Genomic DNA, 72,089 nt, shown 5'->3' on the forward strand with positions numbered 1-72,089 from the left:
AAAAAACCACAAAAGTCGACGGAGTCGACCAGTTAGCCGCCGAACAGATCTCTTGGATCGAGACACCCCTGGCTAGAGCCCAGGAGGTCGACATTCCCCTAGTGTCATGAGCCCTTAGGCCCTCAGGAACCGGGACTTTAGCACAAGTGTAGGCCATCTTTATGGCCTGCACAATCCACCTTGAAAGTGAAGCTTTAGCCACCGCTTTCCGTCTAGGACCACTTTTAAAAGTGACAAACAGTTGGTTTGACGCTCTAATAGCCCTCGTCTTCTCACAGTAAATCCTCAAGGATCTTACCGGACAAAGACAATGTAGACGCCTATCCTCCTCCGAAGAAAACGGAGGAGGATGAAAAGCCACCAACTCGGTTGGCTCATGTATAATCACACGGTTCTTTGGGACAAACGCCAAATGGGGTTTTAGCAGAACCTTCTTGCCATCCTCACAGAATCTCATGCACACCGGGTCCACCGATAACGCATGTAGATCACTGACTCTTTTGGCTGTAGACAAAGCCAACAAAAGACTAGTCTTAAAACTCAAAAGCTTTAAGCTCGCCGCCTCCAGAGGCTCAAACGGTGGACGGCACAGCCCGTCCAACACCACACCCAAATCCCACGATGGGAAAAGGGACCTAGTAACCGGTTTAAGCTGGTGCACACCCGCTAAAAACCGAGCCACCAGACGGTGCCTACCCACCGTCTTACCCTCAAAGCCCACATGGCACGCTGACAGCGCCGCCAAGTAGCCTTTAATGGTAGAAAAGGCAAGACCACTTTCTAACTTTTCCTGAAGGAAATTCACAACAAGCTGGACCGGAGCCTCAAACGCCACCACCGGTGACGTACGCTCCGCACACCAGTCTTCAAAGATCCTCCACCTCTTATCATAAGCCGACCGCGTGGACGAAGCCCTAGCACTTTGAATAGTCTGAACCGCCCCTGGTGTCAGACCCAAAGCGCTCAAAGACTCCCCTTCACGGGCCAAACCTGAAGGTCTAGCTTCGCCGGGTCGGGATGGAAGATCTCCTGCCCTGCCTGCCGTAGCAGATCTCTGATTGGCGGCAGAGGCCACGGGTTGCCGTAAAGGAGGGGAGATATCTCCGACCTCCACACGCCCCACCCCGGAGCCACCAACAATAGTTTGAGGCCGAACCGCCTGACCCTCTCCAAAGTCTGGGGGATCAGTTCCAACGGAGGAAACGCGTACAGCAGTTCCCTCGGCCAGTCGTGAGCCAGAGCATCCAGCCCCAGTGGGGCTGGCCCCGTCGCAGAGAAGAAAAGTGTACACTTCGCGTTCTCTGCTGACGCGAACAAGTCGACTTGAGGCTGACCGAACCTGCTCCAAATCTGTCTCACCACTCCCGGGTGGAGGGACCAATTTGCATAAAGGGGCTCCCCCCTGGACAGCAGATCTGCTCCGCTGTTCAGAAGCCCCGGAATGTGCGACGCCTTGATCGACGCCAAACGTGGTTCCCACCACAGCGTCAGATCCCGCGCCAGCTGATTGAGAGCCGGGGAGGAGAGGCCCCCCTGCTTGTTGATATAGCACATGGTCGTCGTGTTGTCCGTCCTGATCAACACGTGACACCCTTCCACAAAAGGCAAAAAATGTTTCAACGCCAGAAACACTGCCTTTAATTCCAGGAAATTGATGTGCCGCTTCTGTAGAGCGGAGTCCCAAACTCCCCTCACCGAACGGCCCTCGTGCGTTGCGCCCCAACCACTGAGGCTGGCGTCCGTTGTGATCACTTTCCGTGACACCACCACGCCCATACTGACCCCCTGGGACAGAAGAGTCACGTCCACCCACGGTCTCAGTGTGTACACACACCCTGGGGACACCTTGACCTTGCGGCGACCTTGTGTCGAGTGGATTTTGAGTGCCAACATCCACTTTTGAAAAGGCCTCATATACAGCCTGCCCAGCCTGAGTAGATGGATAGTTGAGGCCATCAGCCCTGACATAATCATGCAGCGCTTGTACGTGACCACTCTGCCCACGCGAAAAGATTTCGCGCAGGCCACGATCTTGACTAATCGCTCCTGTGAGAGTCGAGCCGTCATATTTATTGAGTCCAGCGAGATCCCCAAAAAGGTGGTCTGCTGAGCTGGTGTTAACATACTCTCTTTGAAGTTTATGTTGAACCCCAGAGAGGTTAACTGCGACATCACCACATTGGTGAGACGTGTCACCTCCTCTCTTGAACTTGCGCTTATTAACCAATCGTCCAGGTACGTCGCAAGTCGGATTCCCTGCTGCCGCAGGGGAGCTATAGCCGCTTGTGTCACTTTGACAAACACGCGGGGAGACAGAGAGAGGCCGAACGGGAGAACAGTGTATTCGTACACTTTCCCCTCGAAACCGAACCTCAGGAATTTTCTGTGTGGGGGGTAAATTCCCACATGCTGGTACGCGTCCTTCAAATCGAGGGACGTCCAATAATCGTTGATTCTGATCGAGCGCAATAGCGCTACGTTCGTCAACATTTTGAAACTGTACTTTACCAGAAAATTGTTGAGGGCTTTTAGGTCCAGAATGGGCCTCAGCCCCCCCCCTTTCTTTGGCACAACGAAATAATGAGAATAAAACCCCAGACCGAGCTGATCTGTGGAAATTTCCCTGATCGCTCCTTTCCCCAATAAAGAGTGAATCTCCTCCCTCAGAATCAAAGCGGCCTGCCCCTTTGCATGCGTGAATATCACTCTGTCTGACAAGGGAGGCTGGGTTGAGAATTGTAGCCTGTATCCCTGCCTCACGGTGCGAAGCACCCAGGGACACGGCTTGCATGCTTTCCATTGAGTTAAATGCCTTGACAAAGGATTCTGAATGGGAGCTGACGTCAGACCTAACGGAATGTGATTGATAGGAATGCACGGTATGTGCATCCCCGGACACGACTCTGACGTCACCGGTAACGCGGAAGTCAAAGGGACTCGAGACTGAGTCACGTGACTTACTACTGAGCGTGACACCGTCTTGCTGTGACGCGAGGGCCTTACGTTTAATGCCTTTATCACCGGCGACAACACTTTGTTGCACGGTGGGACAGGAGGCAGAGGAGGAGTGTAAAAAGGAACGCATTCTTGTAAACACGTCCTGTCTAAAACCCTGTTTAATACTGCTGTCGCAGCTCTGGCTGGGACAGCTAAACAAGAAAGACCTCTCTGCCACCTTCTTACCTTGACTGGCGCTTTGGCGCCCTCTCGTGTCGGAAGGGAGGATTGAGGCTGTGGAACAATTAAACCTTTTATATTGGAAATGCCCCTTAAGGGGGTTTCCTTGAAGGCTGTTTGTGTTTGTGATTGTGGTACTGGGCATGCATATTTTATATATGGATGTCCCCACTGGGGATTCTCCATTGTGTGTGCATTGTGAAAGAAGAGACCTTGTTTCGCAGACACATTCTTTACTGGGGAGAAAACATTTGGCACAGTAACAAAATTCACATTTACATTGGATTCCTCCACCCTGGGTGGCAGGATCAAAAGTGCACTGTGCTTGCGCGCTGGAGAGCCGTCCATGACCCTGTCTCCGTGCGCCGAGGGTGAGAAGGCCCTCTTTCTCAAAGTGTCATTTTCTCGACCCTCTCCCACGCCCCCTCACTGCTGCACTGTATGAAGGGCGAGCTGGTGGGCGCATCTCCTGGTGCTGGGAGCCCTGGTTGCTCTGACTTCTGTTTCTGCTCGTGCCCGAGGAGGAAGACGGAGCTCTAGGAGAACGATGGGGTTTCCCGCCCTGTCGGGGGGGTCCCTGATATCTCTCCCTATTACGGGAAGAGCGTCCTGAGTAACCTGACTGTTCTTTCCCTTTATCAGGTTTACCCAAAACAGCATCCACCACTTCTTTTTGGGCTTTATTGGTGTCGGTGATGACACGGAGGAAGGGTAACGCTCCCTCGAAGAGACTGTTGGGGGCTGTGTCCAGGCCCCTCAGCTCCTCTCGCCTCTCGCTGGCCTTTGGTTCGTCGCCTTGGAAGGGGACTTTCTGCAGCCACCTGAACCTCTCCATGCTGACAGCGACGTCCATCCCTCTGCCAGCCCATTGGATGGCATGGACGTTGCTCACTATTGCCAGCTGTAGCATGGCATCCCATTCAGCATAGGCTTCAGGAGGGAGGCGGTCCTTGTTTTGGAGCAGCATCTCTGCCATGGCTCCATTCATCAGCCCCACCACGTTTAAACTTTTCACAGAGAGCCCTGCAGCTTTATAAACATTTTTTACCATGTTGGAGACCTTGTTCTCGTCCTTGTTCTTGAACTTGGGCACAGGCTCCTGAGTGAAGGGGCATTCCGTGGGTTTAAACTGGGCACAGAAGAACTGATTAGTGGCGACATCCACAGGGGGAAGGCCGCCCACGCCAAACTTGTCCTCATCCGCCAGTGAGGTTGACAGAGCCATCTTCCCGGGCTCTCTGTGTTCTTTCCATGTGGAATGGAGAGCTTCTTTGAGCCCCGGGGTAGCGGGTAGCTTCTGAGAGCGAGGGACTGGTGTCTGTACCTCTCTCTTGCCCGCAAACTTGATCTCCGTTGAGCTCGCAGGGCGAGGCTCCACTGGCATAGTGAGGCCCATCTTGGCCACCGCCAGCTCAACCACTGCCAGCAGGTCCAGTTCTTGTGGGGTGGATTCTGCTGTGGCGCCCACCTTCTCCTTATCCACCGCTGCCTTCTTGGCAGGGGCGATGGGGGGGGCTTGGGGTGAGGTGCGAGGGGTGCCGCCATGACGGGGGCTTAGCATCACAATGTCCTCACTTGTCTCCTCTTGAACCAAACCGTCCTCCTCCTCCTCCTCTTCATCTTCCTCCTCTTCTCCTTCCATGGCATCTTCCTCCTCCTCGGAGGTGCCAAACTCGTCCGAGCCACGAGGCACTTTACGTGGCACGTTCTGTTGGGACGTTAAGAGAGGGGGGAAAGAGGGGGGGGCGGTGACCGCTGGAGTCATCAGGAACGGGTTGGTGGGGTGAGGAGTCCCACTGGTGGCCGCCTCGGCGGCGACCGGAGACAATGGCCCCGCCTGGAGTGGTCCCTGGAGGCTAGCCTGCAGGGCGGCGGAGGCCTGGAGAGGCCCGGTGCTGGTCAAACCAGGACCGGGCGTGAAGGAGAAGCGCGGGGTAGAGCCGAACATGCCGGTTCCACCACTGTGCGCTGTGGTAGAAATAGTGTACATCGGAGAGAAGCTACTGCGGATAGGTTCGCAAACACTAGGAGCCGCCTGGACAAACCTTGCTGCGGTGCTGGAAACAGGCCCGCTTCTTTGTCCTGGCGTGGCGGGGATCTGAGCGCCGTGTTCCATCTGAGCTCCCCGAGCGACGTGGCTTTGTTTGGGCCTTGCAGCGTCCATGTTCATGACCACCAGCAGACGCTGGTGAAGAACGGCCGCGTCCATCGTCGCGCAGAACACGCAGCTGTTTGGGAAGTAGAAACCTTGCCAAGCGTGTTGTAGCTCCAGACAGCCCAGGCAGATGGAATGCGGGTCCTCAGCGGCGATAAAGCGGCTGCACTCCGGATCCCCGCAGCGTCGAGGGAGGGGTGGTGAAAACAGACCCTCGCTAGACATGACGAAGGTAAGCTAAGCTAACCTAGGCTAGCCGCTTGTTATCGTTAGCAGCAAACAGCGAAGAACAAAACAGAGAAGAACAGACCAAGTTGAACGAAACCCGTGGGTGATGGTCCTACTCACCGCTAAGGCTAAAGTTGAATTCGAACTGGTCTTATACTGAGTAACTTGAAGAATTAATTAATTGTCGTAGAGTAACATGTGTAGACGTCCGTATCTCATGCGTGCAGAGGAACGGAAGAGGAAGTACACATGCCAGTCTCGCGCCTTATGCCCACGGGTGGGGCGGGGCGTTTGACTGGCATACCCTCCGACTGTGTCATTCGGGAGCATATGTGTAGCTCTGTATCGCACGCTAGGAGGCGCGATAACCCAAGAGGAGTGCATTTCGAGTAAATGACAGAAAACTTCATTTCCAGGAATACCCCTATTTAACATTGTGAATTGGGTTTGACCGAGGAAGTTCATTCACAAAATGCGCTATCTTGAGTGAGTTTTCTGTTCATTGCTTTTGAGACAATAAGCCTGATGAAACCCAACAATAAATCATCACGTCTACTATAGGAGCATAAAAGTCTTTTCCGATTATTATTGAAGACAAAGGGAGGATATGTTCAATAGATAGAACAAACAGCTCAGCAAGCAAGTGTCCCAGTAGTTTTTTACAATGCAGCCTGGAACTATTACATTTTTAATCTAATAAATCAGTGAAACAAATCTTCTATTAAGTTTGACTGCTCGTCTTCAGTGCTTTCAGAGTAGCAAAAACCCGAGAGGACATATATGTCTGACTTTTGATTTATGAGAAACACTCTCATGTGTTTGGCACAGACAGTGTCTGAATATATTGTGGGTTGAAATGTGATGGGGAAACGTTAACTGAGAGAAAATTCCACCTCTGTTTGTCTCAGCATGACAACTCATTCTGCAGGTTGCGTCAATTCCAATGGAAAATGCAGTAATGCAGGAAATGTCTTCACACACAAGTAAGAGCAACTATAGGTTATTCTTGGACATACTGTACATCACTTATTAATGTACCTACTCAAAGATTTAATCTCTCATTGCTGCATTATATCAGGTTGTATGGGATTGTTTTGATTTATCCTGCCATACATGCCTGGCGGCCTGCTTGCGTGATTTGATTGCTTATTGTACCATTACCATATAAACAGAGCTTGCACCCAATGAGTTTTTCAATGCTTTTATTCTAGAATAGTTTCCTTCTAATAATCAAAGGGTTTCAATTATTTAATTTCATTTTTGGGGACTTTTCTGCCTTTATTCATAGTACAGTATGGCAGGAAACAGGGAAAGAGAGGACAAAGGAGTGACATGCAGCAAAGGTCGTCGGGATCGGGATTCAAACCTGCGACACGCTGTCAGGCATCAGAGATTTGGACAGGTTTGGTGAGCATTACAAACGGAAGGTGGGTACTCTTGAGAGGGGTTTTGGCATGGTGTCTTACCTGTCTCAAGCAGCTCTGAGTACATGACATGCCACTAAGGGGGAGAGAGTAAGAGGACGCTGTCTTCCTGAAGAACTCGCCTTTGATGCCCCTGAAGGAGGAATAAGCGGAGCGTTTCAGAGACAAATCAAAATGAAATTAACACAAAACAGAGGATCAGAATGTCAACAAACATGGATCAGTCACAGGAAGGAGTCTGCTGGTCAAATTAGTGTGGGTGGCCTTTTTGTACAGTGACCTCTGACCGTCACCCTCATAGACACAACTCCAAATAAAGAAATAGGAAAATGCAACAAAGAAACCCACTGGACCTCAACATGCCTCCCGAGTTCATAAACCACTGGTAGTCAACCAGCCGTTTCATTTGCACATTTAAGTGACTTCCACAAAGGAGCAGATGTATTTCCTTTGTGATGCGCTATTGTGGGTTAGGGATCCCAACACTATTAAAGAGAAATCACCTTAAACCAATTGGACCTGCTGTTGTCATAGTCGAGGGGTTTACTGCAGGGACGATTGGATTTGTATACGTTCACGCTCGACTTGCCACATTATCTCTGCTTCATATATTCTGCCCACATTTGTTCAGGGTCTGTAACAAAGAAAGTGGCTTATTATCACCCACTGGAGGAGTTGTCTGCACAACTAATTGCCGCTGCCGAACAAGCAGACTGAATTGGACTTGACACTGAGCCATTATTAGGAAATGAAATGTTGTTTTTGCAATTATGTTAGTTTGGCAGGGCACAGGGAATTGTCCCTGTGAGGTTCTTCAAAAATTAATCTGGTCACAGGTCTTCAGCAATGCTGTATAATAACATGTACGCTGTAAAATCCTGAGTGGAACGGTCCATTATTACACTCTCCGGGTTAATTAGATTTTTCAATGTATACAGTAATAACAACAAAACTGTGCGCAAATGTATGTCTGTAAAATACTAAAACAGTCAGGATACATCACAAATAACATAAAATGTCTGACTTCGTAAGAACTGTCTCCATTCATATAAATATCAATGCTATCATTTCATCCAACAAAATGCTTTATTTGTTGGAACTGATTGGTTTCTGTCCTTGTCATAAAGAAGTTAGCCAATCAGTTCAATACTACAACAGAGCATAACCAATCAGAAGCAGTACTACATATTACAGTGACTAATAGCACATATTAGTACTACTAGCTTTGCGTCACAATAACCAGTTCATTCATTCATTCATTTACTACACCCAATATGAAAACAATGTGAGGAACAGAGGGGCATTTCCAGTCTGTTTGTCTCCCAATATTGAAAACACTACTTACAATGTCATTGTTTTTATCATGAACTAATCGCTAACCCCTAGCTAATTCCCCAATTCCCAATCCTGTCTGATTGGTCATGGTTGAAAATAGACAACTTTTAACTGTTCATTATTTTCAACCCAGATAACTTCGGTCAAAAGGTTAACAAAAGCTGCTTTTTTAGCTGGACAAAAGGTCTCGGACCTAGAATAATAGTGTGTTGCCTATAGCAACCACAATGATAACTGCAGGTAGTGGGTGATACTGGTACCATAGGAGGCCCTTGTGCTAGCTTGCTGGTTTGGGCCTTCAACAAGAATAATTGAGAACTTGAGCTTCAGGAGAGTAACACATATATTACCATCTTTTTGTAGAATTGAATGAATCTGGTTCATTGAACTGAAATGAGGCATTTCTTACCTACCTGCTAGCAAGCCGATGCTAATGCAAGGTGGCAGTTTAGGGCAACCCCATGCTACTTTCTCAGCCTCCCCAAGAACGTGGTGACCCAGCACCCCACCTCACATGGGCAGGCTTGGGGGACGGGTCCCAGCTAAGCAAACAGGGTCAATCCCATATGGGATTGTCCTGTGCTTGCTCTGGGCATGTGACAATTCCAAACAAGTCGTTCCCTTATAGAGATAATAAAGGCTCAGACCAAACTGACGCCTATGGACTGCTGTGTATGGTTTTAGCTTGGCATTGACCTCAGTCTAGTAGTCCTAAAGTCTGCAACAGCCTAAATGGTGTGGCAGTAACTATCAGCTCCACCTCCTCTGAAATATGGTGGCTTTAGGGTGGAAGCTTATTTTCAATTTTTTACCTATAGTCCACTTTTCAGTTTAGTGTGACCTTTACGATGCAAACATGTCCAACTATATCCTCACTTTTAGGCTCTATAGTTTAGCAATTAGTTTAGTTTTCCTGCGACAGGATGTTTAGCTGTAAATAGCCCACTTAATGTAATGAAAAACTATTTTGGAAATGCATAACTGTTTGAGTAATTGTGCTTTATGCATATATGCTATGGCAAATACATTTGATTCTGATTTGAATGTAACAGTCAATCACACAAATTATCAAAAGTTTTCTTTGTTTTTTGCTTAGCTTTCACCACAAATTGTTTTAAAAGACAAAACAATGACTTTGTGATCTGAAGCAAATTCCTCAAAACGGTTGTGTTATTAAACTCTTATTTCCATTTATGATGCTCAATCAATACTGTCACTGGAGTATATGACACATGGAATTTTACTCTGACATGTGTTGATCTATTATTTACTAAGTTGACAATATTTCCCTGCTAATTGATTAAATATGAGTATATGTTTTGTATTTATTTGAAACCTTCCTATGCAATTTGTGTAAATCATTTAATTTTCTGACATTAATAAAGTGATTAAATGCCTTCATGCATCAGTAACATGATCCCATTTACATCCCATCCCGTCTATTTCAAATGAACAATATATGGCTGAAAGTGGTTAATGTATGTTTTGTAATAATAATCAAAATCTACAAAGTAACTAGTAACTGAAGTGTTCAAATAAATGTAGTGGAGTAAAAGTACAATATTTGACTCTGAGTAGAAGTAAAATCATTGGAAATTGGAATGTAAAGTACAAATACCTAAAAATGTTAGTTAAGTACAGTACTTGAGTAAATGTACTTAGTTACTTACACCACTGATACTGTATGTTTATTGTATTGCATGCAGCCATGTGGATGAGCTGGGAACCAGATTTCATGGAATAACTGCTGCAAAAGTTAAGACAGACTGCCCCTTAGTGGTAGTTTGACTATATTACACCTTGTTTTGTGTGTGTGTGTGTGTGTGTGTGTGTGTGTGTGTGTGTGTGTGTGTGTGTGTGTGCGTGCGTGCGTGCGTGCGTGCGTGCGTGCGTGCGTGCGTGCGTGTGTGTGTGTGTGTCTAACTTCGGAGAAAAGTGTGCATGGTGGTGTAATTTTACAGAGGGAGGGTCAACATTGACTAATGCTATACCTCTCTTCCAGATTAAAATAGAGGCAACAGAAGGCAATGGACCACGGAGAGTCGGAGACCTTCCCCCATACATCCCATCTTACCCTACTTTCACCATCCCCTCATTCTTCACTCTTCAAATAATCATCACCTCACCCCATCTTTGCTCCTTCCATGCCCCTTTATTCCTTTTATGCCATACGGATTTGACCTTTTCTATTTCATACTCCATAACCCCATGATGTATGGTTTGAAGCCCTTTTCTTTAGTTAAACAATCATAGATCACTAGGTTAAAAAATTAAAGTTCAACCATGCACTTATTGCATACTTTCACAAATTCTAGTCGATGTTCCTTGACTCCACTGCCCCTCCAGCGCAACAGCTGAATAGTGCGACTTGCTTTGAACAGTAATATTTCTAAATAAAAGCTTGGTCCCCACACTTTTTTGTGTTTTTCATTTGTCACTCTGTTTTTTTATGTATTAAATTGTCAATTTCATTTATTTCATTGTGGTATTTATTTAGTTATTGGACCATTCTTGTTTTCCATCAAAGTTGTCGGTTGCAACAACTGACTGAGAGTATAAGACTGTGTCAAACAATAGATTGTTCTACTGCTTTACGTAACTGTAAATTGGTGTTCAGGACCATCTTCCATAGAATCCGTTTGGTAGGCTATACAGTATACACCATACACCATAACGTATGCACTACTGGTATACACTAAGGCTGTTGCATGTTATGATGTTACTTTGAAATGAAAATAACTTTCTCAGATATTTGCAGGTAACAGAACTGAACTTGATTTCACAGCTTTTGGGTCTGTTCCATTACCTCTGTGTTTCTGTGCCAGAACTGTGATAGCATAGTTCACATCTATTAAACACATCCATAATTTGCTGCAGTTACTAATCTTTTTTTTATTTTTGCACAATTATATAATACGAGTCGAATATAACACATAGTCCATTCCACGAAAAAGAGGTACCCCAAAACAAAAACAAAAAAAGAGATCCATCCATCCATATACCGACACACACACACACGCACGCGCACGCACGCACGCACGCACGCACGCACGCACGCACGCACGCACGCACGCACGCACGCACGCACACACGCACGCACACACACACACACACACACACACACACACACACACACACACACACACACAAAGCTAATCATATTTGCATTTGCACATTTCAGAAACATGTAGCTCGAATGAGTCCAGATTTTGTTCCAGCAACAAGTTCTCCGCGCAGATCTTTTCAGTTATTATTATCATCGAAAGTTTTAAATACAACCAAAAAAACATCTCTTTTCCATTGCTTTTAGCTTGGTCTGAGGAAATTCACTATATTGCTTTCATGCTCTCTTCTGTTGTATTTTATAGATTTTTTTGATCTTTGTACCTTGTTGTTGTTTACTATAACTTGTTGTTGTTTGTTTTTATGCTTTATTTTAATTCTATTTTAATTCTATTTGTTATGGAAAGCACTTTGGGTCAACTACTGTTGTTTTTATATGTGCTATACAAATAAAGGTGACTTGACTTGACTATTAAAGGCATGCATTTACTTATCTATGTGACCTATCAAATAAGTGCTGTGAAATAGGTCCCATTGTTGAAGCTAACTTGATGGCCAGCCAATTCGCTTTTCTACTGTCCACTGCCGCAGCATAAGCACTTTATGCAGCATCATTTGCATGATAACAAACACGTTATAATAACGAGAGAAGTGCTTAATCCACCTCCAGAAAAAAATCAAATAAGCTCTAATAGTTTCTGAGCAGCCAGGTGGGGGTTGCTCCTCCCCCACCTCCCGAGCTAACAAAATAGCTCCACCACCAGGGCTTCGCCTGGCGCTCCTCAGTGCTCTGCTGAGGACCCCTGGAGGTGTAGCGCTCGTACTGGTTGTAGGGGTCGAAGCGCTCATAGGTGCCCATTGAGGGGATGGAGTAGTCCTCAACGTCGGGCTCCACCACAGCCTTCTGCAACACAAAGTCCACTCTTCCTGCTTTGCGCATGTGGGCTGGTAGGTGGACTTTCTTCATGGCCCTGGTGTATCCCGGGGCCGCAGCGCTCACGATGTGGATGCCGGGGGTGAGCAGGCGCCAGTAGTCTCCGTTTTCAGCTGGGGAGGGGAGATTTAGGGGCGGGGGTGGGGTTGTCTTGTGACTAATGCCTAATTCCAACTTCGCCACGAGACGCGTTACACCCAATTTATACTTTGTCTCTCACCTCCCACCATACAGCAAAGTATAAATTAAGCTTGCAGGTCACATACTTGTCTCTTTGAATACAGTCAGCTAATCAGGGTTTATCTTTGTTTTTCACTCAATTCCAATCCACTTGTGTTGCCTGTAATGCGCACGGATACAACTGGACACTGCTGAAACTGTAAAGCTAGAATCAATCTGATACCTTTAATACAATTAAGCACTTCTGTGTAAAATGGCACAAATTATTAGTCAGCTGGTCATTATTACCTGTGCTGACATCATGCCTTATTCCTCGGACCGATATCCGCGCTCCCTTGATACCATTCCCATCCTCATCTTTTACCAGGCCTTTGATGCCTCGGTGGACCTAAGTACCCAAAACATACAAGACACACAATATAACATTATTCATTTTAATACGGTGAAGACATATACTGTACAATCTCCAGTAAGTTGTCATCCAACTCAAGATTATTGAATTATGGCACAGTGAATAACCATGTACTTTTAAAATGTCACTTATTATCTAGCGCATTTAAATAAATAAAAAACCTATGCAGGCCAAAGGAAAATGATTTGAGGCTTGTTCTTACTGCCTCCATGAATGTAAGCAACGCCTCCTTGTTTTCCTGCCAGCCAGTATACAACTCCTCTTCAGCAGGAAATTTATCACAGCCCAGCTCTACAGTGACCTCAAAACAGTTGGTGTGGAGATAGTTGAAGTCTTGCATCCCTGACGAAATATAGAGGAAACATGGGGACAAAATGTAAACAATTAAAAACACTATTGTTTAATATAATATTTTGTGTTACACAAATGCATCCACGCATGGATACCGAAAATGTCATATAGACTTTCCCCCTTGACTTCAAGTCATGGACCATTGTGTGATGTCAGAATTTGTCTAAGAGTACCCTCTTGTGGCAGCAGCTATAATTTCACTCACTTATATGTTTTCATTAAATGTAGAACACAGCCATTTAAAATGGTTGTTGTTCCTGAACCAGAATCCAACATAATGCCTATAGTCTTTTTAACCCTGTATCTAAACATAACATAATACCTAATGACAATACATTTTTAAACATATTTGTAACCTTATATCTAAACATAACTATTCCTACACTCGTTGCCTGTCTTTTTTAGGACTTATTTTTACTGAGTTATAAACGCCTTATGAGTCTGTGTGCAAACTCCTCAGGCAAGGGTTGAGTGTGCCACTGCTTTTTCTGTCAGGGCTCCTCCACTCTAGAACGACCTGCCAGAGGACTTCAGGCTTGTCTTCTTTTAAAAACCTCTTCTTCAAACATACTTTCATCAAAACGTCTTTACTTAATTAAAATGTTAAAAGTGTATCGTTTTTTGTATTTTTATATTTCTCCAGTCGGCTCTGTCTTTTCATGCAATGCACCATGGGTGTAATTCTGCCCGTTAATGAGCTACTACCATTTATGAAACCCTTGTTGTTATTACAATACGTTTTTCATCAGTTTATCAGCTTACCGCCGGCAAAGCTGTACCACTGTGCACCATTGACGATACCTCCCTGACTGTTGCGAGATGACCCACACCATGCAGTGTCATTTGCCATAGTGGCGTGGGCATTTGCATATGTTCTGGCAAGAAGCTTGAATATCTACACATGAAAATCCATAGATTAATATAACATCAATCTGCATGCAATCTAAATAAAAATAAATATATATTTTTTACCAAAGGTAACTCATTATTTGTGTCATAGTTATTCAACCTGAAAGATAGTTTTCCTACAATCCACAAAAAAATACAGTCACAGTTTAAGCCAAATATGGAAATAGATTTTTCCTTTCCTTATACAGAAAAGTGTTCATGCGAGTCCAGAACCTGTTCATCCGGAGTTGGAGAAAGCATCTCACGCTCTAGAGGGTGTTTGGAGAGATCATACGGGTAGGATACCACCAGGTCTCCACCATGGAAGTTGGCAGAGAGCACAAACGGGATGGAGCGGACCCATTTCATAACAGCATAGGTCTCTGGTGCAACCTGAATGTCAAGAATGATTAAATTACCCCTCATTCAGGCTAAAGGGATAAGCTTCACAATAAGATATACCCACTTATTTAACATTAATCTTGTTTCTATAAAAGCAGTGGTATAGTACTACATACTTTAGTATACAATGCTAGTATTTACATATACGGATAGGAATTCATACTGTACCTTACCAAACCAGTAAGAGTCTGGGATTGGGATGTGGTCTGTGATGTGGCCCTTATGTCTGCGTCGGCGGTAGGCAATCGATGTCAAGTCAGGAAAGTTTCTGTTCAGGTCAAGGTTCTCTGCATTGTTTCGGCCGATGTCCTGAGCATCATATCGGGGACCCTGTGGAAATCATGAATGATAAGACGTATATACACGCATTGCTTAAAGATGGGGTGCCAATGATTTCTTTCCACCATAAAATATGATGATCAGGTATTAATGCACCGTAGATCGCAAGTTTACTATGAGAAACGTCACAGCTTGTCCGCGTGAGGACGTGTACACATTTTTACAGTCTATGGGTTTGCCACTCTGACATCATACTCTGATGTCACTGTGATGTCCGGCACATCTTGTCCACGTATCCGTGTATCTCTGAAAGTCACGCCTGACACTGTGGTTCCCCAGACACATCACTGTGACATCACAGGTGATATCACAGGTGACATCACCTATGTAAAAGTCCATATATAGGTATTCCCCAGAATCCCTTTTATGCCCATATGAAATTCCCTGATGTCATCGATATATATCACTGGCCAGATGGCCAAGACATGGCCCATATCTGTGTGGCTGGTTCAGATAGGTTTCTCCATGTATGGGCATACAAGATATTTTATGTTGTGATGTCATGGGAACCACTCTAACAGAATCCCTTTTATGCCCATATATGGAGATCCCTGATGTTGTCAATATTAAGCACATATCTAACAGAACTTCATATGGGAATGCCCATATATGGAGAAAGACAGCCCATATCTGTGTGGCTGGTTCAGAGAGGGATCTCCATGTATGGGCATAAAAGGGATGTAATATACAGTATACAGTACATGGATCTCCATATATGGGTAACTGGTCCGATATACATCACTGGCCAGATGGCCATGGACGAGTTTGCATGTCGCCCTGAGGCGAAGATCTTTTCCAAAAAGATGTATAGAAAGTGTTAAAATTATGTTTTTATGTGGCCCAGCTGAAGTTAGTTAGCCATGCCCACAGTGTTGGGTGTATGGTAAAAGGGGAGGGGATGAGTTTATGATGTCATTGACAACCAAAAATACACAGGGAAGACATTTTGCATATTATAACCACATCTGGGGGTCTATTAGAGTAATGTTAACTCCATAAACACATACAAAACAGAAAAAGTACAAAACTATGGCACCACCTCTTTAATATGGGTGGTTTTGCAAGCTGGAAGAGCGAACGTGAAGTGAAATAATATGGCAACCGTAACCACCTGAAACCTATAGCATCTCTGTTCGTGTCATAATAGGTGAACAATAATTGATGAGAAGAGGCACACATTCCCACACTGACCTCCTCATCTTCAGCATAGCTGTTGTCCTGGAGGCCTCCTGAGGCCAGCTCATAGCCATCAGGGTTCATGGAGGGGAGGATGTGGATGCGGGTGGTGTTGATGAGGGTTTGAATACGCTGATTCCCCAGCAGATACTCTGAACACAGGTACTGGGCCAAGTAGAGAAGCAGCTGGCGGCCCATGGCCTCGTTTCCATGCATGTTGCCCACATATTTGATCTCTGGTTCAACTATAGATAAATAAGGGTGATGTGTCAATAATTAAACGCATCTTATTTTTGCTCTCAAAATCATGAGATCCCCTTGATTGTCTCATAGCTCTAAATGTTCATCATTTGAAAACAATGTAATGTTTACTCTATTTGAAACTCACCAAATACAAAGCAACCCCAAACATACCATTTAAAGGAGCTATAGTCAACTTTTTCTTGAAAAACGGATGCTAAAATAAAAATAATGTTTCGAAAATATTTTATAAAAAAATAAGCTTCATATATGTGTTTCTATTAAAAAATGACCACAAAAAGCGTAAAATAATAATAAAATAATCATTTTGGCCATTGTCAGACCTACACTTTGTTTACATTCTAGTCTATAGACTAGGTCAGGATGTAAACAAAGTGTCGGCCCTACAATGAAAAAGTTGACTATAGCTCCTTTAAAATACTACTAATCATTCTTTTGTTTAATACTTTTCCTAGTGCTTTAACAGAAACCATTTATCTTTTAAGAAACCTCAGAAAACATATTTCTATGAAAACCAACTTTGTCAACATTCTTATTCGAGTTGGCTGCAATTTGACCTTTTCACGTTCCACACGTTCCACACCGTTTAACTCTTCTCTCGCTCTCTCTCCCCCTCTCCCTCTCTCCTCACTCTTATTTTTTTACTCTGTTGAATACATAATAAAGAAATAAAGAAATGAAGAGTACTATCACAACACTCACGTAGTGTATGTTCACCAGGGTTGTTGGAGAACTCAATCACCATTAGCTCTCTGCCTTCAAAGCTGCGGCCGATGACGTAGGTGGCAGCGATGTCCGAGCATCGAGCTGCGGTTTTCTTTAAGATGTTGATCATCTGAGCATTGGTGTGATAGACGAACTGGATCATGGTGGAGGGCTCCTCCAGTGGAATATTTTCTGGCGCATCATCTTGTTCCTCTGTTATGAAACATTATTTCAAAAACATTATTCGTAATTTTGATAACTTTTTTATTTGTGCTTTCACATTGTCAGACAGACCGCCGTCTACCTTTGGAAGCCACACATCAATAAAATCGGAAGGCCGTATCCATTCCAGTAGGACAGCCAGCCTATAAAAAAGATTTGAGAGTCCGGTATGTACTGCAGAAAGTAATATGAGAAAGCATGGAAAGTCTTTGTAAGCACTCATGACTGTGCCCGGTTCAACTATATATTCAACTCTAATCTGCTGTGCATCAAAGATATTTAAGGATTTATGGTTTTACTTCATACCTATAATAAATAATATCAATAACTCCTAACTTGCTCATAAATCCTAAGCCACAGGGAAAGCATTCTGTGTATTAAACACTGATTTTAACAGTCTATTTACAAGGCATTACAGATCAAACTATGCCCTTTTTTAAGACATACTGTATTGTGAGGTTGCTTTTTATCATTGAAATGGAAAATCCACAAATGATTAATTCAATCAATACATAAACTCCATCCAACACAATCATAACCCTAATAATACTACTTCACAATATGAGGATGCATGGTGCTGGTGGAGCCAATTTCTGAATCTGGATCACATTCTCTGACTGTGTGTCGTGGCTAAAATAGACAGTAAAAGGAAAACTCTCGACCTCATTCGCACGACCACGCGTTTCCCAACGGGTCTGTGGCTTTAAGCTAGATGCAGAATAGACCAAAATCAAATCTTTGCTTCTGGGGGTCCCTGGAACAAAATATTTTGCAATGGGGGTCCGTGGCCAAATACATATCATTCTGGGGGTCCTTGACATGACAATGTTTGAGAAACACTGATAGCAACATACGTTTTTTTTTCTTTTTTTTTTCAGAAAACTGTTTACATTCTACATTTTGTATAATGTGCCAATCAGTGGTTAAGGGCCCCCAAAATGTGTGACCCCCATCTCAAAATATTTTGTTCCAGGGACCCCCAGAATCAAAGTTTAGATTTTGGTCTATTCTGCATCTAGCTTAAGGCCACAGACTCGTTGGGAAACACGCGGTCGCGCGAATGAGGTCGAGTTTGTTTTAGGTCGAGTTTACCTGTATTCAAATAGACAAGTAATGGTGGTTACAGGTTATATCATCTTTCTCCAAATCTCTCATTATACTGTCATACTGTAATCTAGTGTCTTTCCATAAAATCCCCTTTATTAAGAAGTTAATACAGTGTAACTGCACTGCATGAGGGGTGGGAGTCAGAGCAAATCAAAACAGGAACAAATCATTGGGTTGAAATGAATGTCAGTATGGGAATAATTAGTCACTCCATGGTGTAACCGCAGTGCATGAGGGATAGGGAGTCTAATCAAAATCAAATCAAAATACTTATGTCACTCCATGGTGTTTGCCAGACATCTGTTTGTTTTATTACTGAAGCTAATTCTGCATGAGGCGTAACCCATTTCATACACAAGAGAGAGCCCTAATTGTCGTAGCACTCTGTCACACTTAAAAAAACGTGCCTACACATCAAGTACATGCAATTCCTTTCATCAGTGGATTTATTGATATACCCTCATATTCCTACATTCATTCCATGTCGATGCTGTCATACAGTATAGAACACACATGACACTAATAAAGAAGTAAAGAGGTGCCAGACTGCCGGTTAGGTTTATGGGTCTATATTGTCATAGTAATTCTGATTTATTCTCAGCTTTCCATAGTGCTTGTTATGCTGTAAAGAATAAAACTATTTCAGTCATCAACAGTGATTTAAGGTGCTCTACTCAATACCAAGACAGTGGAGCATATCACTCCAGTTATTAAATCCTTACACTGGCTCGCTATGTGTCGAATAATCGATTTCAAAATACTACAAGTGGTCTCGTTAAGGGCCAAAATACATCTCTGATCTTCTACGATATCATGAACCATCCAGACCTCTCGGGTCATCTGGAAAAGGTCTGCTTTCCGTTCCTACAACCACAAATAAACGTGGGGAAGCATCATTTAGTTTTTATGCACCACATATCTGGAACAAACTCCCCAAAAACTGCAGGACTGCTGCCACTCTTATTTCTTTTAAAACACAACTAAAGAATAATTGAGATATTTTTCCTTTTTTTCCCTCTCTTTTCTTTAAATGTTATTCTTTTGTTTCCTTTGCTTGATGTTTTGTGTTAAGGACATTGAATTGCCTTGTGGTGAAATGTGCTATACAAATAAAAATGCCTTGCCTTATGAGCAGGTACTAATTTCAAGCTGGGATGTCAGTTCAGTATAATTAACCGTGCAGAGCAGAAACACAAATGGCCGTCTGCACTTAGCCTAGTTTGCACTTAGTCAGTCAGCACTATGTTAGCTACAGTCCTTTACCTCGCAGGCCTTGCAGAGGGTCATAGCATCCCTCTTCATCACCGGCAAAGAAGCGATCACAGTCCAGGAAGTAGGGCCATGCCATGTCTATTCCCTCAAAGGCATGGGCGCAGCGTTTACGCACGCCTTCGCAGGTACTGCGACAGGGCTTCAGCGCCTTGCCCTTCTCGCAGTGCGGGGCCACCACCGAGCAGCCCAGCATGCGGATGTCCGGGGTGCACTCTCCGTTGAGCAGCGAGTGGACCACACTCAGGAGGAGGTACTCGGTGCCCACCTCAGCTTCGTCCCGGGTCCTGTGGCCGAGCAGGTTCGGGAAGACGGTCTGGGTGTATGGCATGTCGTCACAGTAAGACAGACTCATCTCTGTGCATTTGGCTGAGAATGGGGGAAAGGCCACAATTGAAGCAGATTAGCTTCATTAAAATGTTGCTAAAAGAACCAGAGGAAACACCTGTCCAGACTGTGTGAGAAAGTGCCATGAGCATTACGTATCACTCTGGGATTTTTAATGAGTGCCGCCCAATATCAATCCAATATGAATATAACATTTACCAATATAATAAAATACATAATATAGAGTGCACCAATTATATTTTGTGAGGATTAACTCTCATTTCTCAACCGTTAGGTAACTTGCCTCAGTGTAATGTCTTCAATCATCAAACCATTTCTATTATCTCTGCATGGAAATTAGAATGTGAATATTTCATACTGCCATTGATCATCATCTAAAAATATACCTGATGGTTTTACAGCCTTTAGGCCACATCCCATTGAGATGAGGCCTGCTGTGACTTCAGTCATAACCTCATCCTTTGTTGTTGTGTGAAAGAAACACTGGCATTATTCGATTAATTTGATCAAATACACCGGGCTAAGCAGCGGACTAAGCCACTTAGTGAATTGGACAATTGTGATCAGGGGCGTCACAAGGGGTAGGAAAGTGGGACTGAGTTACTAGGGCCCAAGGTGGAGGGGCCCTAGTAACTTTAGCTATTGAAAAATAGCAGATATACAAGCTCACAGCGCGGCACCGAGTGCCGCGCTGCGACCTTGTAGATCTGCTATTTTTGAAAAGTCGTGAAAATATGTGCAAATATTTTTAAGCGAACATTTGTAACTCAAATTTTTCTTCTTGGGGGGTCCCTGGAACTAAATATTTTGAGATGGGGGTCCGTGGCCAAATTCATATCATTTTGGGGGTCCTTCACAATTTCACAATTTCATAAAAATAGCAGATCTGCAACAGCGCCCCTATTCTATGAACGTTTGGCAAAGATAGCAGATCTATTTGCACTAAAGACATTTGATGTAGAGGGAAAAAAGGAGGGGGCCTAGTATACTGTCAAAGAAGTATAGGGTTTAACTGGTTATGAGCAGGATAATACAATCTACTCACCCTAATTAACTCACACCACCACCAACACCTATCTGACAATTCCTTGTTGGTAAAATATTTGATTGATACTGTAGCATGTATTAAAAACAAAATGTATTTAAAATAACTGAGTTGTAGTATAACTTGTAGTGTTATGGCTGCCCAGTTAGAGCTGCAATCTAAACCCTAATTTGTATGTTGCTGTAGTCTAGTCAGTCAGTGACAGACTGACAGTTGAACGCCAACATAAATGATCCATAAGCATCATTGGTTAAAACCTCATTAATGTCATAGATGAGTCCGATCATGTTCAAAGATGTGTCTTGACATCACCTCCTCCATCATTCTTGACATTTAAAAGACTGGATCAGTTACACAAGTGGTTGTAGGCCCAGTCAGAGTACTTCTGGCTTTCATTCTAGCCATCAAATTGTTTACACCAAGTGAGTGCAGTTCACAACCTTGTCAAATAGAAATTCTGGTTCCCCAGGCCCAGATTTTCAGAACCACAGCAAGTCAAAAGCTTAATAATAAATAATACATAGGCCTATATTAATTATACCATAAATAATACATACAACGTCAACAGACCACTTATTTATGCTGAAGAATAAGCTACTTACGTTTCTCCTCAACCAGATGTCTACATCTCCCTGTGAGACACATCAGCATGTTAGTAGTGTTAGGTTAGGTACCAGTCACTAGATGGCAGTATATACATGTATATTGTAGCCAATGAATGTAGTCTCCTGATGTGAACTCCAACAAGATAACATCACTCCCAAATGCCTGTCTGTCAATAACACCTCGTTAAATCCAAGGTGTTTGGCATTTTTCCACGGCATTATTTATACTTTTCATGTAAACTCAAATTACTATTTCATCTAGGCTGCTATGTATTAGGCTATGTCACTGCACAATGTAGCCACAAAGCAACAGACTTAATTAAGTTAAGCTTCACACTTGAAGACTTAAATAATAGGATACATTAACTCGGTAAGCAATTTATCAGGACGGTTTACGACATGCAACATTATTCTATCAAACAGCATTGTTCCTTTAAATAAGAAGTTAAAACATAAATAGCAATCATGTGTTGAGAACTTGAGAAACTTTACCTTGAAATCCCTGTCCTGGCTCACATCGTGGAGGAGCACACGAGACAAGTGTTAAAATCCCCATCAAGAGCCGCACAACTTCGTTACCTTTCCGTAACATGCTGTTGTATCCCATTTTGATGTGGCACTGGCACTGGCCCGCGTGCACGTATCCCACTCTAGAGTCCAGACAGTTGCATTACATTTTCTGTGAAGCCTACGGAAAATGTCAAGGACTTCCTCAAAAGCGAGTTTATTACACGCATTACGGTTGGATATCAAATTACATGGGAAAAGTTTGAGGTAGATTACTCCGGGGGAGCTGCTGCTGCACACATAGGCTATAATGACGTGGGCAATTATTATCGCCTTAAGTCGTTGGTTCTCAAGGTGGGGTCCGGGGACCCCCAGGCAGGGGTCCTTGAGGGAGGGGGTCCCCAGCTAAATGATAGGTATGGAACCAAATGGTCTGTAATAATGGGTCCATTTGTTTCCATTTTGTAGGCCTACACTCTGAGAATTAAATTAACAGATAGAAATGCCAGAAAGAAATGCCATTAAATGGGGGTCCGTAGACTAAGGCATGTCAAACTGGGGGTCCTTGAAATCAAAATGGGTGGGAATCATTGATAGAGCTAACAATCTTCTCTCATGGGGGTCCCTGGCATATCTTTTCAAATGGGGGTCCGCGGTCTAAAAGGTGTAAATTTGGGGGTCCTTGACATGAAAAGTTTTGAGAAGCACTGCATGTTCTAAGTAAGTTACAAGGCGCGTCTTGCTTGGTTAACCTTTTCAGCAACCTTATTTGGTTGAAATAACTTGCGAACGTTAACATGAATGTCTTTGACGTTTGAGAGAGGGAGAGGGTTAACAATCAGCGCAGGTAGCCTATTCAAAGCCTCAACAAATCTCATTGTGTACCAATAGGCGAGCATATTCCCTGTCCTAATTTGATGATTGTGCGCCGTTCAACTCCACTGAAGATCCAATTAACGGATTGAACAAGACCACGGGCTACTGCCAGTGCTGACTGTTAGAAATACTAATGCAATGAAATGTGGGTTCAGTCAGGCAAGGCAACTTTTGGATGATAGTAATGTTTTTCCAAACACATAAATCAATTCTTGTCTTATCTTGTCTTGTCTTGTAGCCTACACATAGGGAGACTGGGAGGCAATTTGTTTTTATTCTCATTTAGTTTTGACTTATATGTTATCATTTTCACTTAGTTTTAATTCGTTTCAGAAGCTGGTTTGCTGGTTAGTAGACCTATAGTTTTTATTTCGTGAATTAACAATAATATGTTGTTTAATTAACATAAATCAACACATCCCTCAACATAACACAATAAGACATAAAAAACATTCTGGAACTATGCCTCTGGCCACTTTGTGAGGTCACTATTAGGCTGTGAAGTATGGCCATTGGGTTCTGTTTCAGTAACTGAAATTATATCTGAAATTTTAGTCAGTAACCAGCACCAGCAGTGCTCCCGTGTAGGCTAGTAAGGTTACCCAACATTCTAACTCCTTGCAGGGTCATCAAAACAGTAAAGGTCAGCATAGAGATGGTGCATTCGATGGTGTACCTCAAAGTCGTAAACACTTATACTTTTGAGCCACCAGGCCAGCTGTCCTTTAGGCTCTTTAAAGAGTTGGTGCCATAGTTTTGTACTTTTTCTGTTTTGTATGTGTCTATGGAGTTAACATTACTATAATAGACCACCGGGTGTGGTTATAATGTGCAAATTTGCCTTCCCTGTGTCTTTTTGGTTTCTTCCTGAAAGCTGGAAGCCTCTGAGTCAAAAGGCCTGATCGAAAAACACTGATTTAATGACATCATAAAATCCTCCCTCCCCTTTTACCATACACCCAACACTGTGTGGCTAACTTGAGCTGGGTTAACACCCACCTGACAACTTTCCGTTGTGGGATGACGTAGGTAAATTCGTCTAGGCACAGTGTTACCAGATGGGAAATGTTGAATTATCGTACCGGAGGCTCAGAATTATCGTATTTGACATGAAACTATCGTACACGGCCAAAAAAGAGAAATCACTCGCGTAAAAACGTAGTTTCACCAAAAAATGCGTCTTTAGTGTAAGAAACGACCTCGTTTTAGACTCCTGCGTGACAAAAACGCATCAGATATGCTGTGTGGAGGCAGGCAACTTCTTGGAGCTTACACAAATAAAAGCCTGAAACTGGTCTGGAAAGATGCAACCAGTGTTTTTAATGCCTCCAAGTACAGATCTAGGGTCAGATTGACTGATTTCCTGGCTTATTTTGAGAAGCCAAACCAGATCCCAGATCAGCAGCCATAGTCTAGTGGTATTTCTGAAAAATGTGATTGTTAGAGGCATTTTGGGGTAAAAGTTGGGAACCAGTCTATTTTACACAATTCAAGGGTGCTGAATCTGAGAAAAATGGTTACCAAGCAAAATTTTGAGTTTTTGACCTTCTAATTTGCATAACAAAATAGCTGCAGAATTGTCAATTTTAAACTATTTCTTCAAGGGATATTTCACTTTCAAAAAACCTTTAGTAATTTTATCGTCTAATCAAGCTTTTGGGAACACCCAGGACAGTTTTTGAGTTGTTTGATTCAGTTTAGATTTAGATATTTGATATTCATTTTATCAGACACGCCCCCTTCCTATACAAACCCATTGTAACTTCAAACTCCATTTTAACCATGATAGATTTAATGAGAACACCCGTCCTTTTTTCTGGTGACTCCTGACGCCCTCTTAATACACGAACAGGCAGTGTTTTTCGATACATTTTTTAGTTTCTTTTTAATAATTATTTGGGAGAATGAAAAATAAATAAATACAAAAAATAAATTATTAAAAAGAAATGAAAGGAGTTATCGAAAGAACACAACCTGCTCACGTATTAGGAGGGCGTCAGGAGTCACCAGAAAAAAGGACGGGTGTTTTCATTAAATCTATCATGGTTAAATTGGAGTTTGAAGTTACAATGGGTTTGTATAGGAAGGGGGCGTGTCTGATACAATGAATATCAAATATCTAAATATAAACTGAATCAAGCAACTCAAAAACTGTCCTGGGTGTTCGCAAAACCCTGATTATATCATAAAATAATGAAACGTTTTTTGAAAGAGAAATATTGCTTGAATAAATAGTTCAAAATGTACAATTCGGTAGCCACTTTGTTATGCAAAATAGAAGGTCAAAAACTCAAAATTTTGATTGGTAACCAGGTTTTTCAGATTCTGCACCCCTGAATTATGTAAAATGGCCTGGTTACCCACTTTTACCCCCAAATGCCTCTAACCTGCTTATAGAAGGCCTTTTTCCAGAATTTCCGCCTGACTACCAGGGAAAATAGTGAATTCACGCTCTTTTTGATGATATGCCGAAATTATCGTACATTTGGGCATTTTTGGAATTATTGATCGTACATCGTACAGAGGGTCAAATTATCGTACAAATACGATAATTATCGTACAAATACGATAATTATCGTACGTCTGGCAACACTGTCTAGGCATGAACTGGTGGGTGTGGCCACATAATAAAAACATAATTTTAACACTTTCTGTACACTTTTTGGGAAAAAAAATCTTCCTCCTAGTATAATCATAATAACTGATCGTCATGTTGTGTGTGTGTGTGTGTGTGTGTGCGCGTGTGTGTGTGTGTGTGTGTGTGTGTGTGTGTGTGTGTGTGTGTGTGTGTTTGGGGGGGGGGGGGGGATCATGGCACCCCATATTTAAAGTTGAGGACCAGGTCAAGGACTCGTGATCATCTTACTGTAGGTATGAAACTGCCAACCGCTCCCATCAGGCCATCAGGTCACATGAGTAATTCAGACCAGCTGTTGTAAAGTGGCCACTCTTTCTCAGTTCCCTTGAGACAGCATTGTGCCCAGACCCCTGTCACTGGCTTCGGTGTCCCTCTCCTTTGTACTGAGGTAATTTGGTACCACTACCTCCTGTAGGTGAGTTATTTCCGGGGACAGTGTGGTGGCTATCAGGGACCTCTGGTGCCACCAGCAGCAATGGCACATCGCCAGAGAAGCTGAGTGACAAGGCCCGTGGACAGCCAGTAATCTCCAGTTTTGATTAATTCTCTTTTAGTGTTCCCTGGCAGTCAAGCTTGGACGGCAGTCATCGTATAACCCAGGGGTCGGCAATGTTGACTCCAAATGTGAATTTGTCGCACATTTGGAGTCACATTGCCAATGGGCAACCCATTGGCTGCTCTTGCTGGCACTCTTGCCAGTAAGAGAAGCCAGAGTCTTTGGCAGTATAATCCAGTACCTTTATAACAAACTACAGGTTCAATCAAGCATAGCAACTTCTAGCATGGAATCTCTTTTATTTGCAAACTCATAAAAAAGTCTCCAAACAACTCAACTCCTGAACACAGAAGGAGGAGGATCTCTGCAACTACGTCTATTGTTCACAGGTTGTTTCCAAATTAACATGCATGAAATAAATGGTTGCATTCCCCATGTCACAATAAGGGTCACATGTCCTTAGGTCGAACTCCCTTTGGTACGACCACCTAAACCTTCCCACTGAGCAATAGTCGTCTATTAGACGTTGGTCTAAAATTGGTCTAATAGAGGTATAGATTTGAACGTTTTTTTGACGTCTAAGCTTAGACTAGACGTTGATTAGACGTTATTTCAACGGCTATATATAGACGTATTTTAGACGAGCCTTTAGACGTATATTAGACGTCTAATAGACCGAAAAATGTTTAGGGGTTTACCTTAACCCTAGTAAAACTAGTAAAACTATGCCTAAACCTAACCCTAACCTAACCCTAACCCTAACCTCAGTCGACCCAGCGGGAGTTCGACCTATGGGGCAGTCCTCCACAATACGCCAACAATAGAACAGAACAGATGCGAAGTCCTTCCTCAGCCAAGGAACATCCCAGGATGCTGCACAGTGCACACGTTATGTAATTTAAGAAAAAGTTAAATCCAGAGGAAACTATATGCTTGTATTAATAGCTGGGGTAACCTACATTCCAACTGTATAGAAGCTGCTTGTTTAATTACTCCTTTGACAGAAAGGATCTTCTTAGCTGCAGCCTATATTTTAGATGTTTGCTTGAATCAACAATGCACCTGTAATGTTGTGTATCATCACACAGACATACCGTACTTTGGACTTAACGGTTCATCACTGTGCAGAACATCACCTGGACAGGTGTCTAAAATGTATGGAGTGAATTAAGGGTTGTAGGAACTGCACTGCCGTCCGTCATCCTCACAAGTGTAAGCATGTCAACAAGCATGAAACAAGATCACCAGCACAGACTTGTCATAACAGAGGGCAAAGACAGCTACAGCTAATTCAACTAATGAGTCCGTTTAGTTTAGCTATGCCAAAGAGCAAGTAGTCAGATTAAATCAACACCACACATTGAGTCTTTGATCCGTCATTTTAATTGGACCCAGTAGCTGTGTTACTGAAATAGGGAATTTCAGGAAAAGGAAAGTAATGTGAGAGCCTGGTGGAGAGCCTGGTGGATGGTATTTGTTGTCTAATCAATATTAAGCTCATATTTGAGTTAAATGATGCATTCTACTGGTACAGCAGGCCTACACCAATTAGTATCCAATTATTCTAGCTACTTGTTATCTGTGAAAAGCAAATCCAATTCAGTAGGAGGCTTGTATTTCACAGCTTTAACTACGAGGGAAACACTTTTGGTGTATCTTGGTGTTTTCTTGTCATTTTAATCTAGAATCATTTAAATTGTGCTCGAGCTGAAAACATGTAATTTCTTAACATTTCTTTTAATTGACCACTTTTATTGCACTTTTATTTCACAAACAGCGTATCACACTGCTAAAGTACAGCAGAAAGTGATTCACAGGATGAAACTGAACACTTGTGCCTAGAGTACTGTCTAAATAAATCGGTTTTGACAAAGCAGACTTTTCTTACAGTATAACCAGCCTAGAAATCCCATACAATATTTAAATCTGGCACAAACAGAAAACTGTGTTTAAAGCACTTTTTAACATGAAAACATTCATATGCTACATCACACTGCTTCCTTTTTAAGATAATTCTCTCTAAACAAATAGATAATTATTCCTGTACAGTGCAAAATATATAACATCATGTATATATCCATACAAACAATGTCTTCTGTCAACTGGCAAAATAAACTACAGTTGTACAAATGCATTTCAGTCAAAAGTAGACCACCTAGCTACATTCATTTACAACTTACAATAACAATGGTATATAAATTACATTTGCTTTTGGCTTTTGTAACTAGTAGCTCTGAGAGAATTAGAATTATACAAAGTGCATCAATATGCAGTGATTGACATGACACTGTTAACAACTGTCAGGTATGCAAAAGCCAAATGTATACTTTGTCGTACAATGTGCCATTCGGACAAAAATATTTTCAGCGAGCAATACTGCCACACGTCAAAATATACATTAGCCATGACCAGTAAATAGCCAAGTAGTCCATCACAGACATCATGTGTAGCACTTAAGTCTCCACACCAAGTTCCATTTGGTGAAGACATGGACATTATCCTGATGTGGCTGGAGTGTTGTGGCATCCAGCCAATGACAGCCAGCGGCTACCATCTAATGCAGCTTTCATGTCTACCCCTCCACCACATACTGTACATTCCATAGTCCTTTATGTCCCTGTGTTGTGGATGATAAAAGGTCATATGACACATGTGGTTGTTATTATCGTTAGAGACATCTGGGATCTCCCCTGCTGTGACACCGCACTTTACCGTTCTGCAAGGCCTTAATGACTTATTTATTTGACCAAATTAATTAATTGAATACAGGCCGCGCGTGCGTGTCAGTGTGTGTGCGTGTGAATGTGAATGTGTGTGCATGGCATCAACAGTGAATCATAGTTCTGGGCTGGCTCCCTTCATATACTGTACCAATACCATCTGAAGCCTATGTGCAAGCATTGTCCTCTTTCACGCCCCCGTCTGTCTACCCCCCTCCCTCCCCCCTAGTCTCTGTCTAGTCCTTCTCGTATTTCTATCTCCCCATTTATCCTCCCCTTCATTATCACCTTTTAATTCTTCTCCACCCACTGTATTTCCCTTTCGCTCTCTCACTCTCTCTCTCTCTCGCACTCTCTTTCTCCCACTCACAATCTGACCCCCAATCTCTGCACTTTTTCCCGCTAACAACATGCTGTCCTCCCCCTCTTTCTTCCTTCCATCCATCCATCCATCCATCCATCCATCCATCCATCCAGGGGTGTAGCACCAAATTCTGGGCCCTGGGTACAAGGATTCACTGAGGGCCCCCCATGAATGTTCTTCATATAGGGGGAGGGAGTTTAACCCAGTTCTATGCCAGTGGTGCTCAAACTTTCTTATGTGAAGGACCCCCAAAATGATATGATTTTAACACATTTTCACGACTTAGCAGATCTACAAGCTCACATAGCTTGTAGATCTTCTATTTTTCAATAGCTAAAGTATAAGGCCCCTCCACCTTGGGCCCTAGTAACTCACTCCCACTTTCCCCACCCTTGTGACGCCCTTGCATCCATCCATCCATCCAATGGTTCTTCCAACTCTTCTCCAGAAGGCATGTACTTCCGGGGGGGCCCTATACTGTAGCATCATGTCTATGGCTTCGGTGCAGGAGTCATTAGCTGATCCTCTGGAGGCAGTAGTCGTTCTCGGTGTCTAAAGAGCTGTTGTGGCCGGACGACGGGTACAGGTCACGGCGGAGAAGCTTGTTGACACCGGTGACCAGGACTTTCCTGTACTGCTGACGCAGGAGGGAGTAGGCGAAGGGGTCGGACACCGCCTTGCTGTATGTCAGGCACTTACTGACGATCCCCCAGTGGCGGTTGATGCCCACGGCAGGCAGCAGCTCGGCCAACCTGGGGATGTGGCAGAAAGAAACGGGGCACCAACAAAGAAGCCCCAGGGAAGAGTGGTGAACATTCCACATTGCCATGTTTACCCAACAAGTAAAACGCATTAAAAGGGCGAGAAGTGACCGCAGGTCGCGGGCAAAATACAGAATTACAAAAATAGTCAGTGTAAATCTGGCAATGTACACACACATACACAGAGACTTGGGCTGTATTGACTCAGGACCCAGACAGGGGTCGCAGCTGAGTGCAATCAGTGCAGTGGAGCAGCGCAAACGAGACAGAGTGTGTGTGTGTGTGTGTGTGTGTGCGCGTGCGTGCGTGCGTGCGTGCGTGCGTGCGTGCGTGCGTGCGTGCGTGCGTGCGTGTGTGTGGCGTTACAGGCAAGCATTACAGGCAGTGTGACAGGGAAGAGTAACGCATGACACAATTGCTGCAGGTTTTCACAATAACTGTGACCTACCTACGGTCACAAACATATTGATAAAACTGCATGCTCGCTAAAGGTGCATACAGTCTGTAACAGTCAACTTATGTTGCATGTTATCCACTATAGGTGCATACAGTCAACTTACAGTATGTTGCATGTTATTCACTATAGGTGCATACAGTCAACTTGTGTTGCTTGTTATTCACTATTGCTCCAGTCAGTGTCGGTTTGTTTAGTGGAAGAGCAACCGCTGTCCAGGGTGTCCGAGACAACACTGGTGACACCAAGTATTGATTCTTCATTGCAGTCACCTCATGGGTCATTAGCAGCATGATAATAATGAACAAGTAAGGTGATAGTCAACATTAAATAACTGTTTGTGGATTGTGCAATATGTAGAACGATAAATCTACAACAATAAAGCCTCATTGAAATACTTCATTATCAAGTTTGTATTTTCCCAATATGACAAGAGAGTTGGTGTTTTATTGGGCCAGGATACCAATGACTTTAAAATTACTTTTAGAACAAAATAATTTGAGACATGAATGTGGTATTCAGTTCAATTACACTGTAACTGACATGACATAAATCCTTGTTGCTGTTTGTTTTATGTGTTGTTTGCTCAGCTTACCTGGTGAAAACATAAGGAGCAAAGCAGATGATGAATGAGCCAATGAAGATGCTTATCTTTTTTGTGGCTCGCTGTTTTCTTCTCTTTTGCTCAGTCAAACACCTTTGTTTCACACTGAAAAGGCAAAGGTCTTTTAGTATTCAGAACTATATTGAAAACATTATGAAAAGACTATGATCGAATTATTTCCACATAAATAGCCTGACATAAACGTACTATTACTAACTTACTAACTTATTATTATATGTAGGCTATAATGTAATATGATATGGACATAAAGAATAAAGGGTGTAATGGACCAGGAAAGTAGCCTACAACATTAAAGAAGTAGCCTACCTTGGGTGAATATCAACCAGAAGGAAGAGGGTCTGCATTGTTATAATGTCAATCCTTTTGCAGTGAAACCTTGCGACCTTTAACACCTTTAGGTATGTGAAACACAGGATCAAAAGGGAAAGCATGAAACTAGTGGCATGGAAAACGACAGTGAAAATCGTAAACTTAGTCCTGTCGCGCTCCTCGCTGAGCTGCAAGGTGCAAGACGCATAAATGTGGCTGTAGTCGACCCAGGAAAACAGGAGCGCAATCAGCGAGAAGGTGAGGGAATGGAGCCATGAGTAGCACACCATTATCACCGCGTCCTTATAGCGCATCTTTGTGGAATAACTCAGCGGGAAAACCACCGCTATCCACCGGTCTATACTCAAAGCTGCCATGCTCAACATGGTGTTTGCCGTCAAAAAGGTCTCCAGAAAGCTCACTGTATGGCAAGCGCAATCCCCAAAAGGCTGCTGATTTCTTATAATCCCCACCAAGGTGGTTGGCATGTTCAAAACAGTGATAAGTATGTTGCAAAAGGACAAGTTCATGGTGAAGACGCCGGGCACCTGTCGGCGTATCTCGGTGCTGTGGACGAAGCATAGCAGCACCAGCAAGTTCGACAACAATGACACGATCGCGACCACAACGATAAACGACGCGAAGATTATTTCAGCAAAGTCCATCTCTCACTTCAGAAAGTCCACTCTCGGGGTGCCTGCACCTGTTATTGATGAAAAGGAATCGAAATCCATCATGGTTACCCCGAATATTAACATATAACTTTCCAGATGATGAGAGAGAGAGATTAACTCCAGTTGTCCAGGTTCCCATGCAGCCTCATCTCCAAGTTCCTCAGGCGCTGTCCAGAGTGCTGAAATGGCGAGGTGCGCGCACCGCACGCCCCGTGCAGAGCGCCGCGACCATTTTTCGCTTCTCAAAACTTTGGGATTATTTTTCCTTTCATGTTAAAGAGCAACAGCACTCTTTTACAGTTAAAACTGGCCGTGTGACGCACACGTTGGCTGGTGCGTATATAGTATACTGTATATCTTCTCTTGTCGGCAGCATCCACTGGTATTGATTAAACACAGTGACACTAGCCTAGGCTACCACCTGGTAAGACGCTCGGAGACGCCAACGTGTGCACTGCTGGCTGGCTGGGGGGCGCAACGACTGGTGATGAAGCCTATTAATATATCGCATGCATTAACCCTAGAACATTAACCCTTAATTTTCACTAACGCCGGGTAGGCTATATAGGCCTATAATATATTCCATAAAAAAATATTTCACATAAAAATGTAAAGTAATTTGAGATACTCTTCAACGTGAAATTTCAAAAGGAAAAAAAAAAGAAAAGAAAAACTGAAAAACAGATATCAGGAATTAAGGGTGGCAAAATCATGAAAATTGCATTCCAAAAGAAAAGTAAATGAGCTGCATGGGAATTAACTTCTCCTTTGGTTCACCCATTTTTGGGACATTCCCGAGTATTAAAGGATATTTTATTCACCTGCTGCACCCGCCACCATGTGATGGGGTGGCGCTATCAGATAGACATGCATGCGAGTAAGCCTAACTTGTCACAAAACATAAAGGTAACCTTCTTTCAGTTTACATTTTCTCCCGTTTGATTGCTTTCTTTTTCACTTAGATTAGCTGGATGGCATAAACGCTATGTGAAAATTAATCTCCATGGACAGATATAGTCTATATGCACGTGCCATCATCTCTCATCGATCACACCTGCGCAAATCAATGTCTCGTGGCGGTGTGTGAGCGCAGTGAAACCCAGGCATGTTGTGGATTTAATTGCCCGCCAGGTGCAGGTGCAGCACACAAGGGACCGACAGGCACGTGGGCAAATAGATCCCTTTTCCTGAAATGAATTATTCATTGACCCAGGGCAACTGCACGGAGCCTATATTCTTGTGTATGATGATTTGCGTGTCAATAAAGTATAGACCCGCATTGTATTAAGTAAAACCTCACACACAGGCCTACAATTTGAAATTTGGAGCCAGGCTAGTATAAAATTAAATGTAGGCCTATTGTGCCAATTTGTATGATGTTTTTATTTATTGGGAATTATAGGCTAGAGACTATAGTAGAGCTCGACGGTGAGTGTGTGTGTGTGTGTGTGTGTGTGTGTGTGTGTGTGTGTGTGTGTGTGTGTGTGTGTGTGTGTGTGTGTGCGTGCGTGCGTTTGTGGTGTGGGGGGAGTCAGCTGCAGGGAAAGTGAAACGCTATCCTCAGTAAAGCCGCGTTTTGTGGTTAACAAGGCAGAAAGGCTTACATACAATTGCAACCTGCTCGGCTCATTTACAAAAAACATGAAACATTAAAAAACGTGTGTGTGTGTGTGTGTGTGTGTGTGTGTGTGTGTGTGTGTTGTGTGTGTGTGTGTGTGTGTGTGTGTGTGTGTGTGTGTGTGTGTGTGTGTGTGTGTGTGTGTGTGTGCGTGCGTGTGTGTGTGCGTGTGTGTGTGTGTGTGTGTGTGTGTGTGTGTGTGTGTGTGTGTGTGTGTGTGTGTGTATTTCCCCCCCTTAAATATATAATAAAATATTGCTTAAATATGTTATTTTTTAAAACATTTTACAATCAATGGAAAGCTGTCCTGTTCCCTTAGGCATATGCCCTTTGCGCTCCAACTTGAAATGTGGGTTTACAGTGGATACAATACTGTTGAGTCATTATTACTCATTACTGGATATGCTTGTAGGTCAACCTGGAGGGCTTCATTGTCCCATAGTTAATTATGCACATTGTCTTGAGGCCAATGCTTGAATTCAAGTATTTGCCAATTTTGCCCAAAACAATGTGCATAATTATGTCCAGACCAGGCCCTGTGATCATGAAATTCTCCAGTAGTAATTGGAGTGAATTTATATATCTATTTATGTATCTAAGATGCCTACTGGAGAATTGCATGATCTCAGCAGGGGCACCTGCTGTGGGGCATAGCCTATGTGGTCCTCTATAGACATCATATCACGCAAAATGTATGATTAAGTATAAGTCACAATCATTTTCACTTTTTAAAGGCCATTAACAAAACAGTAGCCTATATACTGTAGGCCTACCGGTTCACTGACGCTGTGTGTGCGGCAGTGTTTGTGCGTGTGCTCGTGAGTCAGGGAGACAAAGCATGCAGGGTGATGTTACCTCCATACAAACTGCTGGGAGCCGGCTGTACAGCTGGCTCTTGGGGGAGAAGTGCAAAGCTATTTATAGGCCTGATGGGGTGTCACTTCCAATATAACTCGACTGCCGATGCATTACCTAACCCACTGGTTCCCAAACAATGGGTTCAGAGTAAATATCGTAGTTTTTACCCCCCCCCCCCCCCTTTTTTTTTAGGTTTCTTATGTATTATTTCAAAGGATTATTATTATTTCTTATGCCATAAATTACAAAACCTTTCTGAGGTTGTTCTGAAATTGTGAAAATACCAGATCTACAAGCTTGTTGTGTTGTGAGCTTGCAGATATTTGCACTTTATAATTGTATTTTTTAAATAGGGCGGTTAATTCATAATGTATTTTTGGGAGAAACCAAATGAGGAGGCAGTGGCACACTGGCACAGGGGGTAGAGAGGCCACTTGGCAACCGAAAGGTCCCCAGATCAATCCCGGGCTCCCCCAGAGTTAGTGTCGAAGTGCCCTTGAGGAAGACACTGAACCGATGAGCAGTTTGATACCTTGCATGGTTCCCTCAGCTATCGGTGTATGAATGGTTGAAGTAATGCACAATCATTGTAAAGCACCTTGGATAAACGCGCTATATAAATGCACCAATTTGCCACAAATGTACGATATTGCCCTTGAGGGGTTATGTCCGAGTCACACGAATTGGTTTCCAAAGTAGAGTTTCCATCATTTTGATTAGTTTGAAAAACACTGAAATTCCTACTACTCATGGGTTTTTGAGCAACCTGCACAACACTTTCCACACACAATCTATTGACTACCCTATCCTATATTAACATTTGGGTGGGCGGGCGGCCAGCGGACCACCCCGTCACTATGAGTCAGACATAACCATATATAGAGTTCACTATGGGTCCTTTTCCACCGGCAAAGAACTGGTTCGGGTTCTTTCTCCCGCCTATGGGATGGCAACTTTCTTGGAACCTTGGTTCGTTCTTGCAAACTGGCCGCAAACCAACTTTTACGGTTTGGAACCATTATAACTCTATGGTCGACTCGCCATTGGTCAGGGCCAACTCGGTTCTCGGTGCAAAGGCTCACCTCTGGTTCATGGAAACATAAGCTGATAAACAGCCAGAGCCATATAGGCTGGGTGCTGGACTAAAGGTAATCAACAATGAAGAAAGAGAAAAAGTCTGCACACCGATTTTGCTGTTCCCAGTATATGGTTTTTACTTTGGTAACGTTTCAAGCCTGATGGCTTTTCTTCAGACCTCCTCAGGTCTGCAACGCGTTGTGAGCTTGGAGGTCTGCTATTTTTGATATTTTCACCAAAAGGTCCTTTTAGAAATGTCAACCCCTGCCTCTCTAATATTCTCTGCACGTCCCTGTATGAGGATGCAGGATGAAAAGATAGGCCTTGTGCGTCAGGTCAGGGCAGCAGTAGATGACCATAAACCTCTGGACAGCTGTGTCTCCAGATAAAGACAGGTTTCCGGCTAGTTACGGCAGACTTGGACAATGCTTGTGGCATTGGATTGGTCCGGTGCTGCCAAGAGCTCCTCTGCTTATCTGAAGTCACTGGCACAGAGTCAGTGTAAGCATATTGGGCGGTGGGTTGCATCGTAGCTGGAGATATACGTCTGTGATGCTGCAGACATGCTCCTCATAAGCTGCTCCAGACGCTCCTGAAGAGAGTTCCATCTGGTTGGGATAAATTAACTGATGGCGTTTGATCAAGCATTAACATTTATTAACGATACATGCACCTTCTCACTCTCTGACTCACCCACCCACACACGCAACCACCAACCCACCCACCCGTACACATGCACACACACGTGCACGAGCGCACGCACGCGCACGCACGCGCACGCGCACACACACACACACACACACACACACACACACACACACACACACACACACACACACACACACACACACACACACACACACACACACACACACACACACAGGTTTGCAATTGCTACTTTGTGAGGACATTACACATAGTCTACTATCTTTGTGGGGACATTCCATTCATTTTGAACCCTAACCCTAACCCTTAACCTAACCCCTAAACACCTTATGGGGACCTATTAATAAGTACCCACAAGGTATTGTGCAAGGATTGTACTATCTGTGTGGGGACATGAGGTCCCCACACACACACACACATGCACACACACACACACACACAAACAAACACACACACACACACACACACACACACACACACACACACACACACACACACACACACATACACACACACACACACACACACACGCACGCGCACACGCACACTATCTTGTTATCACCTTTTTACAGTGTTTGCAAAGAGCTCTACAGACAATAATAACAGACAATAATAGCAGGGAAGTGAAAATATCACAGCCAAGAGGGGAAAAAAAGCTAAATAATAAAAATAGTTAAATGGTGTTGATTTTTTGGTTTGCTCCATAGATGGACACATCTCTGTCAAGAACCATCTCACCTGTAGTTAGGGCTGGAACAATATGAACATTTCAAAATATGATTATTGTGGCCAAGATAATTGGGATTAACTATATTATTAAGATAATCAAAATATGCGTAATATGTTTAAAATGCCACTTTTATTAACATTTGCCTTGCACCCCAGAATCCACATTTTAAGGCAGAGGTTCTCAATCGTTTCAGGCTGCACAATATTTGTCTTTGAAATGTAGTGAAGCAAAAGTCAAAAGCATTCAGAAATACAAATACTCGAGCAAATGTATTTTTTACTGTCCACCACTGGCAATGGTCTAATGCAATTATTAGATAGGATAGGATAGACAGAGGTCGGCTGCCAGTTCTCAGGTTCATGACCACACATTCCCTGACATCCATATGGTCACAGATATACCATACACATACTGTATGTATACTGTGTACACTGTACACATACCGTCCACCACCCTTCCCACACTCTGTTTTCTCTCCTGCTGTCTGGGAAGAGGTACAAGAGCTTCTGTGCCAAATGCAGCAGAACATAATGTGTGCCCCCCCCCACCGCCTCCTTACACATGAACATGCCCATGGTTGCCCCCTCTCCTACCCTGTTACCCACCATCACCAGTTCTCAACGTCGAATTGAAGCATGTACCAGCTGTCAACATCAAACTGAAACATTCTCTCTAAATGCACTTTAATACACTGCGCTGCTACAGTACAGTGACTGTTCTTTTCATTTTCTGTTTTTAGGGGTACCGGAACTTTTCACTATATATTTTTGTATCTTTTCTCGATGAAAAGATACAGAAAAGGGCCGAGAAGAACAACATTTCATGTTCTATTTTCTATATATATTAAATCTTGAAATCTTCCCGCCATTTGTCATTGCACAATATTAGCCAACCTCAGCACTGCCTCAGCCAGAGTCTCATAGAACAGATGCAGTGCCCGAGGTTGGATAATGAGGGCAATGATTAATGGCAGGTGAAAATGTGTTCATTAACCATTGCCTTATTTACTCCCAAAGACAAAGAAAATAGCATTTGATCATCGTGTTAAGTTAACAAATTAACATTACAATCAACGAGAGACTGCCAATCCCACTGGGATTCTCTGACAGTGTGGGAAGAGTGTTGGCTCGGATGTTGCAGGCGTGCCTCGTGTTCTATTTAAACTCTAGTACAATGGTGTCACACACACTGAACATAGCAGATCTACAAGCTCACAACATGTCGCAGTGTGGCACTTTGCGAGCTTGCAGATTGTCTATTTTCGGCGTGAAACACCAGCGTTTGCCTACTTGGAGACCCACTTACAATATCCTCACAGCCCACCAGTGGGCCCTTGCCCACAGATTGGGTGTCGCTACTATAAGCAGTGAGGTCGCTTGTGGTGCCAGTTCACATTTTAGCTTGCACTGATTGGTCAGCTGACGCTAGGGATGGCAGGCATACATAAGCTGACCAATCAGCACAAGCATATCATCACCCCCTCATTCAGGGCAAATAAATGCTGGGCTTGTGATAAATATGTATGATGAAGGCCAGCTGATGGCCGGAACGTCGTCTAACTTTATGTTTTAAATAAACACTGTGGAGCATTGAGCTGTGTGCGGACCTCTATTCTTTTTAAATATGTATCACATACCATGATATCACAGTGACAGATGGCTAGCCTGCTGCCTCGTGTCACTTCTCATGCACACATGTTGACCCCCATTGGTTTGGAGTTTGGGTGGCACAGTGACAGCTGATGACAATAAAGTAAAAGTCTGGAAACTTTTTTTCTTCACTTTGCTAGACCTGTGATATTGACAACAGAAGCTGGTAGGAGCACAAAGCAACACCAAGTACCTCTCATGAGTCGTACAGCTGCCACAGGTGAAGCGTAGAGACTAGTATAGTGATGAGTCATGTTCCCATAGCAACGACCCAGTCTGAGAAGTTATCACCCCATCTCTCTGGCACCACGCGGATTTGATTTATGTCGAGGTTGTTATTGCTATCTGAGAAGATAAGGTTTGCTTAGTTATCTAATGTTTTTTAAACCCCCTTGTCACACGGTCTCCTTTAAAATCGAGGGATAATCAAATTTTGTTTCTATTTTGGGCATTTTCTTAATGCTTTATTATGTCAGTGTAGAGAGACAGGCAGCCAAAGGCAAAGAGAGAGGAGAGAGATTGCGAGACAAGATGGGGGTCTGACTCGAACCCGTCACCTCGCACTCACCAGGAGCATATGGCCTGTTCACCAACCGGCCCATGGTATCTAAGCAACCAGAGAAAATTTTGAGGCACTGAGTACTGTGTGACTAAAGCTATTTTCGTGGGTGATTTAATCGCATGACAAAGTATTATGCTTGAGCCCTGCCATGTGTGCACCTTGTGTTGAATCTTCTCCTAGCCTGACTCTACTGACAACTACTGTAGGAGGCTTGCATCATACCACTATGTCCCCTATAGGCCTACTTGAATGTTCTCTGGCACTATTGATGTAACCGTAGCCTTATTGAACCTGGGTGCACTGAATGCCTCGGTCCACTGCAGGTGTCCAGAGGTTTGTCAAACCTTTTGCTTTGTTCACAATGATCCTGCTTTTATGTGGAGACCAAAAGGAGTGGACAGGACAGGAAGACAGCAGGGGTGAGGATGAGGTATAAATAATCCCTTTATAGTTTGCAGAAGCAGCATGGACTACTTCAACCTGCCATGGACAGAGCAAGCGCATTTAGAAGATCCCTTTCTTGTTTTATTAATGACGAGTTTGCCCTGCCTATTAATCAATGTCTTCGTCGATAATCCCTTCACATATTCACAGATTATTTGCTATGAACTGAAGCACCTGCAGCGCATTTCAAAGAACCCTGAATGCCAATGCATAGCACAAGCACCACGTCATAACCATACTGAATGCATCTCTAAGCTCTCATTTATATTTTGTTGTACAACCTGTCGCTCACCGAAAACAAAATAGTCATATTACAGACTATAACTGAGAATGTATTGTTCACTATTCTGTGCCTATCGGTGTGCAACTGGAAAGGCTTCGCACCACTTGGTGCAGCCGCTTGCTCACTATAGCACCTGGCTCGGGGATCAGGGATCAAGCTCGCTGCTGACGGCCTGCCTTGAAATGTTGAGGTGCAACACATCAGTGGTTTGCAGAATGCACTTACAGCGGCGGGATGTCTTCTCCATTTGTTTCTGGTGATTGGATTGACATTCCTTTGCTGTGTGCAGGGCCACAGAAATATATTTGCCATTCCAATAGGTCAACAGTCACAGACCTTGAGCCCTTTAGGCGTGTGGACTGCAGATAACGGATGTAGAAAACAGGCTTTCCTGTCTGCGATTCCTTTTTGACCACGGGTCAATATGGGAGTAGCGCAGTAATAGACTGTAACCTGAGACTGTTGGGACATGGGAAAAGGGGAGGTAGATTGACAGTGAGCCGCTAGGCACGCTGCATTCATTATCATTACAGGACAGGAGTGCTTTAAAGCTGGCCAAGGCACCAATGACAACGAGCAAAGGGGTGGCACACGATCAGACATGATCACACAACTAACAGCTTGTACTATGAACAGAGGCAGATGAAACGCACCCCAGTGGATGTCTGATGAAGGAAGAGAAGGCCTACTGAACAAGTCAAGTATTAGCATTGTCATTTCTACTCAGGTGACAGTGGCATTTCATGTTTGGTTGTTTGTTTATTAGTCAAGAAAGAAATGTCTACATTTAAGTAGACATATACAGTTTTATAAATAGAAATATCATGGGCGGAAATATAGGGTACGCCTGGTTGCTAAGGCACCCAGTTATAGACAGTTCTCCCTCATCTGAGTCGTCTCACTCATCCACATTCCTGCTACTTTGCCGATTTTCACACCTTACTCCCATAAAAATGCAAAAGTAGGCACCCCATTGAATAGAGAAAAATCAACGCCTGAATAGAATAATAGAAAATATATAAAAGTGCGCTCCTCTGAGTGCAGATCTCTGCAAGGCCAGGTTGACTATCCAGGGCCAGCAAATGTGGAAGTCAATCACAGACAATCAGAATGGAATATGGTAAGTCTGACTAAAAGTCTGATACATCTTCATCACATGACTTATGGGATAATGTATACCGATTTCTTTGAGTTTTAGACAAAATCTGTTGGAGTAGTGCAAAAAGTGTTTTAAGAAGAAACGCAAAATAACCTTGTATTCACCACGATGTAGCCAATTTGAAGAATTTGGGGCAGAGTTTCTTCCTTGGCCTACTGAGAGTGTGCGTGTAAAGTTTCATGCTGATTGCCGATCGGTCCAGTGGTGCTGGAGATAAGCTATTCACAGGAGGACAGACAGACAGAAGGATGGACAGGGATGACATCATAATCTCCATGGCGGAGATTTCATTTAGCCTACAACTAATAGAATATTTGGAATTATTTGTGTCATTAGATAAAAAAAAGGAAAGAAAATTATAATAAAACTAGCCTACATCTATTATTTGGAATTATTTGCGTCATTGAGACTGAGTAGAAATTCTTATCATTTTACAAAGTGACTAAGTAAAACGTAATGTACAGTAAAGGTCCTATCCAATAATGACCCCATCTTTATCCTCCATACTGTAATCACCCAGTTTAACGACCCTCTGCAATTATCCTGTGCCATTATACCATTACCGGATGACACAGATGGATGTCATAGTATGTTTATGACTTAATGGATGAACGCTTGTTGTTTACTGCTGCTGTCGAGTGTGTAAAAAAAAAGAAAAAGAAAAAAGATTTCTATGTTGAACCGTGTGCATTGTTTCTGTTTTTAACATGAGTTTTTATCCGTTTTTATAAGTGTCGTCTTGATTCTTGGCTATACTGTACGTATAAATCCAATTGTTAGAGGAAGAAAAAAATGAATTCGAGTCCAGAGGTGTTTTTGTCCGTTAACCTTTTTGCGTGGGTATATGGGCAGTGATTGGTTTTGAAAGTGAGAATTAACTTTCACATTCTCAGCTGAGATGTGTGTTGTGTTTTTTATACGATTTAAAAATAAATCAAATACAGAGTTGCTGGAGAATGGGGTTATATTACTGTTCACTTTCTCCACTGACTTGTGAATTACATTATGAGCCCTATAATTTCACCAGCCGTTTAACACCCCCTCTCCACCGCCTGTCTCTACACACAATACAGCACACCCTTCTATTTCTCTCTCTCTCTCTCTCTCTCTCTCTCTCTCACACACACGCACGCACGCACGCACGCACGCACACACGCACACACACGTGCATGCACACAGTCACACACCACACATTGCAGAATCCCTTGGGATATCCTTGTGTAAATACAGAGCTTTTGTGAGCTTTTGCAATGACACACTCTCCTGTCTCTCTGCCTGCACCCCAACATGCACGCACGCACGCACACGCACACACACACACAGCTGAATCCCAGGTGCCATCCCATTATCTCATCTCTGTACATTTACAATGTGTTCTCCATCCTCGTACAATTAACTTGTACTCTGACTTGATTTTGAGAAGCATTACCGTAGTTATTTTAATCGATCTGTATGTTAGAGCAGTGCTCATCAATGTGTCTGCGCCCAAGGCACAATATGGGCAAGTGAAAAGTTCAAGGCATATTTATAACTGTGCAAAATATCCTCTGCAACAATCTTCTTATCGCATAACATTTTGTGTTGTATATACTGCAACAATAACGTTTGGTTGTCACACAATCCCAAGCCACACCTGGACTTGTGTGTGCCTTGGCAGAGTCGGCACACAGTTTGGGAACCACTGTGGTAGAGTGTTACAATGCAATATAACACTGCAGTGGTTGGAGGAGGACTTCCTACTCTTCCATTGAGAAATGTAGACTCTGGTGTCAGATATACACCTACACTGGTTGACAAGTAACCCTGCCTAAACCCTGAAGCTTATAAGCCCAATAGCGCCACAGGGCCAAGCAGGGATTCCCCTCTTGCAACCTTGTGAACACAATATTTAAGGAACGCAGTGCAGCCATTTCATGACATTTGGTACAATTGTCCACTTGGACCCAAGGATGAACAGGGAAGAAATACTTAGTCAAAGGGCACGGTCAATCTGACCTCACAAGCACATTCATTCAATTCCTTCAAAGTCTCCATTCACTAGGCTACAGTACATATGGTAGCCTACTGTAGTACAAATGAGGGCTGCCCCAGCCATCCACTTCCGGTCCACATGTCTTTGTTTACATCACTAACATTCCTAACTCTACATATTTTAACTGCAGCTGCTGACAGATTCAGTTGCGGAGCTCTGAGTCTGTCTTGAGAGCGTACATGACTACAGACACAGATGTAAAAGGCAACTGTTTGGCGGAGGGGGGAGTGTGTCAATATTGCGACCTAACATTTGTTCGACGTCGCATTAGTTTGACGCTGGTGAATGCTAACCTGGTGAATGTTAACCTGGTGAATGCTACTAATGCCTAAACCTAACCCAAACCCTAACCTCAGTAAAACTATGCCTAAGCCTAAACCTAACCCTATCCCTTAGTCGAACTAATGAAACGTAGAAATATCGAAGGGCAGTATTTGAAATAATCTTCTGTCATTGTCTGTCTGCTATAGTATATTTCATGTTGTTTTATGCACATGCTGTACAGTGTACACACCACTTTGGTTGACTCTGGTTGGTTCTTTTAAATGTAAACATATTTTTGTTTTGTATTGACTTGACTTTCTAAACTAAATCTACCACGATGGCTGTGGAACTGTTAATTTAACCATCAAGCGGTCAAACACTTGGGTTTGATTCGATTTTTCACACTCAGAGTTAAATTAACACCGAGGATTTTACGGTGTATTTAAACCACCCTTCCAACTATCCATCAAAGAGGCTTTCCCATGCAGCCAGGCCACTCTGAGTGCTGGGGGCTGGTGCTTGCATAAGTAGCTGAGCCACTACCAGTTACATAATGGAACAGGGAGATGAGTCACAAAGGCCCAGCTCTCCCGGCTGGGCCAGGGAGCAGTCACTGTACGCCACAGTGCTGGGTCAAGACATCCACCTTCTGCTATAGCTGACTCCAAATGTTGTCAGATATCCAGAAGCTCTCAAATAAAGACGGCCAAAGCCTCTAAGTCACATACAGTTTGTTTCACTGTAATAGCAGGCTAGACCAGTAGTTCTCAAACTTTAAAATGTCAAGTTCTCCCCTTAACTCTGACAGTATACAACTGAAACCAAATAGACCCGTAAGGGTCCATTTGGTTTCATTTGTATACTGTCAGAGTTACATACTTGTAAGGGTTCATTTAGACCTCCCAAAAGGAACCCAGAGAGTCCCTGGGCCCCAGTTTGAGGACCACTGGGCTAGACAATGGAAGAATGGAAATAAGAGAAGTTGGGATGCTTTCCTCGCGTCAGCCCGTGTTGTTTATTTGGGTGTCACTGTGCCAATTGGGGTGGGAGGTGGTGGCTATGGCGAATGAACTGTCCACTCACCTTTTTCTAAACAGAATGTTTTCAATGTTTGACCTTCCTCGAGACAATAGGGGAACTGAGACAGTGTATACGCATCTCTCACAGGCATTAAAAGTTCCCTTGAGCAAATACATCAAACTCTCTTACCATTGTGCTGACCAAGTCCCAGTGTGGAAAAGTAACTAAGTAGGCATACCTTTAGGCTACTCAAGTACTGTAATTAACTACAATTTGAAGGTACTTTTACTTTACTTGAATACCTCTATTTCTTGATACTTTATACTTCTACTACATTACATCTCAGAAGCAAATGTTGTACTTATTTCTACTCTACATTTTGACAGCTTATAGTTACAGTACTACAGCAGTTAACTTTTCAGATTACATTATTACATAAATGTACTATTCAACAATCTTCAGAATGTTTCCAAAAATTGCAAATCTGCAAGCTCACAGTGAATCACAACGCCACACGTGAGCTTATAGATCGTAAGTATACAATCAAGCTTAAGTGGTTAATGATCTACAATTATTGTCCAATGTCTGAAATGGACATTCTGCATAATGACATGTTGAGGCTAATACTTTTGTACTTGACTTTAAAGGAAAAATAGGTAACTTTAAGACTATTCAAAATATATATCTATATACATTTTTAGCAGTCATTTCCCTTCATCAGTAACTATACTAATTGTGCTGGGGTGATTCATTGCAGAAAGACATCCCCTGTCTGTATTTCTGTTCTGTTCCACTCTTTATGTTGACATTAAATGTCAACAGAAACAGTGGAGGGACGTTTTTGTCAGGGGGGGGGGGCTCAGCCAGAGCTCTTAATTGTTTCCTTTGAACTTCAAAGTGGTTGTGCACTAAGGTAATTGATTGGCCAATAAAAGTGTCAAGTCCTCGTTAGTGATCTCTCTAAGTCGAAACGTTGGTAAATAAATTATTTGCATCGTGGCTGAAGAGTGTGCGGCCTCTTTCCTCTCATTCAGTGATCTCTCTAATGAAAGCATCAAAGACAACTACCTGTTCGATGCCTGTCATAGAGGGGGGAGGGGGGAATGTTTTTGTGTACACACAAGCTTGCCTATTTTTCCTTTAAGTACAGTAACACTGTGGTTTTGCTACTTTTTTAAACACTGCCTATTCCACGATGTGATTTTGCATGTGGTTCCCTATGATACTCCCACAGGCAGGGCCTGATAATATTTTTAGTCCGTTTGAAAACCGTTAGATAGATGCAGATTTATGAATATAATGATTGGGTAATGTGCCACTAGAACCCGTTGGAAGTATTCAGCAAAAGCATATCTGTAAAAGCATGGAAAGTCTTCCTCTGTGGTGTGTAGGTGTGTTGATGTCATTGAAGAGCGAGCAGTCGGGTGAAGTGTGCAATGGAAGGGTCTACTACTACTGCAGTCATTAAACCTGTTGCCAAAACCATGAAATCAACAACACGATAACAGGAATGGAACACAGTAGAGCACAGAACTGCAATAAAATCTGTTCGAAATAGCAGTGATATGGAAAAGGTGCAGTGGTAGAAGCCACAGAATAATAACTTGCTGGCCATTTTATAAATCCAGCTAATATTAGCATGTTCTTTAGGCTGTGCATGGAAGCAAACAAAAGCTTGCATGTGACGATAGGCACCCTTAAAAGGATTGTTGAATTATTTGACTTTGAGATACACATGTTTTAGCCTAGTAAAAAAAACAACTTCCGTAATCCAACGGTTTCCGGAAGAGGGCGGGTACGAGGCTACACGTTTGGGAATCAGTGCCATATTCTTTGTGAGACATTACAAAGCATTGCAAGACCATATAACTCCTTATACAATTAATTATAATGCATTATGATTATTGTTATAAACTATTATGGGTATTTATAATTTAAGCAGATTTAATGCATTATAAGTATGTTATAGACATGGGCCTCACAGGAAGTGTTACCGTAACATTTCTCTCATACTGTACTTTCATCTAGTACTTCTTTATATAACCTACAGTGTTAAACCAAACATTGCTAGGCCCAGCTTAGACCTTCACCCCCATTTTGACCCTCTTATGGACGTGGAGGTAGGTAGAGTATCATCATTTATTCAGATTCACTGAGTCAAGATGATTAAGCATTTTAGTGTCCACCTACCACCTGGGTATCCATGTGCCAGCAACACAGCTGCTCCACAACGTGTAGGCTGTCAAGGAAGGAGTGAATCCGCCACACGGGCGGATGTCATTATTTTTTCAACATCATCCATGCAGTATTAACCAGTGTTACGTAACCCTAATCAGAGAAGTAAAGTGAGGCTTAAAGAAACCTCCGTACCATCACGTCAGTCCTTGTTAATCTTTAATTAAGCACAAGGTGCCACGTTGATTCATTCATCCTCAGTGCGTGCTATTTTGAGCCAACGTCGCCCACTCTCACCAGGGAGACAGAGGAACTCTGTCTTAAAAGGCAAACAAGAGGCTTCCAAAAGATCCCTGGCAAAATACGATTAAATTGAATACAGGCACATCAAAGCATTGATTGTGGACATGCTGACCGGGTTTAATAGGCAATTGTTTGCTGTAAGTGTGGCCTTCTTTGTGCCCAGTATGTCATCAGAGGTTTGGAGGTGGGTGGTATTCCATTAAGCCTATGTGGCTAATATAAGACAGTTATTTATTTACCACCTGCTATTCTTGTCAGATGGTGGTGCGTCACTTTCTTTGGATATTGTATTGTTTACTAGTTTACAGTATGTGCCTGGTGCATCAAACATCTACCATCTCTAGACTATGAAATGAACACCATAAATCTACAGCGAACTCTTCATCTGCATGTTCAACTATATAGAATGTCTATGCCCATCTCACAGAAGAATGACGGTGATCAAATGTTTTAATAGTTAAATTAAATTTCTTTCCATTTGTATGTTCAAAGAAGGAGCCAGTGAAAACATAATGTAATACACATCCTATGAAGCCTTGAATTCATGCATTTGTACCTGAAGGAGGCAGACGGTGTAATGGTTCTGAAAGATAAGGGGATTGTATTCCAGATGTGAATAGTGATGGTGGAAAGATCTTTGGCTGTAGCTGTTTTTGGAGCGTGATACGGATATCTGGAGGTCAGTGGTGGAACGTGTTGACGTGCGGCTGGTTAAGTAGAGATGATCCGAGATTCTTTTTCATCTACACCCTTCGACTTCGAAGAAAACAGAGCGAGGGGGACATTTTCCTTAACCACTTAAGCCTTATACTGTATCCTATGCTATAAACTTCTTTGTACAACCAATTGTGAAAATAGCTGATCAGATCAACAAGTTCATGTAATGCATTTGAAGTTGTAGATATACTATTTTCATTATGTTTGTATTATTAAAGTATCTATTTATTGCAAATGTGGTACTACTACATACTGTATCATACAATTGTTATGTAATTGTTTTTAGAGAATTTTAAATGTCATTTTGTCCAATCTATATGGTAGTTAATACAAAAACAAAGGAATCAATTGGAGTGGTTGTATTTGGTCTCCCTGCTCTTCTACACAGACATTACCTGTGTCAAGGTTGGAACATCCTGTTCCTGGTTTCCTCGAGGTCAACATTCAATTTCTCCTCACTGCAAGCAGGCGCCAGTTGGGCTCTGTTAGCTCTGTTGTAAAAATGTCTGTGCTTGCACAAATGACCTGGGTTCAAATCTGGGGTACAGCAAGGGAAATGACAGTGCAGTCCTGGGTAATATTAAATAACATAGAACAAATCCGTAACCCACATGAACTACACAGCAACAACTTTTATGCCTAGATAAAGAGTGAAACACTTTGTATTGCACTGATCCTCAAATACTGTATATTGATCACTTCAGGGCCGTTTTTAGCTATAGGCGGTATAGGCGGTCGCCTAGAGCGCCATTCTAGAGGGGGTGCCGGGGGGGCGCCGAAATGGAGGGAGTGGACCCAAACCAGCCCAAAACCGGCCCAAAACCGACTAAATTCACAGCAAAACCCGCAGTGGGGGGGCGCATTCGAGAGAGCTCGCCTAGAGCGCCGATTAGACGCGCTACGGCCCTGGATCACTTACTGTAGGTATTGCACTTGTCCATCATGATTCCATCACCAAACATTTCTTTCTACAGGTGGAACTTGATTGCTGAGTCGGCTGAGTGGCCATTTCAGCTAGGAAACAAACCCAATGTTCAGTAAAAGTCCATTCAGTGAACAACTAAAATCACAACGCTGTTACAAAATTACAAATATTACAAAATATGCTGTGCCAATATCAATCAATAAGGGTTACACATACAATATACAAAGAAATCCTCCATTTAACATTTGTATTCAAACGTGTTTGCTCATAATCTTAATAGTGTCAGGTGCCTGTGTTTGTGTGTGTGAGATGCGTGTTTAATGTTTGTGTGTGAGTAGCTGCCTCTAGTCTATAGTATGTGTGGGTGTGTATTGCAGGCAGGCAGGCCACAGGTTTTTTATGTCAGTGGTTCATTGACCTGGTTTCCTGGAGGAAGTATCTGTCTTACTGGTCTGGCTCTCGGAGAAGAGGAACCGCTTCCCAGACGGTAGCAGCTGAAACAGTCCATGGCTGGGGTGGCTAGGGTCTTTGTCTCTGTGATAATCCTACAGGCTTTACTGACACAAATTGAAAACAGATTGAAAAACTCAAGCAGTGATGCAACAGGTCGGCATGCTGTCCTCTGTAGAAGGCCTGTGGGACCTTGGGCTACATTATACAGTATATGTATAGCGTGCAAGTCTCAGTGTTCATTTCAACACTTTACGTGGATTGATTGACAGTCAGCTAATGAATATTAATGACTAAAATAAAACTATACAACTGAAAACAGCTTGTGAGTTAATACAGTACCTAAGAAAGATGTAGAAAGTACCAAAGTATAAAACTGTGCCAGGTGTGTCAGGAATGATATTGGTATGGTATTATGAAAAAATCAATATAAAAGAATCATGTGAATAAAATATTATTTTGTCCAATCTATATGGTAAAGTATGTTAATATAACTTGTATAACACTACAATTGGAGTGGTTGCATTTGGTCTCCCTGCACAATCCTGTTCCCGTTTTGACCACAATTTGGACCTGACGGTCAAAATCCAATTTCTCCCCTGAGCAAGAAGGCAGGCTCCATTAGCTCATGTGCAGAAAATCCGTGGTAGAACACGAAAGTTACATAGTGCGGTAGCCTACATGATATGCTTCCAAAGAATATCTTGCTCCAACATGAGCTGGCCTTAAAGCAACTGCAAATGTTTCTCTATTATGTTAGTTTGTTATGATTTAACTGAAAAATGTCCTGGGGACATTTACCCTGTTTTTCCATTCCTTCTGTTTTGGAAATGCTGTAATTTGAACCATTTGTAAGATCGGGGTTTTTAGTTTTTGTTTTGTTAAATATATTACAAAAGCATTTTTTTGGTATTGGTTAAATAGATGGCTGCTGCATTGTCAGTAGACTGTCGTAGGCTAAAAAGTGAATCCTTTAGATTTAGCACGACTGACCATTTAACACGACACTGTTTACCAGATGCTCTGGTTTTACACACATGCGGTACAAAGCCTTTATGGGTATAAAATCTATTATCAAATCTGTGCTACAGTCACCCGCTTTTATTAAACAAACAGCACAGTGGTAAGCGCCTGTGGTCTGACACTGTTGTTTGCCCTCCCTGAAGGGACGTATGTTTAACTTTTCCATATTGGCTGCCAGGGGCACCTACCTCTAAGCAAACACAGCCACTCACAGACTGTATTTAGAGTCGCCTTGTGTGATGAAAGCACACTGTAAATACAGATGTGTTCCTTCTTGTTGCATTATACCAGATCATGAAAAGGATTGTACCTTTCATTCCTGTAGGCTATAGTACAGAAACAGGACCGTTTTTACACCAGTCACTTTGGTATCTCATGTGTAACTATCAGACATACTGAGTGCAATGCTCAAGGTGTGATGGTGTGAGTGTGACTGGCTTTGCTTTTTGTGTCGGCTGCTGTGTCACCTTGACCGATATCCCACACCCCCCAGTCTGCCTCCATGGTAACTCCATTTTCAACCCACATCAAAAGTTTCTAGGCGAAGAGACACATTATTTTGTTGGTCAGATGCATTTTCAGACACCAGTGCTCTGCACAGTAAAATCCTCTTCGAGAATGACTGTAAAACCATTGTAAAAATTGATCCACAGGTTTGTAGTCTCTGGAGACTGCAGTCATTAATTTAAAGCATTAACGCTCATATTGGTGCATAGATAGGTTAACGTTTTTGTAGATTTTAAATATCTTATTCCATCTTTCATCTTCTTATGAGCCAACAAAAGGTTTCAAAATTTATGCTGAAATGAATTTACAAGTATGGTCCGATAATGTACCACAAGAAAGCTTATTGAAACAGAAGAAAACATAGATGATTGCGAGTGCTTACAATCAAATGCTTACATATTATGTACATAAGATTTATTGTTGGCCTCAGGAATACTACAAATGAAAGGGCATCCAACTATTACTTTATACATGCAAGGATGTTGCTGGCCTCATTTAGCCACCCCATAACAGGCATACACAGAATGAATAAAGATCAAACTCAAGACAGGAATGTTTTTTGGTCACACTGGTTTTTGGCTGGATATTGTGCCACATCATCAAACAATGTATGATTCCAGCTGGAGACCTGCTGTGTTGCATGTTTCCCCTCTCAGACCTAAATGATCATAACTCATGTTTAATGCCAATTTAATGTAAACGTAATTAATTGAAGTTATATTCTCTAAACAATATAACTTGAGCATTCTTGATTCATTATGTCAAAATCATTCTTGTGTGTGCTGTATACTGCTTGTTTTATGAGAATTGTTTCTCAGTTTAAGAATTTCTTGTCCCCATATTTTGTTATTTTGTGGCCAGATTCCATTCCATTCCATTGTTTTCCTTTGGATGGAGCACTGGGGAGTACTAAGAACAGTGTGTGTACTGTGTACAGTACATCTTCAAACATGAACAATGCTCACCGCTTTCAGAAATCCCCATCCCTCACCTGCGGTTGATGGAGTTGTTTCTATTTCCAGCGTTGCCCTCTATAGGGTGTACAGACCCCACGCCCTGTCATGTGTTCCCTGATAACACATGTTTCACATGAGATTGAACATTACTCATTGAGGACATTGCTGTCTCCAATATTTCACAACAGCAAAGAGGGTTATTTTAATGCTGTACACACAAAAAAGAACACTCATGATTTTAATGTGATGGTTGCTGTAATAATGAGTAAGCTCACCTGGGGTTTTCAAATAAATGTATATATTTTTTAAAAAGGGGGCATGGTAAAAAAAAACAAAAAAAACAAGCGTAACATAACATTATAACCCCATGGTTCCAGGTGCCATGGAAACTAAGTTTGTTTTAGTAAGATACTTGAGCCCTGCCTGCATCTACATGTACTCTTTTTGGAGCTGTGTGAAGCACAGGCTCCCTATACGTGGCTGTGTGGGTCTGTGTGTCTGTGTGTCTGTGTGTATGTAGCCTGAACTTCCTAAACTTCGGCACGCTACTAGTCCCACAGTTTTGCCACCACACACTCGCGCCATATGTCAAATCGACCGGCTTACTCGGGAATAGTGGGCTAGTAACTTGCTAAGACAAAGGTTCAATAGTTTAATTGATATTAATTTATTAGTGAATTAATTTTCCCCATTGACTTATAATGGGAATCGCAAAAACTCACATTCAATTATTTGTCTCTCGCAAACCATAGGGGCTAGAGTTTCAAGACTTGGAGAGGAGGTTCATAATGATTTCAAGGATTAAATAAAAAATAATTGTGTCATTTGGCCGCATGGTGGCGCCATAACACCCCACTTTACGTTTTGTCCTGTAACTCTTGAACCGTAGGTCGGAAAATTAAAAATATTTTTTCCCTGGATTCCTTGGGTCATGACGCATCTCCCCATATAGGCCACGCCCATTTGCGCCATGATAGATTTTCCGCCATCTTGAATTTTCTCCAAAACACACTTTTTGCTCCTTTTCCTACATATTTTCTTCAAATGTCACAAAAATCGGTACACATGATCCACACACACACACACACACACACACACACACACACACACACACACACACACACACACACACACACACACACACACACACACACACACACACACACACACACACACACACACACACACACACACACACACACACACACACACACAGCTCCACTTCACACGGGTGTGATTTTTTTATCAGTCCTGCAGACATGTGAGATCTCGTGTTAAGCCAGATTTACACTTTATTGTGCAACGGTGTCGTGCGCCGAAAAGAGATGAGTTGTGAGCTTGTAGATGTGCTATTTTTGACACTCGACACCATCCTACGATGGCGCATAAATTTAGTATTACCCTTGTGCCTTATCTCTGTCTCCATTTATGTCTCCGTCTGTCTCACTTTGTCTGCTTTCCATTACTGCGCATCTATTAAAAAACCCTGGTCAAGGGAATAATGTGATTGAAACGAGGGATGATGGCATCAACCTGCAAAGAGAGGAATAGAAAAGGAATTAGCCTGGCAATATTCCTGAGATTTATCTAAACCCCTCTCCCCAAGGGCATGCACAACAGAACATAGACATTTTCCAATTACAGTATGTCTCTTGAATTCCCTTTGTTGGCTGAATATTAAGGTCAATTAAGTAGGATTATAGTAAGATGTGAGATCATTTTATTTTCTATGAATTATCAGGCATCATCAGATGTCCTGAGCATCTACTCAACAGGGATGTTCCAAGCTACTGAGCAATGGCACCAGATTGAAAAATTCCAAGAACTATTTCAAGTTGAGGGTTAATGAAAAGCGATTCTATTTATTGATCTTTCTGTGTATTCTTCCACCATGAATTTGGGTGGAGGTTGCAGGTGGACACCATTGTTTTCCTTCCTTCTGTCCTCAACTAAATAAATTATTATAGTTGACTAATAGTCGATTAATCCATTCGTTGATTTAATCAACAACTCAAATGTTGATTAAATCAACAAAATGTGGTTACATACAATCTTACAGAGACCAGACCTTGTCAGTTTGGTGAGGTTTAACAAAGGGTAATGTCTATTGAAAGTTATAAAATGGAAGGGCTACAACTATAAACCAAATGGAACTTGATCAATTGTCTATGAGGGTACCGCCCTAGTTCCATATAATAAAAGTAGCTAGATTATACACTTGTGAATGTAGAATGTGGGGGGAAAGCATGATATTGAAGGTTGACCAGGGGGATAATGTTCACAGTTGCTTTGTTCTAAGGACCTGGGGATATCATTAAAAAGTACTCAATCTTGCTAATGAGCGGTAGGGTTACGTGTGGTTTCAGATAGTGAAGGTTCACTATAGCAGCCGTCACCATAGCAAATACTGCCATCTCCATTTGATATGATCTCCTGAAGTCCCTGACAGATAGAACTTTTGATGCTTTCCATGTCAGAGGCTTTTTCAGTCAAATTGATGAAGAAAGCTGCTGAATCACACATGCGTGACCTGAGTTCAACATTCTTGTGTAACGAGTACAGTTTTCTGTGTTGTGCATATCGGTTGCCCGGGTCACATTGTGTTTGTTTGACTTCGCTAGGGAGGAGAATGTTGGATGATGAGACTGTTTGGGTTTGACAATGCTATGAAAACTTTTCAACATAGCCTTTGGAGATATCAACAGTAATGGTCACACTGTTGGAAGTATGACTGGGAGAGAATCAATCCTTAACCACTTCAAACCTATTATACTTTGATGACCAGGGTCATGGGTCTATACAGTATAGACCTACTGGGGACTCTATACTACACAAAATCTCATTGCAGAATATAACAGATCTACAAGCTCTGCTTCTAGATCATTATCATTTGCTATTATTACCCAATAGTTGAAGTTGCATGTGGTTAAAAAATAAAAAATAAAAAAATAAATATATATATATATATATATATATATATATATATCTTTTGGGGGTCTTTTTATTCCTTTATTGATGGTATACAGTACGTTGACAGGAAATGGGGAGAGAGATGCTTTTAAACTGCTTTGTCTATTTGTCCCGAGACTCAGAGCAACTGATTGGCCTGTTTGTACGTCCATGCAGGGTCACATTGGCCAAGCTTCACGTTAATGAAACTAGAAATTAAGTATATTATGGGCAATACAAAAAGTACACATCCAAATTCTGTGACAATAAATTCATAACTAGCACCACTCACTTCACACTGGGTGTGCTTTTTTATCACAGTGCTGCTCATTACTAGCAGCTCAGTAATTCCCTCACCTTCTTAGCAACATGAACCATACACACTTGGCAGCTCTACAGACACAGAATGACGGCAAACGCTGAAATGTTATCAGCATGAATTTCAAATTAGACCATGTTTAAGGGTGAAATGTCAAAAAGTAACACTGCCGACCAGCCCACCCGTCCACCCACACTAAGTCGCTTGCCTACTCTTTCTGCCTCATTCTGGAGGTAGACGTCCCAGAGTTGAGCAGGGGCAGGGCAGAGGGCGGTCCACACACAATCAGTGGTGGACAACCTTAGTACTTGAGTCAAAGCATAAATACTCCTCCTGGTCACATATTACTCAACTACAAGTGAAAGTTGCTTTGTCACATTTGTAGTACAGGAGTAGCCTTACTAACCTACCTGCTTTGGAAAAGTACTTAAGTTTTCAAAAGTACAAAGTGCATTTTCTTTGTAATATCAATTCCTTGATCTACAAGCTCACAATGTGTCGCATTGCGAAATATGGAGTGTATTGCCTAACCTCATTGTGTTGTCATGGTATCAAACAAATCAGTCAGCTCCATATATGGTCACAAAAGGGGGCATGCCCAATTGCCCATACAGTATGGGCATATACTGATGACTACATATATGGGCATAAAAGGAGTAGTACATGATGACAGAATACAGAGCGACTTCAAACTCGGTGCTCAACTGCTCGTGGCTGCAAGGACTCGTGGGAATGTGGTGCCCGTCTTCAATTAGTTCAGATATCCAGTTGTCCAGAACCGCCAATCCAACCAATACAATATACCCATATAGTATGGACGTTTCAATATTTCTGACATCATGGATCTCCAGTCCATATATGGGCATAAAAGGGACAAAGACAGACAGATACAGAGCTCTCCATAAAAGGGTATAAAAGGGACACAGACAGACCGGTACAGTACTAGCCTAGCACAGCTAAACAATCCACCCATGTTAAAACAAGGTGGGGATACTATACTGCAGTTAGTACAGCTGCATTAGTATAAAAAAGCCTAAAAAGGGAGAATGCGCTGCCTGGCTGAGCAACTCCATAGAAGTGAATGGGTGGGGATTTCCGGTTACCACTCTTATAACTCTATGGGTACAATGGGTTACTCGGAAGAAGCCCCCAACACTATGACTCAGACAGTATTTAAAAAAAGAAGCTTAAGTGGATCATTCTTTATGTACTTTTTCCCTTTCAAGAAATTGAGTCGAATGTCGAATTTGTTTCTGAAATGTATTGGAAAGTGAAATCATAAGTATCATAAGTACCGGTATCCAAAAATACAAATACTCAAGTAAAGTACAGATACTCAAAAAATATATTTATGTGAGGTTCTCAAGTCAATGTACTCGCTGGTCCAGACTCCAGACACAATGTTGGTCCACTTCACACACAATGCAGCCACGTGCAGAGGGGCATCCGGAGGCATGCAGGGGATTAACCCAGTATGACAGCTACCCTGTCTACTCTTATCTTCATGTGTCACCCAGGTCTGTCGAGAGGCGAGCTGGAGGAGAGGCCGGGGGACAGCGAGGAGACTGAGGATGTGGAGGGAGGTGTCAGCTATTAACGCTGCACGTGTGAAAAGTGACGCGATCTCAAGGAGACCAGCTTTGTGTTATCAGCCTCGGCCATCCTCTCCTCTAATAAGGCCTATTGATCAGGTTGAGCCTGGTTGAAAATAGCACTCAAGCACTGGCAGCAGCCGGAGCATCAACAGACAAGATCAGAGAGGATGGTGAACATATTTCTGTGCACAGTGAAATCCTCAGTGTTCATTTAATTCTGACCGTACACAAATGTAACTAAATGGGCCAGTTGTGGTTTACACGGCAGTACACTCTCTTAGAGTTAAAAGATTCCTGTGGATTTTAGGGTTTTTACATTCTTAGTGCCTTATTCTAACCACGTGAAGCCAGGGTTCCTCATCTGGTTATGTCATAATAAACATTTTGGCGAACATCCTGAGAAAACTTCCGATCTAGAAGCTGCGATGCGTTGTGAGCTTGCAGGTAGACTATTTTCAGAAAAGAGATTTGATGTATTGTAGAGGTTAAAAAACAAGAAAAAGAGGAGGGGATAAAGTATATACCCCTGGGGGACCCCGCAAGTCAACGAAGTATATGGGTTGTTATTAACTGCTTGTCCAATGACCACAGTGCCTCTCCCTCCGTCCCTCCCCGAACGACGACGTTTCCTTTCAGCATTTCCCCGTCTGACAAAGGCTGTAGGGAACCCCTTTAACGGAAGCAGGGACAGCGAGATGGTCAACCACAAAGGAACGCTCTCAAAGAATTAGATTTCACCCTGGAGATCCCAACAACCACATCGACCTGCAGGGAGACAGGGAGATACCATCAGGAAGCACTGAAGCAAATGGAAGGTTGTATAAGGCCCCGTTTAAGCGACCCCACACTCACTCACACGCACGCATGCAACACAACGCACGCACGCAACACAACGCACGCACGCACGCACGCACGCACGCACGCACGCACGCACGCACACACGCACACACGCACACACACACACACACACACACACACACACACACACACGTCTCTCACACACCAATCCGAATGCATGTTCAGGTTCAGAGCGCTCCTGTGCTTTCTAATTACCCAGTGACTTAATCACCACATCGATAATTTACATCGTTCAGTCAGTGGGAAGCGGCTGTGCTGTGAGGTGACTGAGTCATGTGTGCGTCACTTTAACATTTACAAGAGCAGCGTTGGATAAATCACAGCATCTCTCCGTGGCGATAATGTGAAACATCACAATCGTATCACATGGGAAGGGGCACGGCCAGGCAAAATAACAGTACCGAACATTTCAACCACAAGGCAACTCAAAGTGCTTTGCACAGAACATTCAGCATTAAGACATTAAGACACAGAACAGTGCAAAGAGATATTATATACTATAAAAGGACAAATAAGGATTCAGAAATGTATTTTGGTCTTAAACCATTCATCGGCTAAAAACTAACAGTAGTATTTGAAATTAATTCTTAAACAGGGAACTAAGATCTGAGAACTGAAGTGAATATGATCCACTTTCTTGGTATTAGTAAGGACACAAGCCACATCATTTGTTATAGCCGTAATGGTGTGTTACCATGTAAAACACCATTACAGTAATTCAGTCAGATAGCTCACAAATAGAATGAACCAATATCGAAAGAACCAATATATATTATTGTAACATGTGAATGCAAGAAGTGTATATGTAATATTTAATCTTGGCGTTCAGGCTCTGCTACATTTTTTCTCCCTGCTCAGCACAAACAATTAAAGCCCCTTTTCGACTGCAGCTTTAGAAAACATTAACCATTAAGAGCAGGGAGATATATATAATAACAACCCCCCCATGGGGAACAGAACTAATAGCAGAGCCTACTGGTGGTGCTGGGGTGGCGGTGGGAGCAAACAGCGCCTAACAAACCAGAAGGCATACGCAGAAGGAATGCAGCTTGAATACAGACTCAGGTGACCTTAAATACCCGCCCAATTGGTCAGCTGATTGCCACATCAGCGTATGGCATACGCTTGCACAACACTGAACACACCCACATATATAGTGCAGCACAGTGTGAACCTCTCGAGTATATCTGTCTGAACTAACCTCACAAGCTACGCATCATTCAAGATATTTCCCAAATCCTGCTGAGACGTTACTATTCTAATCCTTTATATATCACAAAGGTGATAGTCCTGGTCTTTGTAATTGTCTTAATGTGGCTGTTGTATCATGACTACATCAAGGCTAGCTTGGGTTACGGTTTTTGGAGCGGTGAAAGCGCTCCCAATAGACAGGTATGTCCGTGGGTATGTGGGTGGCTGGGTGGCTGGCTGGCCGTGTCCGTCCGTAGCCTGGCAATACCTTGAGTGGCCACACACAACACACTAGTTAAAGGAGGGGCGCTGTTTTGTGCAGGCCAGGCACACTCACCACTCACTCACAGGCACAGTTTACACTCACTCACTCACATAGGGTACAGCTGCTCAAATTCACCGCTCCACTTCGAACTGAGGTTCGATTTTAACATTATGATTGAAGGTGAAGCTAAACACTCACTTTTAACGTTCTTCCTCTGCTCCAAAAACAACTAGTTCAGTTTTGTCTTTGGTGGTCAGGTGATATTTGAAAACAATTTCAAGGCATACCTTCGTATCTAGGGGTATGATTATTTGCTTCTTGGGGTGTCGATTTTAGAGAGGTAACATAATTATTCATGCCTGACACCTCACTCCCACACACAATTCACTGCTGCGCCAAATCCAAAGGCAGGCTGCTGAAAACATTCCTCACCAGTATAACAAGGCTGTTTCTCCGTCAGTGGGGAGTTTACCAGTGAGATCTAATGACCTCAGTCTGACCACATAGTTTGGCGCTATATTCTTCCACAGTCAGTCGCCCACAGCACCAGGAGTGCAGGAGTGGCCCCAGGCCCTTTCCAGCTGAATGGTTACACACCAGCCTCCACCTACCCCTCACGCACGCACTGTGTCAAATATGTGAGGCCAAAGGCATATATACCAGTATGCTAACATGTCTAACATGGTTTAAGGTCCTTTAAGGATATAAAATAAGGAGTCAAGTGTCTACCTTCATTTTCTTTACACACACACACACACACACACACACACACACACACACACACACACACACACACACACACACACACACACACACACACACACACACACACACACACACACACACACACACACACACACACACACACACACACACACACACAAAATATATACAGTGACAGCTGCCAAGTAGGTTTGACATAGTTTGTGTCTGTCTTTTACTGGGGGGAGAAGTACTTCTGTATGTTCAAAGTGAGTCATAAAAACCCAACATTACACACCGGGTCCCATGGTGTCACAATGAATAACACATGAAAGAACCATGGAGAGTTGATGGCTTCCTTGTGAAATGCAGCCACTTCTCGGTGACCCAGATTTCAGCGATGACTTTCTGTCATTCTCTGTGTTTGTGTGCGCGCATCTCTCTCTCTCTCTCTCTCTGTGTCTGTGTCACACTGTGTCGATGTGTGTGTATGTGTGTGTGTGTGTGTGTGTGTGTGTGTGTGTGTGTGTGTGTGTGTGTGTGTGTGTGTGTGTGTGTGTGTGTGTGTGTGATTTCTATTCTCTCCTCAGATGTGTCTGGGTGGCATTCTTTCAGTACTGGACAGCATGTCCAAACAGATTCACATTTGGTAACCAATGGCCTTATTAACTCTTTCTCAGCCTGATCACACTTTTACACAATTATAGCTAAGGTGTTCTCAGCCTGATCACACTTTTACACAATTATAGCTAAGGTGTTCCCAGCCAGAACACACTTTTACACACTTTTTCTAAATAGGTGAAATAAATGATAATGAAAAATGAAAAAAAACGATCGGTAGCCCTTCTCTGTCTCACCACCGGTCTAACCAATAGCATGATTCTTCTCTATACATGAACCGGAAGTGCTTTTGATTGCTTCCGGGGCACATTAGCCTTTTCCCATAGACTTACTGTATAGACGTTAGCGTTAGCATAGCCGTTGTCCTAGCGGCTAGGCTAATGAAATTTTTTCCATGGATTGTACACACGGAGATGATCACATGCACCCACATAGATGTGCACGGATCGTGCACGTGAAACGCACGGGTGGAAAGACGACTCGGCCAAAATCCCCACTATATGCCAATGCAGATCCAGATAGTTATGGTGAGTTTATGACCGTGGGATCGGAAAAAAAGAAGGAAAAAATGGCGTCCAAGAAGGAGGGGGGGTGGGCTGATGTTTATAAACATAATATCAGATCATAATACAATATTAGAAATTTCCGGCTAGTCCACAGACAAGCCCATTCTGACCAGGCTAGTCCACAGACAAGCCCATTCTGACCAGGCTGTGAAAGAGTTAAGAAGGTTGCTGTTGTACAAGCAAGTTGGAGTTGAAGTTGAAGTGGGCAAAATAATTAGTTTCTTATTTTAAGCAGACTCTTCTGAAAAACAAGTAACAGGAATGGGAGGCAAATATATACACAATGGAACAGTGCTACCACAGTAGTTATTCTAAGACACATTAGAATAATCAGAGGTTTGGGGTCTTGTTGAAGGGCAATGATGCTAGTTGATGGATGGTAACATATTACTCATTAACCTCCCCTCCCCATTGACTGTGAAACCTGTGAATTCATAATGTTTCACGAACCACCACTTCCAAGTGTGAAGCAGGCTAATTAATGTCCAGCTGCAGCTTCACTACAACAATGTTTTACAAGTGTTTACTGTACAATCCACAGAGTGCTCCAGCCCTCGATCGACATTGAAATTATTTAATTTGACTTCTCTTACGAGCACCTATTTGAACCAGCTCTTATTGTGCTTGGTTTGGCGTTATTTTATAGGGAGGCGAGCCAGGGAACACTTATGATTTGTTTCAGGGAGAGTGACTTAGTGTATTTGTATATGGGGTGGGGTGGGGTGGGGTGCACTGGGGACGGCCGTGCATGGGAGACAATCAATCTTTCTCTGCTCCTGGTCTCTGAGGTCTTTAGGGCAGCGATGCGAGGCGGACATAAAAAGAGTTGTTATGACGGCTTATTGGATGGGGGTACGGAGGGTGAACAGGAAGGGCTGAGGTCAAGGGTTCAGCTTGTGCGTGAGTGTGTGTGTGTGTGTGTGTGTGTGTGTGTGTGTGTGTGTGTGTAGTGTGTGTGTGTGTGTGGCAAGGGATTTCTTTTCTCCGCAGCAAAAATCTAGGGCAGGAGGTCGATTGGATGTTGGGATCTCCGCAGTCGTGGAGCCACATGGGAACATAGTAATCAATCGATTTCTTCCTGGAATCATAACGACACTGCAGGAAGAGCGAGGGGGAGATGACATGGCTCAGCTCATTAAAACCTACTGTAAGGTGTGTATGCTATATGTAAACCATTGAAGACTACATGTGTTGGCACTTGGCAGGTCCATATTCGCTTCAAAGTGCCCTTTGCTGTAACATACTGTACAATACATGCAGTACTGCATGTATTTCTATCACAAACATGCTAACACTCATTTCACTGTATGCGCTTAGTTATTCTAAAAGGCATTTAGCTACTAGTCAATTATCCTTATCCATTATGGCTACTTGGAAAACAGAAGGTTTCCGTGGTGTTGGCTTCCTGCCATTGAGTTGACCCTGTGGTCAGATTGAGTAAATAGTACACAAGTCTTCATCAATATTCAGCGATGCAGCTTGTGGGGATATGGGAACATCCTGTGTGCTAATGTCCAACTAACCTCATGTCCCTTTCTACCATGATATTGATTTTTTAACCCTCTAAACAGACAGGAAAAACAAAGAAGTGAACGAATGCAATGCACGATACACACAGTGACTGCCAGGCGCATGGATCAATGCTGTTGACAGTGATCAACTGATTATTGGTGTGTAAAAGAGATGTTTCTTACAGAGTGTCTGTGTCTCCTGAATAATAATGTCATGCTAGTTATCTAACTGGATGATTGGTTTTATCTTTATATACTTTAATATTTTGGATTTATCCAATATTATTTTTCTTTTGGTAATCTTGCCAAAGAAGGACTGAATGATTGAATGTATAAAGCATAAATAGCAAAACAGATGAGTTTTGATTGAGTGCAGTCTGTCCATCAGAATCAAAGAAAGAAGTCCATCTTCATCGATTTGTAGCTTCTACAGAATCGTGTGTCATGTTTTATTCAATCATTCAATGTCATAATGTGCTCAGCCACAGTGTTAGTCAAAGTAGCTAGGTACTTTCACTAAGTAGCTTCGTAGTGTAGTGTAGCTAAGTGTAGCAACTTATTTATGAAAAGAGAGCTGTTAGTGCAGCTAAGTTACCTTTTACGAAGAGAAATAGTAGTTTAGCTTGCTAGATTAGTTTACCCATAGGGCTTGTTTGATATAAAGCACTAAAACCATACTAAGAGTCAGAGCCATCAACATATTGAATGCAAACATGCATCCTGACAACGATGCATTATGCATATTGTGCTATGTCGTCCTGCACTTTAAAGCTGAGCCTTTAATTTCGTTGTATTTCGGTACCTCTTGCTTTTATTTTTTCATTGTCATTATGCCAATTAATTCCTCCCCCCTTCCTATACTGACTCATCTGCCAGTGGGGAGCCCCCACCAGGAGGACGTGGAGCCTCCGTCCTACTCCTCCCGCCCAACACTCCCCGCTGACAGGTACCACCCCAGGCCGTAGGATGCCCTCCATGACCGGCCTCCCTCCCACGAACCCGGGTCAACTGAGTTCGTATAGTCACTTTAGGCAATTTACTACTGCGCTACCCGAGTGCCCCATGACAATGACAATAAAATTCTGATTCTGTAAAGATTAGTTATTGCTAACTATACGGTCAGTGGTAGAAAATGTACTCTTAATGTTTTACTTACTCTGTTCCAATTAAAACTATGGAATTCAAAAAGTACAAAAGTATTGGCATCAAAATGTACTTAAAGCACCAAAATGAAAAGTACTCATTATGCAGAATGTCCCATTTCATGTCCCATTTCAAGCCGATCTTCAAACTCACAATGCGTCACATCGCGACGCATTGTGAGCTTTGCGTCTGAGATGTAGTGGAGTAGAAGTAAAAGTAATGGAAAATTGAAATACTCAAGTAAAAAATACCTAAAAAAGTACATTACTTAGCTGACGTAAACGTACTTGGCTACTTTACACCACTGACGGTGGCAACAATGTTGCAACCTTGGCCAAGTTGGCCACAGTTGAGCTCAACAAGCGTTCAGTGCATTGCATCTGTGACATAACACACAGTTAACTATAGACAGGTGGTTCCGATTGTCCCGTCCAACCCCTTAGGAGAAGCCACCTTAATACAGTATCTGGCTTAAAGTCCTGTTCGCAATTTGGTGTTAGGGGAGTTTCTCACCTGAACTGAGTCAGTGGGTCCCTAGACATGAAAAATCACAGAGGTGCTCGTCCGCCATAGTGCCAGTAATGGCGCAATGGCCAAATCAAATATGGCTGCCATTGGCTATGACGAAAATCCAACTTTTCTGTTTCTGGGTGTATATGCACATGTAATACCTCTATTTGGACTAATTGTGGTGTGGGGAATTCATTGCTGATATTGTTTTGACCATTTTGGGTGATTTGGACCTCAAAAGGTCATGGTCAAGGTCATTTTGCTATTCCGAAGACCGTGGGCCATAACTTGGCCATTGTTAGGAGTAAAAACAGGAGCACTAGGTCTAAATCAACTAATGCTGACATGTATAATTCATTTCTGACATTGTTTTGACCATTAAGGATCATCTTGTCTTTGAAATATCAATGTCAATGCCATTTTTCAAAAACGATTTTGTTCATTACTTGCAATTTTATAGTATTTTTTGTAGGTTTGTTACTATTTTATAGTAAGTTTGTTTTCTTTATAACAAAAGACATACTAGTGAGAAATACAACACGTAAACAGCCACATTTAACTTTAAAGGGGGGTTTAAAATGGGTGTTTAAATGAGCAAATAAGACTATTTACGAATAAAAGTGACAAATAAAATCACACAACAAAAGCACACACAAAATTAAATAACAATTTCCCTCAAAGTGCACCATATTGTGATTGTGTGCATCCAAGTTAGTATGATGTGTTTTTACAGGATGGATTTGCCATTGTTCCATGGCAAAATATGATGCACCGATATCCATCAGCAAGGCAGCCATATCATCGAGAGTCGAAGTGTTCCTTGCATCCATCCATGTTCCATTGGTTCTAGTCTTTCCTCAGGTTCCTTGGCTGTTGCAAGCAGGTGGCAAGACATTCACTAGAAAGGTGCCTTGTTGGTCTCAGCAGTTGTACTTCTCTGCTACCAATGCTGTGTCTTGTTCTGTCAAGGTCTTTGCCTCTCCAAAGTTAGATATTGTATTCGGTCAGAAGCCATAGCTGCATGCTTAGTCCCCACCTGGTCCATGCAGTCATCTCCAGTTTCCAAGGCATATGTCCCCTGATCACTGTCTTGGCTAGTGGTGCTCTAAGATGAGAGACTGCTTGATGCTGTAGAAGCATGTGCCGCTGCACACCTAGTGCCATAATGCTACCAGATCTACTTAATCCCCAGTTCTTGGAAGTATCACTACGACAACTCTCTGGGGTCCACTCATAATCCTGGTGACCCATTATTCCCTCCATTAGGTTAGGGTTATGGGTAGGTTTAGTTATAATAGGGCCAGTTGACTCCACATGTACCAGCAGCTTGGTGACAGCCTCCTCAATCTAGTTCAATCTTTGGGATCTCTTCACCTCCAGCCCCTTTTGCAGGGAGCCACTCATCATCATCAGAGATAACAGAGTCGACAGACGCACCCATCCTTCATCAACTTTACAAATTCTGGGTGTCTGAGGAGAACAAACAGCTCTCCAGCTGTGTGTTCGGAATATGGTGTCCATTCAAGCTTGTGGCGGTGTAGATAGAACGGCTGCCTTGGAATCTGAAGTACGGTTTCAAAGCATGGTTTCATGGTGTGAATTTATGTGTGAATGTGTGTGTTAATGGGCGAATGTGAAATACATTGTACAGCGCTTTGGAGAAGAGCGCTATATACTGTAAATGCAGTGCATTTACCATTATCAGCTCTGTTGTCTCTGTTGATGATTTGGCTAGTGGAGAAGAGATCCCAGACATCTTGAATAGGATTGAGGAGGCTGACACCTGGTGCATGTACAGCCTCCATTATAACTAAGCCTATCCCTAACCTTCACTAACCTAATGGTCAGAATAATGGGATGTCGGAACTATGAGCGGACCCCAGAGAGTTGTTGTCTCATTCACATTACTGCTATACTACACCCCATATTTCCAAGCACTGGGGATGAAGGAGATCTGGCAGCAGTATGGCACTGGTGAGACTCACTTCCACTGCATCAAGCAGTCTCATCTTGGAGCACCACTAGCCAAGACAGTGATCAAGGCACATATGCATATGTGCACATATGCATATGTGCCATCTCCTGTCCTGGAGACAGGAGATGACTGCATGGGCCAGGTGAGGATTAAACATGTAGTTATGGCTTCTGACCGAGTACAATATCTAACAAACTTTGGAGAGGCAAAGACCTTGACAGAACAAGACACAGTATTGGTAGCAGAGAAGTATAACTGCTGAGACCAACAAGGCACCTTTCTAGCGCATTTCTTGTCACCTGCTTGCAACAGCCAAGGAACCTGAGGAAAGACTAGAACCAATGGAAAATGGAACAGGGCATGACATAAAGGCTTGTCCTGTTGTCCGGGACAAGTGCCCATACTATGGAGTGGAGGGAGCAAGGGGGGTCATTAGCCGTCCTTTTGTTATTATTTCAATGTATGACATTTATATCCGGACAAGTGACTTTTGTCCCCAGACAAGTGAATGGGAAATATACTTGTCCAAAGGACAACTGCCTCAAAAAGTCAATGTCAAGCTCTGATGGATGGAAGGAGCACTTTGACTTTAGTACACTCCTGCCATGTCTGAAGCAAGACACTCGACACTGATGGAGTTCTGTGCATCATATTTTGCCATGGAACAATGACAAATCCATCCTGTAAAAACACCTCATACTAACTTGCATGCACACAATCACAATATGGTGCACTTTGAGGGAAATTGTTATTTAATTTTGTGTGTGATTTTGTTTTCAATTTTATTCGTAAATAGTCTTATTTGCTCATTTAAACACCCATTTTAAACCCCCCTTTAAAGTTAAATGTGGATGTTTACTTGTTGTATTTGTCACTAGTATGTCTTTTGTTATAAAGAAAACAAACTTACTATAAAATAGTAACAAACTTACAAAAAATTCTATAAAAGTGCAAGTAATGAACAAAATCGTTTTTGAAAAATGGCATTGACATTGATATTTCAAAGACAAGATGATCCTTAATGGTCAAAACAATGTCAGAAATGAATTATACATGTCAGCATTAGTTGATTTAGACCTACTGCACCTGTTTTTACTCCTAACAATGGCCAAGTTATGGCCCACGGTCTTCGGAATAGCAAAATGACCTTGACCATGACCTTTTGAGGTCCAAATCACCCAAAATGGTCAAAACAATATCAGAAATGAATTCCCCACACCACAATTAGTCCAAATAGAGGTCTTACATGTGCATAAACAGAAAAGTTGGATTTTCATCATAGCCGATGGCAGCCATATTTGATTTGGCCATTGCGCCATTCCTGGCACTATGGCGGACGAGCACCTCTGTGATTTTTCATGTCTAGGGACCCACTGACTCAGTTCAGGTGAGAAACTCCCCTAACACCAAATTGCGAACAGGACTTTAAGCCAGATACTGGATTACTCTCATCATTCCACTATTGGGTGGGCCGTCTGTGACTGACATTTGAGCCACAGGGTCAATACTACTGGCTGTGGTAGATAAACACAGCAGAGGGAAACAGTGTTACCACACCCAGCCCTCCCTTCATTTCAGTCCAACAAATAATTCATGCCACTAACAGTAACTTTTTTCACTCTCTCCATTCTGGTTTACTTCCTGCCCTATCTATAAACCTCAGAGTGCATGCCAGTGGTGAATTAGGTAGGACTTTCTCTGAAGCCCATAATGCTGTGTACATACTTGTGTGTCAGTGTACATAATGTCTTGCATAAGCCCATGTCTATGTTGCATTATCATCTGCTTATAACACTGGATAATTATATAATTACTCATCATGCTTTAATCATAACACATTATAAAGTATGCTATCATTACTTATAAGGTCAAGTATTAAAATACTTCATAATTGCTTATTATTCTACTAGTTAAACCCTTAAACCCTTAGCACTACTGAAAAAATCAATGACCATACATGAAGCTAGTTAGCATTTGTTTTAGAAACCTTTTTTCTTTACGGATTATATTGTTTTTTCTAGACAGATATTCATTTGCATTTGTCATATTGCTGCTGATGTACTGACATTTAATCTGGTTTATTATTGTGATGTTTTATCTGCTTTGTAAATCGCTTTGGATTAAAAGCGTCTGCTAAATGCCTAAACTGTAGTTGGAATACATTATAATTGAATTATGTATTATTATATCACTGTTAGAATGCAAGTGGTCATTGGGTGCTTTAAGTAAAGTAGATTTAATGCTATATTCTCGTTCGACATATAGAGTTTGGTGGTGTGGTGGCCTTAGTTTAGTTATCATCTACTGCCAGAGTAAATGAAATAAAAAGCCACTAATTTTTCCTTCGCTTTTTAAGTAGTCAGAGAATATTTATCTCCAGGCCGATGATCGATCCCCCGATCGACACGGACAGACAGGAAAAACAAAGCTGTGAACAAATTCCATGCACAAAACACCTGCCATTGGTGTGTCAATCTTTATATTTTCTCTCCACAGAGTGGATACGTTTATGTCCTGAATAATCATGCCATAATAGTTATCTAGCTGGGTGGTTAGTTATTACGTAAGAAAAAGTATAGAATGGATAAAGTATTTGTAGTAAAGCAAACAGTTAATGTGGACTACAGTGGCAACAATGTTGCAACCTTGGCCACAGTTGGGTTCAAACAGCGTTCAGTGCATTGCATCTGTGACATAACTGACAGATACCAAGACAGACAGAAGGCACTGATTGTCCTATCTGGCCCCCCTAGAGAAGCCACCTCTCATCACTCCACTGTGAGCCTAGAGTGCTGTTCTGTGACTGACATTTGAGCCACAGGGTTACTCACAGCTACTCTTGGGAGATAAACACAGCAGAGGGGGAAAAAACGGTGCACTTTGTACCACACCCCCCACCCATAATAATAATTAATGGCACCAACATTTAGCCACATGAAGTGGTTCTCAACCTTTTCAGGCCGAGACCCCCAAAATAATCATATTTTAACTGGGGACCCACCACCCAACGAGCACAAAGAGTTGAGGCATAACATCTTGTATAACACGGTTCTATTGTGAAAATAGCAGATTTTGTGTACATGCATGTAGATCTGCTATTTTCACAATTTCTGCCTACATACTGTACATGCATGTAGATCTGCTTTCACAATTTCTGCCTCTAATATTTGACAATTTGGCCAATGTTTAATTTGTCATTTCAGAGGAATTAAAAGTTTCTTAAATTGTCACTTTAGAAATGTGCTATACACTTAAACTTTGTTGATTTGTTTACTGTTGAGTGAGAAAATAATGTTGCAGATTAAGCTATTCATCTGGGGACGCCCCTGGGGTCCCGACCCACAGGTTGAGAACCACTGATTTAGCCTACTCTTTTCATACTGTTTACTTCCTGCCCCATCTATAAACCTCAAAGCGATTGGCAGTGGGGATTTACTGTAAGACTTACCATGTAGGTGTAAAATGCAGAACAGAGACATTTTGACCTTTTGCTCCATTGGACACATCCAGTGGTAGACAGCAGGCTACACTGATCCCACGTGACAGTGTGTACTGTGAGGGTAGGACTGAAAATGAAACAGAGGACATGTGCAGCAAAAGCTCTTGCTTGGATAAGTACCTCTTAAAGTTAAATATTTTAACAGTTTAACATGTCATATTACACAACGTTTAATATAAAATATGAGATAATAAATATGTTGAAAAATAAGACTTTAATCGCTTTTTGTTGCAGCTGATAAGAGTTATAACGCTGAGCACATTACTGGAATCCAGAGAGTCCCATGTGTTGTATTTGGTTCAACCACTTAACACATACAGTACGTAGTGTTTATATTTTGTGTAGTCCCCCAGGAGTCTATACATGACCCACTCCTTTTTTTTCCTTCCCACCAAATCTCTTTGCTGAAAAAGTTCATAGCGCATTGCAACGTGTTGTAAACCATCTTTCCTTACTCTAATAATTCACATTATCCTCCAGCAGTAATGAGGTTAATGTTAATTATTCACAAAGAGATTTGGTGCAGAAGGGGAAAAAAATCTTTGACCTGTAAGATACAGGTCAAATATTTAACCTTGAATGTTTCTGTTATACAGGCAACACATATAATTCTCACCAACTATAATCAAAATGTCATACCAAGTCCACGGTATGCAGCCTTATTTAACCATGAGACTTTAGCTCAGAGGTACACATTTTCGTTGGGGAAATACTGTACACTCTAAAGTCCAAATAAATGCATAAATGAATAAATCAAAGCAGTGGTTCTCAAAGTGGATTCCAGGGACTCTGTTGGGTTACTTTAGGGAGGTCTAAATTGACCCATACAAGTCTGTAACTCTGACAGTGTACAAATGGAACCAGATTTGTACACTGTCAGAGTTAAGGGGAGACCTTGAAATGTGAAACACTGCTCTAAAGTCCAAAGAAATGCATAAATGAATAAATCAAAGGACTGAGTTTTTCATCTTCTTCAGTGGTTTGGTGGAAGGTCGTAGGTCATCTGGTCCATGGGCGAAGGCACACTCTTGAGCCTCCAGGGGGCACCCCTGAGGGTGGTGGCTGTAGAACCAGCAGCAGCGGGTTTTCAGAGCACCACCGGGGCCCGAGGGCTTCCTCTTTGCATCTGCCCTGGCATTCCTTTTCTTTAATGGCGACCTCCAGTCTCGTATATAGACGTTCCCTCCTTCCACTACAAAGAACAACAATATGATAAACTGAGTCAGGGAAGCTAGAACTTACAAGAAACACTCAGGATAAACATTAATAAAATAAAGTGGATAAACATTAATCTAACGTGGTTTCAAATTGGCAAAGCGAAGGAAAAAAATCTATTAAAATCAAAGCTATCAAGCTGACATTGGACTCATTCAAGCGAATTACATTAGACTGCAATAGAGATGGCAAGCAATGATCTCAAAATAGTTTTTAGTGGTAATGGGAAACAGAAACATAAATAACTAGAAGAAGCAGTGCTCTTCCAAGCACAGGTCTCTGACAGGTCAGGTAGGTTATTGTGACCTCCCGTTGTGCTATAATAGGCCAATGTGAAAAAGGTGCCATGTCTTCTGCGCCTGTCACAGCAATCGGACACTGCATGCACGATTTGAGACATCTTGTTCCAAAAACTTGATTTGCAAAAATGGACCTGCTGGTGGCGGTATAACAGGCCAAGGTGAAAAGGGAGGCATTTGTTCCTTGACCTAGTGGGAATGTGCATGCAAAATTTCATGGAAATCGCAAGCTGCGTTGATTTGAGGCATTTTTTAAAAACTGGCCAATCCTGTAAACTTTGGAGCCAATGTTAGCCAATTAGGATGTAATATGAAATATCGTACAGATTCGTCTTCATCACATGACTACACATCACATGACTACTCACTACTGTGTACTGATTTGTGGGATTTTTGGATCAAATCTGTGGGTGTAGTGTCCAAAAACATGTTTTGCAAACATCGGCCTGATAGCCTCATGGTGGCGCTAGCCCATGTGAAAAATGGGCGGCAGAGGATATGAATTGGCATCCATGGAGTGTGTGTGCAAAGACCGGGCCAATGTTGGCGGAGATTAGCTGGTAACAGACAGACGGACGGATGGACAGAAAGACAGACAGACAGATAGGGGGCAAAACATAAGTCTCACTCTCAGCCATGCCTTTCAGCCTGGCAGAGGTCTATTTGGGGGTGGATTTGCACCTACCTCTGAAGACCTGGTGGTTGTTCTTCAGGAGGGTCTGGAGACCTCCACATTCCTTCTTCAAGACCTGCAGGGTGTCCTGCTGGAGGAGCTCAGCCACCTCTCTCACAGAGAGACTGCCTGACAGAGTGTTAGAAGAAGAGATGAGATGCTAAGTGGAAACAATTAAAATAATATTAGCTGTTTTCAGTGGTTGCATAGACATGTATCATGTTCTCTTCATGAAAACATGCTCACCTAACCGATCAGAAAACATGAACAAATACATTGCGTGTCTGAATTCAATGCTGAGGCTGTTTGTCAATCACTGACTGCCTGTATGCAACCCTGCAGTGCGTATGTGTGTGTGCACGAACATTAGCGAATGGGCACGCGCCAAGCCCCCAGACACCGGGGGGAGGGCTGAAGCCGTTTTGAGGTACTGCAGGCAGCTTTTTTACAGATGGAGCCAGAAACATGAATGCACATCTAGGCTTCTTTGTATTGACTGCGCGTTCATAGCATGTGAAAAATGTGGGGAAGAGGTTATGAATTGGCATCCAGGGAGTGTGTGTGCACAGTTTGGCAAAGACCGGGCCAACATTGGCGGAGAATCTGGTAACAGACGGACGGACGGACAGACAGACAGTCACAACCGGAAGAAGGGGTGAAATTTGCACTGGGTGAGCAACTCAATACAAGTGGATGGGCAGTGATGTCTGGTGCCCTCTCTATTCTTCTT

The 72,089-nt window shown here is 42.6% G+C and overlaps 3 protein-coding genes and 1 long non-coding RNA gene across 4 annotated transcripts in view; 1 reads left to right on the top strand and 3 right to left on the bottom strand.

The window, feature by feature from the left end:
* Positions 1-11,107: 11,107 nt before the first annotated feature.
* On the bottom strand, positions 11,108-22,300 carry LOC308297755 (carboxypeptidase Z-like). The gene is made up of 11 exons (XM_080741317.1): positions 22,119-22,300; positions 21,624-21,653; positions 19,623-19,997; positions 17,028-17,243; positions 16,080-16,309; positions 14,718-14,879; positions 14,382-14,540; positions 14,022-14,154; positions 13,111-13,250; positions 12,785-12,884; positions 11,108-12,429 (listed from the first exon to the last, which is right to left on the bottom strand). Exons 1-11 carry the CDS (start codon positions 22,231-22,233, stop codon positions 12,071-12,073), a joined length of 2,019 nt encoding a protein of 672 aa, XP_080597443.1. The 5' UTR covers positions 22,234-22,300; the 3' UTR covers positions 11,108-12,070.
* A 7,441-nt stretch (positions 22,301-29,741) lies between these two features.
* LOC308298238 (G-protein coupled receptor 26-like) lies at positions 29,742-32,041 on the bottom strand (the record flags this gene model as incomplete). Its single annotated transcript, XM_080741802.1, has 3 exons — positions 29,742-29,979; positions 31,038-31,151; positions 31,374-32,041. The coding sequence occupies 3 exons, from the start codon at positions 32,039-32,041 to the stop codon at positions 29,742-29,744; spliced, it is 1,020 nt and encodes a 339-aa protein (XP_080597928.1).
* Positions 32,042-61,513: 29,472 nt separating this feature from the next.
* Positions 61,514-63,743, top strand: LOC308298259. The gene is made up of 3 exons (XR_013962690.1): positions 61,514-61,686; positions 62,106-62,204; positions 62,922-63,743. It is a non-coding gene; the product is annotated as an uncharacterized lncRNA (long non-coding RNA).
* A 5,689-nt stretch (positions 63,744-69,432) lies between these two features.
* Positions 69,433-72,089, bottom strand: part of trmt44 (tRNA methyltransferase 44 homolog) — a 20,973-nt gene continuing 18,316 nt past the window's right edge. The window contains exons 10-11 of the mRNA XM_080742383.1: positions 71,372-71,488; positions 69,433-70,364 (exon numbers count right to left, since the gene is read on the bottom strand). Of these exons, the coding sequence (XP_080598509.1) occupies positions 70,120-70,364; positions 71,372-71,488 (362 nt within the window). The 3' untranslated portion in view covers positions 69,433-70,119. The remainder of the gene's footprint in view (positions 70,365-71,371; positions 71,489-72,089) is intronic.

This window comes from Nannobrachium achirus (assembly GCF_963921795.1).
Source record: "Nannobrachium achirus genome assembly, chromosome: 14".
In the NCBI taxonomy this organism is placed as follows: Eukaryota; Metazoa; Chordata; class Actinopteri; order Myctophiformes; family Myctophidae; genus Nannobrachium; species Nannobrachium achirus.

Excerpts from the sequence above, each read along its gene's own strand:
- LOC308297755 (XM_080741317.1), bottom strand. The coding sequence starts at position 22,233 with ATGGGATACAACAGCATGTTACGGAAAGGTAACGAAGTTGTGCGGCTC. Across the intron at positions 17,244-19,622 it reads CCCTCTGCAAGGCCTGCGAG|AGGAACAAGATGATGCGCCA; the intron begins GTAAAGGACTGT and ends GTTTCATAACAG. Across the intron at positions 16,310-17,027 it reads CCCTGGTGAACATACACTAC|TTGAACCAGAGATCAAATAT; the intron begins GTGAGTGTTGTG and ends ATTTATCTATAG.